Here is a 68,416-nt window from a genome sequence, read left to right on the forward strand (position 1 = left end):
AAGGAATTTGTAGGAATTAGAAATACGTAGCATGGCCGCAAACCAGTACAATGGAAGCAGCGAGAATGAGAGGGAGGCACACCGACCGACTGACGCCCGCAAACGGTAACGGCGTAAAGATGACGTCAAAGGAAGCCCAAAATGGACTTTTCAGCTAGAGCTCTCGTGCCTACAGCGAAACTCATACTGCCACATTATCCGATGCTGGACTCACTTCGGTCACGTGTTTCTTTCCTCCATCGACGTTTCACGCACCAGTAGTTTTGACCATTGCGGTTTTACAAATATGCCCTTTCACCTCTTCCCTTATTTCTTCGCAGGTTCGCATGTTCAGGTTTTCTTTTCATTCGGAACCATTTTTCTATTGTATGTGCTTCCGCTCATCCTTTAATTTCCCCCCTTCACCCAATTGTCTTTCAGGCGATTTCGTAAAAATAAAATGAGTATCAATCAACAAGCGCAGACCCACACTTGTACACGTTTTAATTATCTCTTATTGAGAATTTTTAATTTAGTATTATATTAATAATTATTCTAACAAATCTGGTGATAAATATTTTAAATTAAAATATACGCACGTATAGTATATCGCACTGCTAATTATATATGCATGTAAAAAGAGATTAAAAATATTATTGATGAAAAATATACTTATTTTATTATTAATTTTGATCCTATGACATATCAATCATGTGTTTGTTATTTTTAATATGATATCGTGCTGCTCCAACAGAGATTGTATAGATGGAAAAATGAAAGTAGGATGTACTTTCTGGAAATGAATAATAAATAATTCCGCCCAACTCCGAATGCGATATAAAAGGCCATATCAGCTCAACGTTTGCTTTCCTCCCCAGTTCTCTCACTTCGAGAAAGAATTTGTTTTTCCTTTTTGCTCCAAAGTTCTGTTGGATATGTGAAGGCTGATCTCCGGCATTGACTCAGAATCTACAGTAACTAACTCCCCCTTGAATTTCTCAGGTATTCTGTTTTATTGTGGTTTTGATTTAGCGCATGGAAGAAGCGTAGGTTTTGCAGAGAATCAGATTTTGTTTATGGTTTCATGCCCTTCCATACAAACTGCTTTCCAAATTAATTGATAATTTAATGACATAAATCCTTCCTCTTCAGTCTCCGCTTCTGTTTACTATCTGTGTCAGTCACCGGTTACTGTGGGAAGGTGAATCAGAAACCCACCCCTAGATGCTTTCACCCTCAGCGACATTTCCACTTCTCTTCTGTTCTGAATTTCCCATCTCATCAAACCACAATTTCTCACAGATTATTGACACGGGCTTCTCAGATTTCTCCTATTTTCCACTTGCAGGTTCATCCCTTAAAATGGACCTGACAATCGGCGTGTCTTTCACGGAAGAAAACATCAAGATTGGACCAAAGCAGTGAAATTTGGAGCTTCGCTGAGCATCTGGAGCAATCACACCCGGCAATTTTATTCCTGTCGACATTTTTTTTTACCTGGAGCAGTTAAGAGCCAAAGTGACGAGTTAATGGAGGTGGGAGAATCAAGCAGAAAAGAGGTTTCCTGGATCCCCACCACGCCTCTGAAGCCTAGTATTCCCAGAACAGAGCCGATCTGTGCTGATGGGGAGGGAAATCAGCTGAGCCAAACAAATTTCTTGAAGACCAGTTCATATGCTTCACCTCACGCAAATTATGCTGATAGTGTAGTTGCATGTGGTCAGTCATCGTCTGGTGCAGGATTAAACATGAAGATGCAGGACCGGGTAGAATCTACTTGTGCAGTAACGAGCATTGGGAATGACAGTGCTGGAACTTGGGCAAAGCCCGCCGCTGGAGCTGTTTCAAGCTTGGAAGGTGTGGGCTTTGTCGATCTCTTGGCTCTGGCAGATGCTGCATCTCTACACTTCAAAGTGATCCATCCCGGCGCTAACAATGAAGGGAAGAGCCCACTCTTCCCCGATTCCAACTCACAAAGCGACCCTCTGCCGAACCTCCCCAGTGTATCACCGACCCACCATAATGTCTCTCTTGAGCAAATCCCGGTCAATACCGTCAATTACATTCCCCAAGAACCCCAAGGTAAGTGAATATTTAGCAAAAGCTGGTTTTTCTCCTCTCCTTTATTCGAGTTTATTGGCATTCCAATTTGCAGTGAAGGGGGAAAAAAACTCTTATATTGGGATGTAACCATTGCGGATTCATGGAGCTGAAACTAAAGTTTTACCAAAAAAAAAAAAAAAAAAAACTACAGAAGTTCATTTTGAGAAGGAACAGAGCAGTGCGAAGCAGCTGCAGTACCTCAATGAGACATCCAATAGCACCGCCTGGCATTTTTCTACATACTTACAATTTTTATTTCGACTTCAGAACATCTCAACCGAAAAGCCAACCTTCGCGCAATAAGAAGTTTTTTATTCGAAGAAACAACTATTCTGCTATAATAACTTGCATATAGTAGACCCCTGTCAAAATATTTGATCAAACTGATAGCATGTACTAAGTGGCATCCCTCTTTTTTCTTAGTGAATTCTCTATGACATTCACATGAATTTTTTTTTTTTTTTTCCCTTTAGGCCATACAGGCACTCCACCGATTGCATCTCAGACAAGCACATACTTTGGTTGCTGTGGGAAAGCCATTTCACCCTTAGCACCTCCCACGCCAGACAAAGCAATTAGAGGAGAAAGCAGACAAGTTGTAGGAATGCAGATTAGTGTGGAATTGGAGAAAAATATCCCAACCACTAACGGTGAAACACCACACAACCGAGAACTCTCTGAAGCTGTCACGGAATCATCATTGGCTGCTGTTTCTACGCCATTGAAGGAGAATCACAACCCTGACAAGGGAGGCAGCCATGTTATTGATCTGAATCAAACTCCAACACCAAAACAAAGGAGGAAAAAACACCGTCCCAAGGTCATCAAGGAAGGCAAACCAAAGAGTGCCCGAAAGCCAGTTACCCCAAAGCCTGCTACGCCAAAAGAAAACCCACCTCCCAAGAGGAAGTACGTGAGAAAGAAAGGACTAAACAAGGCTTCTGCAACTCCACCAACAGAAGTAACGGGAGAATCAACTGAGGCTGTTATGTCAGGATCTACTAAAAAGTCTTGCAGAAGGTCCTTAAATTTTGAGTTAACTGAGCAACCAGGAGATGAAACCACCGTGCCCACAGAAAATGTGACCCTGCATATTGGCAAAGGGATAGGTGTATTGGAAGAAACAGATACAGTCCCAAGTACATCTCTCTCTAACATCAATACTCCTGGGGCTAGGCCAAATGCCCACTCTGCAAAGAACCGCAAAAGAAAAGGCGTGGTGATGACTGCTCAGAATGGACATGAAAAATCTGAAACACAATCAAGACAAAATAATTCTGACAGCAGTAGGACTGGAATTCTGACCGCTGGATTACATATGGGTGGTACCAATAGAAAACACCCCACTATCACTGACCACGCAGATATCAGCCACATGAATCTGATTGGGATGCATTATAATGAATTGCATGCATACCAGAGGAGCTGCATTCAATTTCCTGATGTTCAGAAGAGAAGGAGAAGTGAGAAGGTATCAACGTCTAATAATACATCAGGCACATCTTTGAGTCCCACAAAGGATCTATGGTTTGCGACATATCCTCATGATCTTTATGCATCAAGTTCCAAGTGCTTGTTTTCTTGCGAATATAATGCAGTTAAAAACCCAGTCACATTGGAAGCTACAGATAGAGCTACTCTTGACCGATCTCATGCATTTGAAAGCTTCATATCTTTCAGTCAGACACGGCCAACTAAGCGAAGATCCAAAACCCCAACTAGATTTCGTGATTATGCTATACCAACCACTACTGGAAACTGTAACATCCTGCCAAATCAATTCACAAGACAACTAAGCAATTCTGACATGCAAACACTTGCGGATGGAGAAAGACCAGTTACAAGTATTGATATTTTGGTTGCAGAGAAGATGCACGCATCTCTCAAGAAAAAACGAACAACGAGGGAAAACAGAAAAAAACTTGTCATTCCAACATTTGCTAGCACAAATCAAATGCATCATGACTTTCTGTTGAATGGTTATCAGCCACCACGGACCATGTCATTAGGTATTTCATCTAAATCTTATTTCTTTATTCAATTATATTATAGTTGTCAAAGGGGAAAAAAAAAAACAATTAACTCAAGTTTTCCTTATATCCATAAGCTGTTGGTGCAGATGCTGCTCATGAAAAGCCATGGAATAACAATCTGATAATGGATGCATTAACAGAGAAATTCAGACACCTAGATATAAATGCCAGAGAGACTTCATCTCATGAGCAAAAGGCCCTAGTCCCGTACAAACAGAAAAATCGAAGGGACAAGATCAACCAAGGAGATGGTGCCATGGTTCCCTACGAGGGGTCATTTGATCCCATCAGAAAACGATTACCACGACCTAAAGTTGATCTGGATGAGGAGACTGATAAAGTTTGGAAGCTTTTGATGTTAGATATAAATAGTCATGGGATTGATGGAACAGATGAAGAAAAGGCCAAATGGTGGGAAGAAGAACGTAGAGTATTCCGTGGACGAGCAGACTCGTTTATCGCCCGCATGCGTCTTGTACAAGGTATCATTGCAATGCTCACAAGAATATGAAATTATTCATCTTTGACATGCATATCTAACAACACATCACCTGCATCTCATGCTCAAGGCGAAGAAGTGAGAAAATCAACTAAATAAGAAAAACACTGGTTTAGGAAGATGACAACTGCATTTATGTTTTTTTCCTGCATAAGAATAAAAACACCAAAAAGCCCCTTAGAGGCAAGAATCCTACTCTTGTACAACTGAAAGAAAAAATAGGTGTCACCATGACGGTGAAATCATTTAAAATGCCTAGTCTTGTGTTAGGGGTAACACTCGGAAGAAAGTATTTGACCACAAATACGTTAAAGAAATGTAAGGACCTATACATGAACACCAAGACAAAGACACTCCTTTGCATATAGACTTCCAATAATGCTATAAGCAATATATCATATAAAATTTCTTGAACAGTTGATGTTATTGTCCTGACTGCAGGTTAATTTTGATAACCACATTCCAGGTACTGAAAAAATAAAATTTAATATATTGATATCCCTTTTGTAATTTCTGCTTACAAAGAAATAACAACATCTTCAAATTCATACTTTGAAGATCTGATTTCAAGACAAGCAAAAATGTTAAAACACCACCATGCCAGATTTGGAAGAATCATCTCCAAGCACCATTATTGCGGCCTTGAGAAAATTTAGTTATTAAAAAGCTCACTTCTCCTTGCACTTATTGGCTTTGGTCACATATCGCTTGTATTGATATAAAGCAAATTCAACAGGTGATAGGCGCTTTTCTCAATGGAAAGGATCAGTTGTGGATTCTGTCATTGGAGTTTTCCTAACTCAAAATGTTTCAGACCATCTTTCCAGGTATTACTTTAAGTTTAAGAAATGGGACATTTATAAACCAGAGAGATGTCATGGCAATGTAATTTGTTGAAATTTTCTTTGTTGACAGTTCTGCATTCATGTCACTTGCTGCTCGATTTCCTCTAAAAGCAAGCAATGAATGCAAAATACACCATGAGGAAGGCACAAGCTTGTTTAACAACAAACCACAAGCCCTCATCATTGAATCAGAGGACAATACAGAATGGGATGACAAGATCTTAAGTGAACCAGTTTGTTGCCAGAGTTCTATGACAAAAGACATCACTGAGCATTCTGAAGGAAAAATAGCACTCAACAGCAATGATTCCCCAGAAACTACCAGCTTAGCAGATGAATCAAACTGTATACTGTTGAAATCAAATGAAGGCAACACTGGGGAACACCTCAGTTCAATGAGCAAACCCATTGGTACCATCATCACCCAGGCAAGGCAGGAAAAACCACGTTATGGGGAGACTCAGAGAGAGTTAGCTGACGTAGTTTCTACGCAATGCTCTGCCATCTCATCTCAAATATCAGGAGGATTTTCAGTTGATCAAAATTCTGAGAAATTAGGGTCATGCTCAGATAGCAACTCAGAAGCAGAGGACCTATCAAGCATAGCCAAGCACAATATTATGGACACCAAGACTTGTTTCAGCAAGCTTTTAGAAATGGCAACTTCAACCAAGTTATATGAAGTTAACAGCCTGAGAACCAAGTCATCTGAGAACCTTAAGGTGGCATTTGACTTATCTAGTGGTATGGAGCATGACAAACAATCAGAAGACTTGGAAAAATCAGATGTTATTCAAGCCTCATTGGAGGAATCCATGACCCCTTTGACTGAGTATACTTTGAATCTCAACACCAACTCAGGAATACTTGAACGTCACAGCTTTGATTCTTTAAAAATGGAAGCACCATCACGTGGCTTCTCAAATGATAAATATGAGAAGAATACGAACAGATCAAGTTTACAAGCAAGAGAGTCCGAGAACCAAGCTGCAATTTCTCAATCTGAAAGCATGCCATCTCACCATCACCTTCCCAAACAAAGTAATGTAATGCAGCAAATCTTTTTGCACAATTTCGCAGAGACTCAGGATCTTGCGGAGAAAGCAGCAGAGTCAAATACTGGAGACCAAAACTGTGTTGTGATGAATGAAAACACAGAGATAAATGCTGCCCCAATAAAACCAAAGGGCAAGAAGCCTGGAAAGGATAAAAAGAAACAGGTGGACTGGGATAATTTACGGGTACAGGCACAACTCCAGGAAGGGAAAAGAGAAAAGACAGCAGATACCATGGATTCTTTAGACTGGGATGCTGTGAGATGTGCAAATGTGAATGAAATTGCTGATGCCATTAAAGAACGAGGAATGAACAATATGCTTGCTGGGCGTATAAAGGTACAACAGAACTTACATGGAATTTAGTTATCAATGCATTTCATGGAAATAAAAGCCCTGCAAAGCAAATTTTACATGATATACTATGCAGGATTTCCTAAATCGACTGGTTGAAGAACATGGAAGCATTGATCTTGAGTGGTTAAGGGATGTTCCGCCTGATAAAGCAAAGTAAGTTTAGGAGGTCAATTCAACTGTTTAAATGATATTCTAATTCCCATACAAATGTTGTTAGCACATACTGATACTTTAATGCTGAAAAAACCTCCAACTCTCAATTCACTAGCTATTTGCATTGGCATGCACACTCTACCCATGCCACCCAAGCACTAGTCAATTTGTGTCATATTTATTGAGGATCTAATTCATGCGTGCAGAGAATACTTGCTAAGCATAAGAGGGTTGGGGTTGAAAAGCGTAGAATGCGTACGACTCTTGACACTGCATCATCTTGCCTTCCCAGTAAGTTGGAAACCATTTATGCGAATACAGGATGGTATAAAATTGAACTCTCTGATAATTTATTAGTATATAATAGGTGGACACAAATGTTGGGCGTATAGCAGTAAGGCTGGGATGGGTACCCCTCCAGCCACTGCCAGAGTCATTGCAGTTGCATCTACTTGAATTGTGAGTATCATATACTGTTCTAAACCCATAAAATCAGATAAGATCTGCTAATATGTGTTCTGATACAGGTACCCAGTGTTGGAATCTATACAAAAATATCTCTGGCCCCGACTTTGCAAGCTAGATCAAAGAACATTGTAAAGAATTCTTTCCAATTTACATTTGTAAATGAATGGATACAAGTATTTTTATAAACTCTGTAAGTTGCATGCAAATGATCTATTGATCAGTTGTATTCTGCATTATATTACAGGTATGAGCTGCATTACCAGATGATTACGTTTGGGAAGGTAACGTACTTCTATTCTATATTTTTACATTAGAGACTAATCATACTCAGTTGTGGCTTATGATTGGGGTAAATACCAAAATCAATGCAGGTCTTTTGTACAAAAAGCAAACCGAATTGCAACGCATGTCCAATGAGAGGAGAATGTAGACACTTTGCGAGTGCATTTGCAAGGTATTTTGATATTATATGAATTTTTATATGATTTATGATTAATGAATGCATTACATTGCATGATTGCCATCCACTTTCCTTTCACATACTTCAAAAAGAACTGCAGATGCTATTCACGATACAGGGACCAGTAATGCATTGAAAATCACCCTGAAAGTATGATGTCTTGCATGTGTGTAGTCGTGATAAATCAATTTACAGATAAATATTGATGCAGTGCAAGGCTTGCCCTGCCAGGGCCAGGGCAGAAAAGTATAGTCAGCACATATGGAAACAATGGGTCTGATCAAAACCCATTGAGGTCTGATCAAAACCCATCTGTGATCGTTGGTCAGTCACCTTTGCCTCTCCCTGAAAGCACAATTCCAGCTGAAGAAAATGAACAAAAGCAACTGGAGCCAAAATCTGGAATAGTAACCTGTGAACCCATCATTGAAGAACCAGCGACACCGGAAACAGAATGCGCACCAACATTAGAAAATGATATAGAGGATGCATTCTATGAAGATACTTGTGAAATTCCTACAATCAAACTTAACATCGAAGAGTTCACTCTTAATCTGCAAAATTATATGCAAGAAAACAGGGAACTTCAAGAAGGAATGTCAAAGGCCTTGGTTGCTTTGACTCCAGAAGTTGCTTCTCTTCCTACACCCAAGCTAAAGAATGTGAGCCGACTGCGAACAGAGCACCATGTGTAAGTCCCCCTCCCTTCGTTTTAGTAAAAATGCAAGTGAAATAACTAAATTCAACTATGAACATGGGATGAAAGAAGTAATATTAGAACAATAAAACCAGGGAAATGTGGGGATAAGAAAGGAATTTCCGCTTCCAAACAAGAGCTTTTCAGTCATTGTAAGACTTGCGTTTATCCAGAACCACAGAGATGAGCTGAATTTCCCAGAAAAAATGATAATAGAAATCTGGCATCTATAGAAGTTTAAGTAGCTAATATAAATTTCAGCAGACATCAAATCCACCATTAGTTATTGTGAAAAGTTTTAGTAATATATGCCTGTTCCTTGTTCACCTTCTTGCAGTTATGAACTCCCAGATTCGCATCCTCTTTTGGATGGGGTTAGTTACTGTTCCCTCTGCTTATCAAATTCTGTATCTTATGATGTACATCTAATTTCTTTCCTCCTTTTATACAGTGGGACAAGCGAGAACCTGATGATCCATGCAAATACCTTCTTGCCATATGGACTCCAGGTAGACTAAATGGCAGTTCGATTGCCATGCCTTGTGTGTTTAATAGGTTTTAGGTCTGTGTCTTCAGCATGAAGCATTTACAAGTTGGGAAGGTTCACGGATATATAATTTATTTCAGTTTTCTGATGTTTTGTGATTTGCATTAATGCTTGCATCAGGTGAGACAGCGAATTCTATAGAGCCACCAGAAAGCAGATGCAGCTTCCTAGGAGATGGCCAACTGTGTAATGAGATGGAATGTTTCTCATGCAACAGTATTCGGGAAGCAAATTCACAGATAGTGCGAGGGACAATCCTGGTCCAGATCTTTATCAAATTTATGATGTCAACCATATATTATCTCTATGCACTTTGATTTGCTGACCTGAATTTATGATTAATTATTGACAGATACCATGTCGAACAGCCATGCGAGGAAGCTTTCCACTAAATGGCACCTATTTTCAAGTCAATGAGGTATAGTGGTGTGAGATCTCATACTTCAAATTTCTTCGGCTTTTTATATTTTTTATCTTCTAATATTAAGCAGAACTAAACATATCATTTAACGCAGGTATTTGCTGACCATGTCTCAAGTCTAGACCCAATTAATGTTCCCCGAAGTTTGATTTGGAATCTTAATAGGCGAACAGTTTATTTTGGAACATCCATTCCATCAATATTTAAAGGTAAAGGCTTCTCAATCATCATTTTCCAATAACTTGAGAATCACTATCTATTACATAATGGAATTGATCACGCGCTCTTTGTCAACCAGGTTTATCAACACAAGAAATTCAGCAATGCTTTTGGAGAGGTAAGAATTAGTCCTCAGATTTTATCCTGCTTTGGTATAAAAACTAAAAAAACGTAACTAGTTTGCAATTTTTTTTTTAATACAGTAAGGGGCCAATCACCGAAGGATAAAACACTAGGGCGACTTAGTCTCCTAGAATGTAGAGACATTGTAGATGCCACCATAATGTGATGTCTCTCATCTATGACTCTCGTGTTAGCATTTAGTGGACTGATAATTACACAAGTAGAAGAGAAGAAAACAAGTAAAAGAGGCTTTGACATGGTCATTGCCAAGTCAAACAACAAGAGCCCAACTGTTGGAGACAAGTTCTCCGCTGGACCTACCTGATCATTAGGTGATGTATTGGACGGAAAAAATTTGTGGCCTATTGCTAAACACTCAATTAATTGATATCTAGATGGCAAAAATAATAATAATAATAATTGATATCTAAATTTCTTCCATGGCAAGAGAAAAGTAACAGCTAAACAAACAAGATGAAAGGCATCACCCACGACCAGTAAGTATTTTCACAAGCAAGCCTAACTGAACTATTCAATCGTAAAAGGCCTCAACCCACTTCAGTAAGGTGCCAAAAAGCATAATAACTGGAGAACCACACGGACATATTATAGATATTCAGGTGGGAGCATGAAAACAGAAGGAAAAGAGAACCGTTCAGGAATCACAATGAAGCCGCACAATTGAAAAAAGGACTTACTGAAAAAAGGTAATGATTGAGCAAATTATCAAGGCAGAAAAATCGTATGCTTCTAATGATGGAGAAATAGTTCAGTGCAAGTTGATCTCAACTTTAATTGCTTTTGCCCCTGCATATGATTGAGAAACATACGAAATAAGAACTAACTAAAAACTTTGGTAGCGAGCATGAGGATTCTTTCATGTGCACTGTCTCTAGGGAGGTCCTGTGCATTGTGGGCAGGATCAATCCCCCCCCCCCCCCCAAAAAAAAACCCAAAACAAAAAAATGCACCTAAATCTGTAAGAATCGGATCTATAATGTCTTATATGCATTTTGCTTGGTTCGATAAGAAAAATGCACAAGTCACTGTAGTTTGTCATCAAAACTTTCATCTTGCGTCATTTTCTTTGCAGACCGGACGCATATGAAACATAGATCTTACTTGTGCATAGATGTTGATGCATTCGTAAACTAAGAAGACGGTCGGCACTAATAAATCCAAATCATTATATTAAATGTAGGAAGCAATTTTTTCCTTCTCTTAATGGGTTCCTCATATAAGAAAGAGAAGGAAAGCAACTAAAGAAGTGATAAAGAACCAGCTTTCCCTAGTAGAAAAAACAGATTACAAAGTGGTAACAGGTGAGTTGTCTGGATAAGCTTTATGTGGAAACCCAGCCTATCTAAACAGATGGTGTTATTGCTTTGCAGGATATGTCTGTGTGCGGGGATTTGAGCGGGAAACACGAGCACCACGTCCCCTGATGGCTAGACTACATTTTCCAGCTAGCAAGTTGGCCAGGAGCAAAGAAAAGTCCAGCGCTACGTAGAGGTTGACAAACTCACAAGGATTGAAACCAAAACCACAACTTCATTCTAACAGCCACAAGTAAAGAAGCTTCAGATGAAAGGGATGCAAAAGACCAAGGCAGATTTTGTCATCTCATACTACATGGCATAGACACGTGCATAGTAACCAAGTTATTGATAATTTATGTCATGCTTTTGTCTTCAAGCACAAAGATTGAGAAATTTTCCAGACTAGGACCGAGATTGTAATATGAACCATGATAATTATTAATATAGGATTCCAGCATCTTGCGCGGAAAATGGGTACATGAAATGGAATGGATATCTGGGGCAAGGGCTAAAGATTTAGGACTGCTTCCAGACACGGCAAAGCATATCCAGTCCACTAGCTACAGCTCATTGGAGAGAGACACCTTTCAACTAGTTTTCGTTGAATCCATATTCCTCCCAAATGAAATGCGATGATATTGCCCCGAACTGTGATATTATCGAGGAGATTGAGAGTCCCACGTCTCCCATACACCCCAGGAATCTTCAATCACGTACAGCAGGAGAGGACCAGGACTGAAGGGAAAATTTGAGAGGCGGCAGAAGCAATGAGCGAGGAAGTGGGAGACGAGGGGTGATTAACTTAATGCCATAACCATTATTATCATAATTATTAGTAATTCTTCGCAGTTATTATGGTAGTTTATGATTAGTTATTATCCTATAATCAACGTGCAGTTATTAGCAGCTACGTTGTATCTTTTGTAATTAGCAGCAGTAGGAAGCGTTAGGATTCAGACTTGCGGTAACTTTGTATTTGGAGATTCTCCTTGGTCTAGCGAAGTTGGCAGTGTTTCCAAATTTTGGCATTAGCATCTGGAGAATAATTTATTTTTTCTTCATTTTTTAAACCCAGACCCTATCATTTTAAGTACAGAGCCCACGCGATCTGCCATGGCCATGGGTTGCCCTTGCTGCAGTCACTTTTCCTCATAAATCTACGGCTTCACTTCCCATTCCATAGAGCCATTCGTCTATCCCTCTCCACTGATTACACTCTAGCCGCTATATCTTATGTCAACCCTTGCCTTGACAGCATCGTTGCAATGGTTGCTACACTGGGAAAAAAACCCAATTAATAATTCCCATCCTGAACAAATTCATCAAGAACATACCAGACCAAGGCAGAGGGAGCCAATTTGCCTTGGGATTTGGGAGTTCTATGAGATGAAAATGTAAAAACGCCTAAGCGCTTTCAAATTCAGTTACAGTAACTATAATAAGCACACCGCCATGAATCTGGCTTGACTATGAATACAAGGCAGGACCATTTAGAACCACCGAAGGACCCACTTTTGCGGCCCATAGTTGGCTCTACTACTAATTGGACGATGAGAGAAGCTCGATCTTCTCCATTGACCATTGGCACTTTGGCGTCACTGCGGCCCGTCGATATTACCCTCACTGCGTTGATGGACGACGAGAGACGGAAGCCGTGGAACCGAAGGCTGAGGCAACCGCAACATCTTGTGATTTTGCAGAGATCTGCCCTCACGCAATTTGGGAAGTCATCGGGCTCGACGATCAGTTCGACGATTAGATGCTTCGCATGAAGACGCGTACGTGACTTCTAGCTCCGTGCAACACCCAGCCCGACGTGATCCGGGTTTATGCTGTTCATGCGCTCTGATCGATTCACCTCCGGGATTTGCGACGAACAGCTACAACCCGCCTTTTTCGAAGTCACCGAGGAAGAGGATGATACCATGCGCGTGGAAAGCATGCACGGCAGAAAGGCGGCGAATTCTCCGTTGATGTGGCCGAAATTTGACGGAATCGAATGATGATAAGAGGTGGCGGAGGATTATATTAAGAAACAACCTCTTCATTAGAACCAGCTATTAGGATTCTTCCTTAGACTCTCTCCCCACTGGAGACTGGAGAGCTCCATTTTTATCAGCCAAACAAGAAACAGGGCCCTCTCCTTCCTCCCAGAATCCCAAAACCAAACACATCCCAAGGGTAATGGGCAGTTGTATTTCATCCGTCTGTGTCTGTGCAGATATTTTTTCCTTACTGGCAGTTTGGTTTCAGCGGCGAAATGCGGTTTTGATTCATGCTAGTTTTATGTTATGCCAAATACATTGTTAAGATTCAGAATTCTGTCCTGGTGTCTTTTCTGTCTAGTGTCACCAAAATTGAGCTGAATACTGAATTGGGCAAATCGTTAATTCATGATTCATGACAAAATTGATCGTATCAATATATTTTAAAATATTGTATAATGTATGAAGATAAATATTCAGAATTGTGAGGTTGGAATAAAATGAAACATAAATATAGGTGAAGCATGATGTTTCTATGTAATTTTGCTCCAAGAGTTTTATGTTCAGCGTTGCTCAGGTAATTTTGTTTTCAGTAAAAAATTTTGGGGCTTTAACCTGGACGGATCCATTTTTGGATCATCTTACCATCATTTTCTTATATCCAAAGGTTAAAAAAAAAAAAAAAATAAAGATGCACTTAGCATTAAAAACTATTTTTGAGGTGATCTAGCACCCTATACTATTTCTTGATGTAATTTTGTCTTTCGTTTAATAAAATTGGCATCTCCTCTCACAATGGCCATTTGCTTTTTCATTTTTCAAATGACATGTCATCTTTAGAAAGGCAGAGGAGGTGATTTTTGGTGAGAGCACTGTTCATCATCTTATTCAGGGGTGTTCAATGGGAGAAATTATTAGAGGACGAGGTCTTCACTTCATAAGCTTCCAGTCAACTAAGGTATTCTGACCAATTTGGTGCTTTTTTTTTTTAATGTATTTTACTTGAGAAAACAAATATGATATCACTTTAGTAGAAATCAAAAAAGCAAAAAACTTGAGAATAATTAAAACAGCTTTCACCTGGAACAAATTTTGAAGAGTTCAGAGGAAAATTATAAGGCCAACAAATTTTTTTGGCCGACCAAGTACACATTAAAAATAAAATATGGTCAGAGTTGACTTTGGTATGCAAGTCATTGTATTTTACTATATCTGGTTCTTAATATCTCGTTTAACTTTTATTTTGATTCTAAATATACAACTCCAATCCACTTTGTTTTTCATCTTTATACATTTTTTCTCAAAATAATCCTTCTAATAGTCATGGTTCTAGGCAATATACTTAATTAGTAAGGGTATTTTAAGAAAGATAATATATATTTATTACAAATAACTAACTTAACTTATTTTCTTAACTTTCTTAAATTAGTCAACTAGTTCTTATATTTAGAACCATAGGTAGTATTTTATTTTATTTATAAGATTTATTGCTTTGAAAAATCATGCTAAAACTATTCTCCAGAAGTGGGGACACTGATGGTGACACATAAATTTTGGAGGAATACTGCTCCCAATTCATGATACAAGATCCGTCCATGGGCTTATTGGTATCAATAGTATGGGTGTGACCGGGGTCACAGGCCCACCGTGCCCCTCCCCATTCAAAGCAAAATGGGCCGCATAATTGACAACTACGTTTTGTAACAGCTGGGCTCACCGTTTTCGCCTTTTCTTGGCTGTTCTGTCATATGGGACATTAAAATAATACTAATATATGAATTTAATAATGTAATTAATTATAGATTAATGAGGAAAAGAAAGACTCTGACATTGATGACGCACGGGGACAGCTTCAGATACATTGAACATCTCCGTGATCACCTGATTTTTTAATTCACCCAAATCTATCGCTTCGCACGAAACTGTTTGAAAATAAGTTTCCATAAATCCAAGTCCCCAATCCTGGATAAAGCTGTTCCCACTTGTCTCCATCGTGATTATTAAATCATCCACCAATTAACCTAATAGGAGTATTGTTTAGTAATTTATCTTGCCGCTGCCAGGGATGGCCCAGTGATTCCTTGGGTTGTTTTGTTTTATTATTTAAAGAGGGAGATATGTTTTATGATTTATGATTACGATTCCCGTCCCAGATTGACTTAGCTTGCATGATGTTGTGTATCGTTTTTGGGGCATTAGTTCAAAGGTGTGGAGTGGTTTGAAGTCTGCACAAGGTCCGAGCGCGCGTGGATTGAACGGACAGGATAGGCGGCCGGCTGAGGGGTGCGGGATCGGATGGTGACCCAGCCTGTGAACCAAAAATGGGTTTCCCACGGACCGGAAATTTACCGAACTGCTGGAAACAAACTACAAATACTGTAGTTAATACTTAATAAATTATTAATTTAAAAGGATTAATTACAAAAAGGAATATTACGATTGCGCCACCGAATTAAAAATCCTCGCCGCGTTCCCAAATTTTCTCCGACAAGAGAAAGGACGCAGTCACCTCACCTTGTGCTCGGGAGCAGCCCGCTCATTAGTAGGGTTTGGTGAACAACGGATGGTAACAAGCCCTATGGAAATGCCCGGTAGGAGATCCAACTATACACTGTTGAACCAAATTCCTGATGATCACTACGGTGGCGGAGCCGTGTCGTCTGGGACAGTTGCGACCTCTTCGTTGTTTGGTTCTTCATCTGGGGATGGGAAGAACATTAAAGGAAAGTTGGACAGAGGATTTGATTGGGACTTGAGCACTGATCATAGAGGGACGCAGCAGGGGAACCGGATCGGAAATTTGTTCCCATCGATCGCGTTGCAGAGGCAGTCTAGTGAGAGCAGTTTTGGCGAAAGCTCGCTATCAGGGGAGTATTATGCTCCGACTCCATCTACCGCAGCTGCGAATGAGATCGATGCCTTTGGGTATATGCATGATGACGGAGTGAGGATTAGTGCAGGGGCTGGTGTTGGGGCCGACTTAAGACCCAAGTTGACGGAAACTACGGTGCGGCCAGCAGGGTCGTCTTCAGGAAAAAGTTGGGCGCAGCAGACGGAGGAGAGTTATCAATTGCAGCTAGCTTTGGCGCTTCGGCTTTCATCTGATGCAACCTGCGCTGATGATCCCAATTTTCTGGATCCAGTCCCAGATGAATCTGCTTTAAGGTCGTCATCCTCAAGCTCTCCGGAGGCTGTGTCACATAGATTCTGGGTATGTTGATTACATTCTATTCTTTGGTCTAGATCGTGCTATTAGATTTTGGTTGCAAATCATGATAATAGCTGTGAACAAGGGATTGGGCATTTAGGGGTCTCATATGCGTTATTGTGTTGGTGCCCAAAAAAAAAAAAAAAAAAGCGGTATGCAGATGTTGAAGTCCTACTAAATTGAAATATGTGAATAGACATAATAGTGATCCTATGGCTATGGGTATCATGATTGGCGGTTGAGAGTTTTTATCTTTATGTTATTAGATTATTCGCCAGATTACATACAATGTGCTCTTATATGACGGTGCAGTGGTTCTGTGATTGATACGATTTCATAAATGACTAATTTGGATGAGTCCATACGGTCGTTCTCAACTGCATCAACGTGAAGATTAAATAACGTTGATCAGAACAAATTTGCTGGCAAACTTCTCTCAGACTCTTTAATCCTTCCCAATGCAATGAGTGATGGGATGAACTATATTGGAACTTGATCTTAAGGAGGTTGCGCGAGTGTAAAATCCTATTAAGTTTTTATGCTAAGTCTACTAGAAGAAGTTACTGGGACTCCAGATATAAAGTGTCTCTCCTTTATTTCCACTACCTGGCGAGTTGCCAGGCCTCTTGAGGAAACAGATCGACTAGTTGTTTCTTTTTGTCATTAGCTATGACAGGAGGTAAATTAGCTTCCTAGAATTTAGCTTTCAATTTTAGTTTGGAAAATTAAGTATGATGTGGTGAATTCTGCGCTATGGAGCATGGACAATTCAGAAGTAGAATTGTGTCTGTCCAACTAACGATAGACACTCACACAAAGGAACAGTCTATAGAATGTACGGAAAGTCAAGGTTTATCATGTCACAATGTCTATGTCAACGGACGTGCTTCTTAGATTTCTGGCAATGTCAGCAGTTTATGCTATTTTCTGATTGTTAAATCTAGCTCCTTATTTTGTCCATATCGATTGATCATTCTTCAGGCACTAGCTGACTTGCTTGGTCCTAAAGAATTTTTTTCTGCTTTTGAATTTTCTTGCCCCAGGCTTTAGCTTTTCGATGTTAGTTTGGAAAAATATGTATGATGTAGTGAATTCTGCAATATGAAGCATGGATAATTCTAAAATAGAGTTATTTCCATGTCCAACTAATGTTAGACATCTACACAAAGGAACACTTTATAATATGTACGGAAAACTCAAGATTTGTCATGTCAGTGTCCAGGTCTATGGACATGCTTCATAGATTCCTGGCAATGTCAGCAGCTTATGCCATTATCTGATTGTTAATCTAGCTTCTTATCTTGTCCATATTGATTGATTCATTCTCCTGGCAATAAGTGATTTGCTTGGTCCTGAAGAAACACTGTCCACTTTTTGGCTGCATAGAACTTCTATATTGTAAATAACCCTTGCTTGTTTTGTTATTATGTGGTTTAAGTTAAACAGTAAAAAAGTCCCTTCCCTTTCTTTTTTTACTTCACTTCTCTCATTTTCCTTTTCCTTCCCAGAAATTAATGGATTAATTTGGAGTAGTTTCACATTGATGGATTTACATCTCTTATTGGTGGACGTACAAGTTTATGATGTTCTCTTATTAATAATGGGCTCCAGGTTAATGGCTGCCTATCATACTCCGACAAAATTCCTGATGGCTTTTACTTAGTTCGTGGGATGGATCCCTATGTGTGGACTATGTGCACTGATCTGCAGGAGAATGGCCGAATTCCATCTGTTGAATCACTGAAGTCTGTGGATTCTTGTACTGCTTCTTCACTTGAAGTAGTTTTGGTTGATCAGCATAGTGATCCCGGCTTAAAGGAATTGCAAAATAGAGCGCATGGTATTTCTTGTAGCTGTATAACCTCTAAAGAGGTTGTAGACCAGCTTGCGAAGCTGGTTTGCAACCGAATGGGGTGAGTCTCCTTGGCATTCTCAGCATGAACTGTAAGCTTAGTTTTTTAGTTATTTTATTCTAACTATGTTTCATGGATATAACAAGGGGTTCAGCATTTGCTGGGGAGGATGAACTTCTTTCTGTTTGGAGGGAGTGCAGTAATGATCTTAAAGATTGCTTACGATCTGTTGTTGTTCCAATAGGCAGTCTTTCTGTTGGCCTCTGCAGACATCGTGCTACATTATTCAAAGTAAGTCTCTACTTCTCTGTGGTTGCTCACGGCTTTGGTTGTGCATCTATGCTGAATTGACATGAGTTCAGTGATTTTATACAAGTGACCATTTTATCAAGTTTATGAGATGACATGCTTGATCTACAATATCTACAGGTACTAGCTGACACCATTGATTTACCATGCCGGATTGCAAAGGGCTGTAAATATTGCTCTAGAGACGATGCTTCCTCTTGCCTTGTCCGTTTTGGACTTGATAGGTATATGATTCATTATTATAGCATATGCATAGTTGTATTGTAATTTCAAAATTGGTTCACTTTAGTTTTAACCGTGGGAATGCAGAATTTATGAAAGGGCAGTAGGTGTGTAGCTAGCATTCTGCGATCATTCATATATATACATTTGAAATCAACTTTATGCTAGGATGCTGATACATATGATCTGATTACATATAATTACAGGGAATATCTGGTTGATTTAATTAGGAAGCCAGGTTACTTGTGGGAGCCAGATTCCTTGCTCAATGGTCCATCTTCCATCTCATTTCCTTCACCCTTGTGCTTTCCAAGACTTAAACCAGCTGAACCTACAATTGATTTCAGGTCACTAGCCAAACAGTATTTCTCTGATTGTCAGTCCCTTGAGCTTGCTTTTGACAATAATTCTGCAGGTAGTAATCGTACTCCTAAGCTTGTTTGATACTCTAAATTTGCACTTGGTATGTATTGCTATCATGTACTTGGAGGATCTGCCTTATTTAATGAGATCCATTTCCAAGATTTTTTTTTCTTTTTAATTTTACTCTTGTCTAATCAATGATGGAATCATCTGCTTGAAACTAACTACCCATAAGGAAATAGTCTTCGATTCTAACTTATCCTGGATCCATTAAATAAGGTGGTAGTAATGTTACAGCCTGTACTGCGAATTTTCTATCTGCTACATTGTTTTTTGTCATTTTTATTTGTACAAGGCGTTACATGTCTCTTTATGCTACTTTAGTTTTAATCTTATATTTACTGTAATTGTTTTAAGTATTGTGTTCCTTTTTTGAGCTTTATATGTCATAAGAATTTTTATTACCAATAAAGGGACAGAAATGCAGAATCACCCACATTCTACTTTAGTCAGAAAAAGGAGCATGGGATTCCACTGTGGTATTAGGAGAACATGTCAGTCACTTGGGTTATAATAATATAAATATAAATATAAATACTGACAATCTGACGTACTAAAGTATCATCAGATGATTTTTTTTCTTCTGAATAAAAGTGGTACTTTCATTACTAAGGAAACATCAGCATTACAAACAAAAGAAAATCGACAAAACCTAAACACATTCATCAGATGAAATGTGATGTGGGACACCTTTTTTTGTTTTTTTCTCCCCTTTTTACCATAATTCTTCTCTGTTGAGTTCCATTATCAAATTCCCAATTCATGGATGAAAATAGGGGCAAAAACTCTCAGCTAGTTTCTTTAAAAGATGGAAATTGAGTGGGAATGCATTAGAACTTTTTGTTTGGTACTTATTACATAGGGAGTGGCTGGGTTGATTTTAGACAAATTTGTGAGCCACCATATGGAACTATGGCAGAAAAATGTGTCCATCAAATGGGTGTCCATGTGAGATGTTATTGATTATCATATGCATGACCATGCAAACTGATATGCCGTTATGTATGTGTGATTTTTATTGCTAGTTTAAACTTTGTTTTTGTAGTAAATTACTGTGTCATAAATATTGGAGTAGCTGTTGCTAATGGCAACTCTGGGTTCTATATTTCAGATCAGTTCGATGGGAAGTGCAGGGACAGAAATAACCCTAGGTCAACTTCAAAGGAAAGCAACAAAACAAATGGTCAAGGTTCTGAAGCATTTAACTCATGTAAACCTTCCCAGAACACTGCAGACTCTACGACTTTGGGCAAGGCTCCATTGCCTGTAAATCATAACCCACCTGTTGCCCAAAGAGATATTATGAAGCCTTTAGTACTTACAAACCCAAATGTGGAGGCTGTCGAGGGCAGGCGGTTTGTTGATGGAAGTCAACGTGTTCCTAGTAAAGCAAACATAGAATTAGGCCTTGATATGGAGGATTTGGACATACCATGGAGTGATCTTGTTCTAAAAGAGCGAATAGGATCAGGTATATCTTCTCCTTTACCAAATGAATTTTCTATTCTTGCATTAAGAATTTTATGTAAAGAATTTGGAACAGCAGATGCTCTTCCCTGTTACATATTTCTTGCTGTATCAGTATTGGTAGTCATTGATTGAGTTTGCTTTATTTTCAGGTTCTTTTGGAACTGTACATCGTGCTGAGTGGAATGGCTCCGTAAGCAACTCACTTTTTTTTTTAATTTACACTGACACTGTGAAATCCATTGACTTTTTATTTGTTTTACCTGACGCCTTATTCATTAAGTTTGCATCACCTCTATTTATGTGTCTTGTAAATGCCCGATTAGCTAAAGAAGTATGATTTCTGATCATTAAATATGATCGCATGGTTGCTTCAAATTTTGATACATTTATTTATCTAACTAGATATTTTACCCTGTGATGCATGGGGCAGATGGTAATTTAAGAGTTCTTGGATAAATTTTTGGATGATTGTACTTGTTTTTTTTTTAACGTATAAACTCCACTGAAGTGTAAAGCTGAAGGGATAGGAAAAAGTTTCATAGAGACCGATGAATGTGTGAAGAAAAATTGAAAGAATAAAAAATTGCATTTAGCCCGGAACTTTGTATGGATTATATTGTTTTCTACAGAAGGTCAAATTCTAGATTTTTGTTTTTCCTTTGTTTAAATGTATATGTTTCTTAATGCTTTAGTCAAGCAAGCGTAATTATCTGTGAGACCGAAACTAAATGGGGCTTGATTTCGTTTTTTCATAGGAAGATTTTCCTTCTTACTGCTATTAGCTGCTTCTGCCTAGATGCCGTTGACCATCTAACTACGATTGCTTATCATTTGTTGGTTTGTACCCATTAACAACAGAAACAGTTTGTAGCCTGGAGGTTGGCTGCAGTCCCGCTGGCTTCCCAGTATTACCTTGCCAATACCTTGCCAATCTTCTTTCTAGTGGCTTGACGATTGGAATTGAAGTCTAACCTTTTATTGCGAGATGTTTTAAAATTTTACTGTACATCAGAGGGATTGTTTGTGGGGGAACTATATTTCTCAATATTTTAATTTTAATTACTGGAGATAAGTGAGGATTTAATACTGCAGAAATCTTAATTTTACAATTATATGATTTATTTGATATGAGAGAAAGTCTAGATTCTATCTTCGAGCTTCTCCGTATCTCTGGTTTCATTTGTTTGAATGTTATTGCTGTTTCCTCATGCGCTCCACACTTGAAGTTGAAGAGGTCTTTTGTTTCATCCTTGTGGATTGTATGACTTTCTTAAGGATTTCAGCATTTAAATTTTAAGCCAAGTTATTGATCTTTATTTCATCCCTGGCAATAATCTTCATATCCATTCATTCTTGTTTATATTTTCCGCTTGATTTACTTACAACCTTAAAAACATTATGGCTTACAGGAGGTTGCTGTTAAAATTCTGATGGAACAAGATTTTCACGCTGAACGTTTCAAGGAATTTCTGAGGGAGGTAATCTAAAGTTCTTAATATGTTTTCTGCTGAAATAATGCCAGTTGCATTAGGTGTTGATGTGAGCTGTGTTTTCATTTCGTTAGGTTGCAATAATGAAGAGGTTGAGGCATCCAAACATTGTTTTATTTATGGGGGCAGTCACCCAGCCTCCAAACTTATCAATTGTCACGGAATACTTATCAAGGTTTTTCAACACCTCTACAAGTCACTTCCGACTAGATATGATGAATTTTTTTAATGGATATGATGTTTAACTGCTGCGAGCCTAAGAGATTGAACTAAATACAGGGGTAGCTTGTACAGACTGTTGCATAGACCTGGTGCCAAAGAGATGTTGGGTGAAAGGGTTAGACTCAGCATGGCGTATGATGTGGTATGCATGGAAGAAATAGACGTTATTTTATTTTTGGTTTTCTTTATTTTTGAGAGTAGCAATGTTGTTTTCATATTCCCTGGTTAAATTTCTTGTTTAATGTGCAGGCAAAAGGAATGAATTATCTTCATAAACGTAACCCACCCATTGTTCATAGAGATTTGAAGTCTCCAAATCTTCTTGTTGACAGGAAATATACTGTGAAGGTGAAAATGAAGATTTCTCGACACACTTAGTCTTGGGAGTTTCGTCCAGATTTTTTTGGCTGAATTTCGCTTTATTCTTCTCCCACCTTTTGATTGAACTACTTTGTTCTTCTTTTGCCATCTCTCTCAGATCCTCTCTCCTGGGATGTTTCTGATGCTAATCTATATGATCTCCCATTATCATTCTTTATCTCTAACCAAGCATGAAAGTTCTAGTACAATATGTGTTAAATGACTTTGTTTATTTGTTAATTGTTCCTAATAGATCATAAAATGACTATTGGTGCCTTTCGTGGAAAAATGAATCCAATTAAGCAAACAATTTGTTTGATTGATTAGTCTTTCAAGAGAAATAATACAGACCTCGTGATTTTTACTGAAGTTACACGGAACTGCTTCAAAAATATTACATATCTCATGTTTTCTTGCTCCTCTCCTTAAGGTCTGTGATTTTGGGCTTTCCCGTCTGAAGGCAAATACATTTCTCTCATCGAAGTCGGCTGCTGGGACTGTAAGCCCTCCTTGACTGCATATATTTCCATATATATTAAGTTCCTGATGTTCATTTTCAGTATGATGCATTCAATTTCTCTTCTTTGATCCCTTAGCCCGAGTGGATGGCTCCAGAAGTTCTACGGGATGAGCCATCAAATGAGAAGTCAGATGTTTATAGCTTTGGTGTAATTTTGTGGGAGCTTGCAACTTTGCAACAGCCCTGGAGTAATTTGAATCCAGCACAGGTAAGTTGTATCCCTACTTAATGCGTGAAATTACCTAAGATCTGATGGTTGTAAGAAAATAGGATTCCATGACCGATGGGGTGGTGTTGGTGATGGGAATTCCAAAATGGTTGCTAGAGTGCATTTTGGTTGAAGTGTGTATTAAGGCAACCAAGGACGGAAGATACACTGTTTAAGATGCCTTTGTGGTGCTCTTGATTATTGTTTTTAATCTGTTGTGTTGTATGATGCTTGATCATCTACATATATGGATGCTTTGACTTGACTTGCATATCTTCATTTTCAGGTCAAGTATTTTAATCTGTTAGATTCACAGGAATTTATAATGCTTAAATCTTCATTAGGACATATTGTCTTGTAGGTTGTGGCAGCTGTTGGTTTCAAGGGCAAGAGGCCTGAGATCCCACGAGATTTGAATCCTCAAATAGCTGTAATAATTGAGGCTTGCTGGGCCAAGTGAGTTCATATACACCTACTGATGTTCTGCTTTAATTTACCACTATGGATTTTATTGATACGCATGATTTACTGCAGTGAGCCATGGAAACGTCCTTCGTTTGAAGGTATCATGGATTCTTTGAGATCATTGATCAAACCCCCTGCACCTCAACCTGGTCGTCCACCATTGCTTTCCTGAATGGCTGGAATCTGGAGTTAATTTACTGCACATACCTCGGAACTTTATTAGATTTGATGTCTAACAGGACTATGCTGTTTTACTTTTTAGGAGTTCCAGGTGCGTACCAAAATCTGTATTGACCTTGTATGGCACTAGATCTGGCTTAGCCATTGTTCTTCGCCTCTTCTGGATAGTGTCTTGTTGGTATGGGGGAATATATGTCAAATTTTTTAACGGAGTCAAGCGAGTTTATGTTCAAATCTAGCTAGAGCTCAAATCCCCCCCATGGGTTTTCTGTCAGATTTCTTTATTCCTGATGGTATTGGCTTCAAATTTTTGGCGTGTCCTGATTCTTTTGACCAGACCATGATTTTTCTGTAAATAAAGAAGGCGGGAACAAAAGATAAACTAATGCTTGTTCTTGTTTACTTGGTTGCAGAGTCAATTGTATATTTGTGTCCTAATTGGAATTAAGAAATCTGATGTGCAACGGAAAGCGGTCGCCCGTCTTTATTCCAACAAAATATTGTTTGATCAGGTGATACTGTAATTTCATGAAGAAATGTTGTATAATTCTTTTATCCTCGATTTTGTATGTAAATTCTCCGTTGTAATTAGATTCAGTTAATGATAAGCAGCGTTGCTTGCATTTTTGCACATTTTGTTGGGCATTGGCTCTGGTCACGGTTGAAGGCGGTCAATGAAATGAGTACACGATGACTGTCATCCCCTTTGCCATGGGAACCGAACTAATTTCCAATGAAATAGTATTCTATTAGCAGCCAACTGTGACTGCAGGCTTTTGACCCTGAACGTGTTTATTTTTATTATTCGACATGTGCAATGTTATTTTATTTATGCATTTTTATTATATATTTTTCACCACATAAAATTTTACATTATTTATATATATTTTTCAACAAATCAAGTTTTACATGACAAAATTACATACCTTAAAATTCTTACATTTTTAAAGTGATTATACATTTTAATATATTTTTCGTTATACACCGTCCCAACAATTTTCTTTTTCTTTTTATAAAAATGTATTTAAATATGAATCTTATCTCACTGACTAATTCTTGCCAAACTTGAAGTTAGGTAAATAGACTTGGCGAATTTAAAAACCTAATCATGGTTGCAAGAAGTCGCTTGTAAAAATCATCTCATTATGCTTAATCTCAATGAGAGAGCAGTTAAACGTCGGATGGTTTCCATTCCGTCTGTATGCAGTCTTCGGTTTCATTTGAAATTACGTTTATGCACAATTATAAATGTTTTATATAAATTAAGATAAATTTTTTCTCAGGCTCATTTAATATTTACATGACAATTGAAAAGTTATTTATAAGTTATTCTAAACAGATTTTTAATTAATCAATCAATTTTCAAGGGTTATGTTGCTAGATAATTTACTTTATTAACAAATTTAGCTTTTTTCTTTCTTTTTTCTTTTCAAAAACTGAATGGACTTGAATGATTAAAGGGTTTAAATAAGTTGAGGAGAATTAATGGTAATTGGGTTGAGTAAAAGGGGAATTAAGACTTCTTGATCAATTGGGTTTGAGAAGGGAAATCATGTTAAGAGTTTTCTTTTAATTGAAGATTGAATAAAAAATTCAAGATTGAGTGAATTACCACGACATAATTTGTCGGGTGAAAGGAAAAATTGTGCGGATGGCAGATAAAAGGAAAAATATGGGAGCCTGGTCTTGCTTTTTTTAGTACCATGAGCTGCCCCCTAATTATTTTTTGAGAAACTATATCATTCTTTTCACTTGAATATATACTACCGCACATGATTAATGAGAATGTTTTAAGGAAAAAAATATATACTTCTCCGGTCATAAATATAAAACTCTTATACACACTGTATAAGAGTTTATATTTACGATCGGAAGAGTATTTACTATAAATAACTAACTTAGCTGACTTCATTCATATTTATGAATTAGTTATCTAACTTTTGTATTAAGAACAAAAAAAAAAGTAATACATATATAAGAAGAACTAGATGTTTGATTTGAAGAACAGGTTTGGAGCCCCGAAGACCTTTCTCAGAATGCAGTTTAATTCTAACTGGTGTTTGGTTTGGTTTTTGTTTAGGTTCAGCTTTCCATATAAATGCTGGAGACACATCCCTTTGGATGGATCGAAGGAAACGGGCCTCTGGAGACAGAAACTCAGGGGACGCAATTTGAATGGTCGCCACTTGCCAGTCCACATTGAGAAGGAATTGAGTTCGTTAAGTACAGTCCCTGGCATGGAGATCCTCTGCTGTGCTCTTTAATTCTAATTTTAAAATGATGCCAGAATAAGAGAATGACCTATTTTTACGTACGTGTGATACCATTTATAAATTCATTTTAAATCAAGCATGATCTCATAATATACTCCTTTGGTTCTAAATATAAAACCCTTATACACATTTGTACAAGGGTTTTATATTTAGGACAAGAGAAGTAATTATTATTGGAAGAGTTATAATAAAGCCCAAAAAAAATTACAAAATAAATTTTAAAAGTTGTCATTTCCTATTTTGAATTTATCATTACAGGTTACTTAAATTATTATTGAGACTTTTTAATGATTATTTTTGTTGAGACCTCATTGTAATTCTCTTATTATTATTCCTCCCCCCACCCCAAAATAAAATAACTTGTTAACAAATTTAAAAAGATTTAATTGAAACTAGTTAATTTTTAAAATTTTCATAATCACTTTTAATGAAGATTATTAAATACATGTGTTTAAATTATTTTAGCCGACAGAAATTTTAGGCACAACATTTTATTCTATCCTACTTTATAACCAGATAGATATACTTTAATTCACAGACATTTTATTCAGTTCTAGCCTATCTCTCTTTAATTTGAATATATTAAAAAAATTAGTTCAATTAATTATTTATAATAAATGTATATTGGTTTTCTTAGAATGTCTGTTCTAATCATATGCTATGTCTGGTTTTTAATATAAAGTTAGATAACTGATTTAGAAATATTAAAAAAAATAGTTAATTTAGTTATTTGTGATAAATGGATATTGTATTTTCTAAAATAATTTTATTAATTATATACTCCCTCCGTCTCTTATTATAAAATCTTTTTTTTGAATGGGTTTGTCTTTTTTATAAAATCCTCTTTGAATTTGTCTGAGCATTTAATACATTATTACTTATTTTACTCATAATTTAATTCATTAAATACATTCTTTTTGTTCATTTATTTTACTATTACTCTCTAATATTTATCCATTTATATATAGGAGTGTACTTGGGGAAATATTGCATTCGCTACATATTAATTATTTTTAACTAATTTTAACTTCTTAATGCGTGCAATTATTAGAGGAATGATTTTGAGGACATAATGAATAAACATAGAAGACAACATAAATTTGAGTCTTATATTTATAAATTGAATCTTTAACTTTTTTGGTGTGAAGGTTATATACTACTTTTGATTTTAATTATAAGATTTTATTTACAAACTTCAAATAAAATTTTATAATTGTGACGGAAGGTAATATTAAGATTGGAATGGATTGCATTGTAACTTAGGTTCCGTTTGGCAGGGCTTTTGAGAGGCTTAAAAGTAGCTTATTTGTAGTGTAAGCCCGATTGGAAAAATCATGCTGTTTGGTTGGGCTTAAAAAAAAAAAGGAGCTTATAAAATTTAAGCCAGCAAATGTACATTGTCTCTCAAGCTGAATTTTATAGCTTATTGAAGAGCTTCTTTTCTACCAGAGCTTCTTTTCTCTCACTTCTGCCATATTTTCTCATTTCAACTTTCTTCGTTTTTTTCACCTCAGCTCTCCCACAATTTCGTTGCTGTCAGAGGGTCCTTTTTTTTTTTTATTTCCTCCTTTGTTGTTCTCCCACTTCTATCATTATTCCCTATTTACTTCTTCTTCTTTTTTTTTATCAAGCTTTCATCACCCATGACCCCTCTCAGATTAACGTAAAGGCTCATTACTTTGCCGCCCAAGGAGCTTCATTTTTAAAATATTTTTTTTGATTTTAAAATTTTAAATTTTAAATCACCTGTTAAATTTCACTTCTTCATATTAAATTAATTTAAATTTATTATATTATACAAATTTTTTTATCATGTTTCGTTATTTATTAAAACTCATATTTATTTTGGTCATTTTACAACCAGACTTACTTTTACTCAACCATAATCCAAACAACTTTTTATCAATCTTACTTTTGCAAACTAGCTTTTTTAAACTCCAATCCAAACACAATTCAGCTTATTCAATTTAGCTTTTATCCAACTTCACTTATCCATAAACTACTTTTTTAATAAGCTACTTTTCTAATCGCTAATCCAAACGGGCACTTAGTTCTCATATGAAATCCCTTACGGACGGTCGGTCGGTCATGTTATTATTCTCATTTTCAATTTTCAATTTTTAATTGGCTGAGTTAGCCGGGATAGGAAATCCAGCCTTGAGATGTTGACGGTGGGCCAAAAGAAATCAGAGGTCCCAAAATTAAAATCCAAAACAAAGTTTTGGTGCTTTGTGATTGGCCAGGAGACTTAGCTTCGCCCCCAAGGAATGAATACCAACTCTCGTAAAATCTGACCAAGCCAGGACACGAGACAAAAATATCTACCACACATGTGGGCCCGGCTGTCTCGTTCCCAACAGCCACCAGCACTTCTGTTACTGTGACTGTCGAAACCTTCGTCAGTTCAACCTTAACCAGGAAAACCGAAAAAATTATCAGGAAAATCAAAGGGGGGAAAAAAAACACTAAGAAACCAAGAAAACGAACGTAACTGCCAGGAAACCACCTCTAAGGTCGGTGCTTTCTCAGTGTATCAGATGGAACCCAGGCCAACCCCACCCTCGAAACTAATCTCCAATGGACTCTACTCCTACTACAGCTACAAGAAGAAGAAGGGTCGACGAAGATCCTCCACCGCCTTTCTCCTATCCTTCAAAGATTTTTCTCGAACCCCTTGTCGGCAGCATACGCTATTACTACTGTGACCTTCCCAAACTTATAAAAACCTGGGCAAATCGGCTCCTGGCTGATCATTCTTTTATCTTTTTTGCGTCTTGTGAACTAGTACACTGTTTGGTCCCCGCGACCAACATGAACCCGAACGACGAAGGTCAACCAAATTCTCCAAAGAGGTCGAAGGGTAAAGCTCCGGCTGACATGTCTTCTTCGGGTCATTTGGAGCAGGAAACATATGGATTCTCTCTCATGGAATTAAGTTCTGGAGCATTCGGAGATGCCTCAGCTGGTCTCTCAATGGTGGACATTGGCCTTTCTGGCCATCCTCCTTCGTCTTTGTATGATTCTCCTTTCATGGAATTTAGAGCATTCTCAACCATGAGTCCGACATCTCTGGCTTCGCCTCCTCCTCCTCCTGCTTCTGTCAGTGATGAGAGAGCTCCTTCGGTACCAACAACTATTAAGGAGGAGACTGGATTAATAGAAACAAGCGGTGAGTTGGAGGACGTTGATGTGCCACAGCCGCTTGACTGTTTACAGGAGAATCCGATTCCGCCATTTCTATGGAAAACTTACGATCTGGTGGATGATCCATCTCTGGATCCAATCATATCATGGGGCTCGGCCGGTGCTAGTTTCGTGGTATGGGACCCTGTGGAATTTGCGAGGATCGTGTTGCCAAGAAATTTCAAGCATAACAATTTCTCCAGTTTTGTCCGCCAGCTTAATACTTATGTGGGTATTGCTTTAACACAGCCTGGAAAGGCTGCTGTGATCTGTATGTAAATATTGTGTGCCGTTTTTTTTCAATTAATTTGTGTTGTATTTTCCCCCTTTCCTTGTATTTGTTGTAATAGTTCTTCCCTGTGTTTGATGTTTTTCTTTGTAACTGGGTTTGGTAATTGAATCGACCATGTATACTTGTAGAGTATATTGTATCAACTGGAATGTAACGATTTCGGACATTTTGCTTGTGTATCGTTGTCCTCCTTATTTGCTTAGAATATTCTCTGAATGATCTTTCTGTGTCAATTTGGCCTTGGAATGGTTGGATTTGTTCTTGATATCTGTATTTTTGCAGCGAGAGGGAGACAAATTTTCCTCTCTCTCTCTCGGACTATTTTATGTGTCATTTGTTAAAAGCGGACTTGTAAATATTCGCCTTCTCTTCGTAGCAGCTATGAGGGTAAAATCTTTGTCACTGATGGTACTGAATAATTAAAGCTTGGTTCAGATGTTTTCTTAATTCCATTGTAGCTAGGATTGAGAGATTGGCGACTGAAGGAATATTTGGCCTCCTGAGTTTCTTCTGTTGTAAGGATGTTATCTTCAGCAATTTGTATCCCAGGTTTCGGTGGGGAATTTGCGATTCCGTTACAATTTGATTATTGCTGAATGTTATCATCTTGATAATTTCCCCCTGTCTGTGTAAGCTTGCCATTGCTCACAGATTGCATACTCAAATACAGCACCATCTCATCATGATGGCCTATAGTTTGGTGACCAAACAGTTTTCTATCTCATACTTTGCTTATGATTTGTTTCATTTTCCTCTCCCTACTTGCCTTGGGTCACTTCTGCTTCTACTCTATTCATTTTTCATGTCTCTTTCGCATTTTCATCCAGGGATTCCGCAAGATTGATCCTGATAAGTGGGAGTTTGCGAATGAAGGTTTCAAGCAAGGGAAGAGACATCTATTGAAGAACATACAAAGGCGTAGATCACTGCAATCCCAGCATGCTGTTAATGTTGGGCCATCCACTGAAGCAGGAAAGTCTGGGGTTGAGATCGAGATAGGAAGACTGAGAAAGGAGAGAAGTATGTTAGTCCAAGATTTGGTTGACTTGCAGCAACAACAGAGAAGGACTGTTCAGCAGGCGGGACAAGTGAGCCAGAGGCTGGAGTCTGCAGAGCAGAGACAGAAACAGATGGTTTCTTTCTTAGCGAAGCTATTTCAAAATCCAGCATTTTTAGCCCGCCTGAGGCAAAAGAAGGAACCGACAGGTATAGGTTCTCCCAGAGTGAGAAGGAAGTTTGTCAAGCAGCACCAGCACGAAACAGGAATATCAGGCTCTTTGAATGAAGGGCAGATTGTAAAATACCAACCTGATTGGAGAGACATTACCAACCCTTCGGAAACACCGGTACTAAATCCAATTTCTACCGAAGAGTCTCCTGAGTACCCTGCACAGAGTTGGGCAAGAGAACTTGCTTCAGTAGCAGAAAATCCGTATGTGCAACCTGATGTTGCTGTATCAGATGAATTGGCTGTACCTGGTGAAATAATGACAACTCCAGAGATCATAGGAGAAGGATCGTCAAGCTTACGGCTTGAAGATCCTCTTTGGAAAGGAAAAAACGTCATGAGACCAGATCAAGAAGTTATCCCAGAGGATCTGAGCAGGGAGAAAAGTTTTTCAATGTTTTACCCGCCTGAAGCTGAAAGCGTCATTAAACAAGATGTATGGAACCCGGGCTTTAACGTTAGCAGTGCTACTCCTAGCTCTGTGAATGAGCTGTGGGACAATCCAATTCCAATCAATTATGAAGTGCCGGAATTTGGAGTGACAGGCGGCATGTCAGACCTCTGGGATGTGAGCTATATGCAAGAAACAGGAAATTCAGGCTTCGATGTCGATAAGTGGCCAGCTGAAGAGTTCCCTCACAATGAAACAGAAGATGAGGCTGATCGCCCGAAAGATGATAGATCTAAGAATGTCGATCCATAGGGCTTTGCTTTTGCCTTTGCTTCCCTTGGATTTTTAATATGCCTTAGTTCATAGGTTTCTTATAATTGAACTATTTGCTTTTCAAATAGTGTTCGATTCACCCATTCTAATTCTTAATTTCCATATTTATTTATTCATTTATTTTTATTATCTGTATAAATTATTTTCTCCCTTGATGGATGATTTAAGCGAACAAGTGCAGGTATGTAACTTCAAGTATTGGAAAACCTCTTCTTCTTGAGTTTTGATTGACTTACCTTTTGCACTGCCTTTTTTGGTACCAAAAGAAAAGTGGGGAAATCCTGAAACGGTATGCCATTCAAATGAGACCTGCTTAATTCCTCATGTTATTATCTCCCTTGCTTGTTGCATGCCTGTTTATTGAATTTCTGAGATGAATGGCCTTTGTTTATTTCATTCTAATGATTTATTTTCGTTTATTCTCTTTATCCGACATATGGCATGACCTGATCAATGGAAAGCGTAGCCATCCTAAATATTAAGCATCTTTGGGCAATTCAATAACAGTATTCTATTCCTGCCCTAACAAGTGACTGCCATAATCAATGCTTAACGAAACCCCCAGTCGAATGAGTAGCGGCATATCCAGTGACGTTGTGAGGTATTGCGAAGACTGCAGCTCCCAAACTTCGGCGAGCCCTCATTGCTGTCTTGTGTTTAGAGAATTAACTATCATCTTCTGTTATGCAACATGATACGTAAGTGATGCTGCTGAAGCATGTCCCTTTCTCCGTGATCTCCATACCTCCACGTAGACCTTTGCGGTTTTGTCTATTGATGATAGTCACTTTTTTTACTTGGGGGAGTTTTCTTTACTCTTGAAATTTTCACTGATGACTTTTAGGAGTCAACCTTCATGATTGGGAAGTTTTTTCTCCCAAGGGTTCACCTTGTAAATGTGTCATAATTGTAATTCCATATTGTACTGCTGATATTATGGTTTTCACACCCCCCCCCCCCAAATCCAAAGGAGTTTTGGGTTTTCAAAGTTGGTGTTTAGAATTTTTTTAGCGGTGTTTGTAAATGGTATCTGTGTCGTGGAGATCTGCAATCGAGATAGTCTGCAGAGAAAGTATAATAGCATAAAATAGAATGTGAATCTCAAATTTATCTTTCATGTATGGATGCAGAACAGAGCATCCTAATCGATCTGTTATGCATGTGATTGGTTTTCAGAAGCGAGAATAGATTGACCACCCCCTCCCCCGGGACATAGACAAAATCCCTCGGGGCACCTTCGATTAATTTTATTTGAGTTTACGATGATTTATGGAGGAGAAAACTAAGTACTCAAAACAGAAACACAGATGTCATATCCAAGATGAGTTTGAGAAAGAACGCGGTACGAGAGAATTAGATCAAGCAACTTAAAAGTTGAAACATAGACGCCGTAAGCCAAGAAATATTCAGTAATGAGCTCATTCTCCTCTTCAAAGGTACAGAGGTATAAAACAAGTTTAATTGAAAGGGAAAGAAAGCTTGCAACTTTACGTGCCACTGGAGAATCTGCTCCACCAAGCGTCAGGAAAGGCGAAATTTTTGCCAGCCTCCAAAGATCTCTTGGGTGGACTCGCCAATAAAGTCTCCTTCTCCAATGACTCTGTTGCATGCTCAACAAATTCACGTTCCTTCCGTTTGCTTATATTGTTCAGAAACTGATTTTAAGTTAATCATTTGGTAGACTACAGCAAAACTGTTGGCAAAGTAAGGGATAACCCACAATGCCAGAAAAAAGAAAACACAACCAACAACTCCTCCATTAGAGTGAGTTATGATTTAAAGATCTTCCTTCTTCCTTTTCAATGCATGTTCATGTTCACCACTTGCATTTTTCAATTTGGCTTCTCTGCGTTCCCTCTTCACTCCTTTTGCTTTATTTGGTAAAGCCATTTCTCCAATCTACACAACAGTAAATTGTAAGAATGAATGATCCTTTTCTTCAAGGAATAAGCCAATAATATTATATACATATATATATATATAAATTCAGCCTAATGGTAGGAAAGAATGCAGTTCTAAGCCCCCACGAAGTACAAGAAGCCAAGGAGAAAAATAGAGCGGAAAAAACGGGATCCCACCCCCCCTCCAAAAAAAAAAAATCTGCAAAACACGTAGTTCTTATTTTTCTGGTAACATGCAAGACGTGTAGTTCAATAATAGGAGACATGGCGATAAGTCACAGTATGTAATGAACAAAACATGTGCCGATAATTATTCTTACCTTCTGATCAGGGATGTATATATTTCCAATCTTGCCCTCTATTGCATCCTTCTTAACGTTTTTCTCCTGTACGCAACAGAATATGCACAGAGAACTGTAAACAAAACTTCATATTAATCAATAAAAATCAGAGAAAATCAGGTTATCTAGCCCACCTTTTTCTTTGGTTTCTCCCTTGTAGTTTTCATGGCTTCCTTCCTTAAACTTTCATTTGGAGGACGATGCCGACGAACAACAAAATCCATGGAAGGGCCAACTTCTACTAATTCCATTCTTGGCACGATGGTGCCTGACTTTTTCAGCCTCAACGCACAGTGTGTAAGGTACACCCTATTTGAAGACAGGGCAGTAAATACATATGCACGGTCCAATCCAGCAAGATTTATATTCTCCACAACCTAGAAACGTCAGGATTATCATTTCTTCAATATCAATCCATACGAAAAAAAGTACAAGGTAAGTAAAGCAGGGACTAACCTCTCCCCGAAAAAGATCAAGTAAGACTTCCTTCAGATGTTTAAGCTCTTCCACATTCTCGAATCCTTCTCCAATGAAAGTAATGAAAGGCTTTGACCCTTCTCTGGGTGCTAGCTTCTTGTCATAAGAGAATGATTCCATGGATTTAAAATTTTCAACCCCAACTTCTACTAGATCATAGATATGGTGATCGTAAGTTCTCCCAATCACAAGGTTATTTGGTCGCTTCTTCGAGTGAGATCCATACTACAAAGTACAATCAACCATTAAGAAACTCCTTTGCTCTCCATTTAGCCAGCAAAGAAATCATGACCACGCCCATAGAAAGAAACTACTTGGAGAAGAAAAATAAGTTTGCAGAGTAACGTGGTAAAATCAAGCATCATGATGAAACTATTAAGGACTATAAAAAACATGACAGTTCAATGCCAGTTCTATTTTCTTTCCCTTGCCAAAAGTGACTCGATGGTTTCGTTTATAAGCTTTTTTGTTGTAATAGCGACAGAAAACCACAAGAAATGGAACCGTCAGTCAGAACTCAAACCGTGTTTCTACCCAGCTCAACAGTATTCCTTTATACACAAATAATAACATGATGAATGTACAACGGAAAAATAAATAACCGAACACAGCAACAAGCGGCGGGTTATATGCGCACCACGAAAATGCTACAATCCGTCTTAAGTGAAAAGAATTCCAAAGAAGTATCGCCACCGCTTTCGAATGGCTTGATGTTGTCGTTCTTGCGGCTATATTTTACAGCACTTTCCTTCTTAAGGTGATAGATTTCTGAAAGCACGGCATTTAATACGCTGCTTGTCTTCGTCCCGTGCAATATAAGTGTCTTCTTCCCCGATTCGACCTGCAAAGCACAGTAAGTAATAACACACGCTACTAAATTTCGTTATAATTGAAAGTATAAGTTGAGCAAAAGAGAACAGGTAAAATTTTCATGGCAAGAATCAAATTAGCCAGAAGAGAAAGAGGAAGTGCTGAAGCGCTCACGAGTTTGGGAGCACGCTTCTCAAGCTCCCGTTTACCCTTGCGAGTCTTGGCCGTTTTAATTTCCACCATGGTCACCTTCCGTCCAAGGAATGGACACAACGTTCGTATAAGTATCTGCTTCCAACAGCCGGGGGGCGCCAAGGGCCAAGGCTCAGTTAGGGTTTTCCCCTAAGCTTTAAATCGAAATATCCAATTTACTCAGTATACAATTATTTATAGTTATAAATATAATCTTCAGCAGTTCAGTTGTTTGGTACTATTGTTTTTAATTTTTTTTTAGTTTGCCCGCGTCAAGTTTATTCTGGTTTGTTTTCATATAGACTAAATTGTCCCCCAAAAAAAAAAAACATTGCTGTGATCATCATATACAAATAACTCGTTCATCTCGTTTGAGTTTGTCTAGATAACTAATCATCGTGAAGGTTGGAAAAAAAAAAAACTGTCATCAATTATTCAATTATTTTCAAAAGTATGATATGTTATTAATGAAATATCCTCTTAGACTCTTTATGCAAATAATTTTTCTAAGGCATTGGGTTGTATAAAACATAAAGTTCATTTATATAAAAAAAAATAACGTTCATAAACTTGTTATACTAAAAGGCAAAAAAAAAATTCTTACACAAAAAAATGCAATTTGATATTATTGTTCAAATCATATTTTTTTCATTTGGCATTTTAATCTTATTTATAGTACATTGAAAGATTTTTAAGCTGAAAAAAAATCTATAAGGACTAGGTCATTGTGCACATGAAGCTAGAGAGGTGGATTATTCTTTCAATGACAGTAATAAAAACTCTTAAAAGTTGGCAAAAAAAAAAGACTCTTAATAAGATATGCGCAGTTGTGCACAAGAAAATTAACGAATAAAAACAAAAACATGCCAAAAAAAATGAAATTTCGGTATATAGGAAAAATTAAAAAATTTTCTTACCCACCCCGCACACATAGGCCGCTGGCGGCTGGCAGACGCGGGAGTTTTTTTTTTTTTTTTTAAGGTTAATAAAATCATTTTTATCTAAAATATGAAATCTCATTAATATTTTTGCGATTTTGTGATTTTAGACAAATTTGAGAAATAAAAATTATATTAATCCTTTTATTACTATTCAGTTATTGTTTATATTAAATAATTTTAACAGTTAACAAAAAATAATCATTCACATTCCCAAGTCATGCCTCATAAGACAGGACGCTACATAAAGGCACGAGGGGGGGAGGGTTCAAATTCTTCTAAAAGCAATAGAAATAGCTAATCAACAATTCAGGGGTGTTTAGTAAAACTAAAACCAAGGTTTCAGAATCACTTTTCCGTAAAACGAGATAATCTCATCCATATATTTACTTCGTAATTCGTAAAAGCACTTCTGAAACCATGGTTTGGTTTCTATCCAAACACTCCAAGTTGATTGTTTTATTTTTATTATTTCCTGGGACTGGTTAATCTTTTTTACATTAATGGATTTTATGATTATGGACTGTAAATATTCACCTTTTAATTTTAAATTTTAATGAGAAATAAGAAAGTGCTTTTTCGTGAGAAAATGAACCAATGAGATTGGAGGATAAATTTCTTTCTCCGAAGCCGCACCGCTTCCCCTTACAGACTTCCAACTCAGTTGATATGGGACAGCCAAAAATGATGTTATATGTTATATATCCCTATCGAATGCTTGTTTTCTGAAGCGAGCGAGCTCCACTCCACTACAGCGTTTGTGCACTCAATCCCTAGGGAATCGTCCTCGCCTTTTATGTAACCCCAGGATCAGGATTCAAGGCTCTCTATTCAGTCTTCTTCTTCCTTATGTTTTCTGATGGTTCTTGTGTATCGGTATTAGGGTTTTGTCTCAATTCAATTCCTATTGTACAATTTGAAAACATAGTTTATTTAAATTGATTCCTTTATTGTTAGTCGATTCTATCAAAACGTGATTAGTGATGTTCTGGTACCATTTGTTTATTTGTATTGTCTAAATTCGCCATAGGAGCACTAGGGTTAATATTAGGGTTTAGATTTGTTATCCGGTGATGGAGATGGATAGCTCGCGTAGACCGTTTGATAGATCGAGAGAGCAAGGTATCAAGAAACCCCGACTGACCGACGAGCTCGAGCGTGGCTCTAATTCCAGTGTTCGATCGTTGCCTCAGCGACAAGTAGCTTCTGGAGTTAATTCATTGGCCCCAGCAAGGTTTAGAACAAATGACAGAGATTCCGAAAGCATCGACTCTGGTCGCGGTGGATACCAGCCCCAACCGCTCCACCACGAGCTTGTGAATCAGTACAAAACCGCACTTGCTGAGCTAACATTCAATTCTAAACCGATAATTACCAACTTGACTATAATTGCAGGCGAGAATCTTTATGCCGCGAAGGCAATTGCTGCCACTGTTTGTGCTAACATTCTAGAGGTGAACCCAGTTTACACTGTATAGCTGTTTATGTTCTCAATTGCTGATTACATTGAATTGTAAGACATTTGGAATAAAAATGGCGATTGTTTTGAGTTCTTGATCTTTTTGAAATCACTATAGTGGATGGTGTTATCATTTATTCTTCTTGTGCGTGTGCCAAAATTTTAGTGGAAGTAAAATAAGAAATCTTTGTGTACCACGAGCTTGAAATTAGTGGAATTTCATGTTTTTGAAGTACAAGTTTCCCTCAATTTAAGTATGCCTGCACGATAATGATGGTTGGTGGGAAAAATTGCAGTTACCAACTTAAATGATGATAATGTTTATTTTATCAGTTAGATAAAGTTACTATGCTTCATTTGGTTTCCCTTCCAGATTCTTGTTGAGTCTTTTAGCTATAGATCAGCTGTACCTGAGGTTCTCAAATATCAAGTTACACAATTTTCCACTTAAGAAAGATAATAACTGTACAGCACTCATGATAAATTAAAAAGATTGAAACTACCCTTCAGCCTGCTGATAGCAGGTCGGTCAACTTCATGAGAGCATAATATTGAAGTGATCGTAATTTCATCTGATAGACATCATTACTATTAGAGAGAAGTATTACATAATTCCCAGGCTCAAGTTTGTCTGCAGACAAGGGCAGCAATCTTTTAGCAAATTGAATGTTATGTATTTGTGGGGGAGGATATGTTCACCCCAATATGGCAATCCCAATTAGTTTTGCAGGCTTCTTTTTTATTTTATTTTGTTCAATTAGGTTATAGAATACCTACCACTTATTGTGAATGGTAGGACTGCCTTATTTTTCTGAAGCAAATGTGTGATTGTTTCTCTACCTCTCGAGTTCTTACCTTGTGTTTCTTTGGTTATTGGAGAACAAGAAAGCAGCTGAATTTCATGTTGAGAATCAATTTACTCCAGAGAAGAGACAATTTACATAGCCAAGTCGCATAGAGGCATTGAAGTTGTATAATTTCAATTCTATATTAGTGTCTTGAAGTGAATTAAAGCTGTTTCAAAATCATGTCAGATTTACATATTTATTTCTCTGGGCCAAAGAGCTGCTGGAGTGAATGAGCTATTTATCATAATAAGTAATATCATGCGAGATTTATTTTTGGTACCAAGATTGTGATTTGTGACTGTGATGCAGCACTTTTGGAGCACAAAACATAGTGCTTGTAGATGCTTGGTGCTTTCCCTCTTTGCAACCTTATTTATTTATGTGCAGCAGCTGTTTTCTTGTCTTCTAGAGATTTGTCTAAATGTTTGCGTGAGTGGAATGACCGAGGGGCACTCCTCTCTGTATTATAAGAAAACAAGGGATGTGTGGGTCATTTTTTCTCATAGATGTAATTCGTTGGAAAAGATGAGAAGGCAGATTAAACATGATGAATAAATAAATTGTTGGAAAGCTGTTGCATCTCTTTGCTAATGAGGAAAGAAGGGATGCCAAACGTCTACATTGTGCCCATAGAAGTTGAAAAGAAAGAACAGATTAACCACGATTCACTTTTTGAGCTTACCTGTAATAAGTGACTCTTGTTAATGGATAAGAAATCTGCAATTTAATTAGTCTTACCCGAGTATTTGAAGAGTCATAATAATCAACATATTTCCAGGAGTGAGTCGGACATCTCATCCTTATAATCAGTAATAGTGAATTGTTTTTATTTTGCTGTTTTGTATTGTGTCCTAAGTCTCCTTATTACATGACATAGGCTGGTGGAACTGGTTAAAAAATTATGAATGGAATAACATTTAACTTTGAATAGACAAGACTGATGGTTGTTATTTGTAATTTTGTGCTAGTTATTCTCAATCTCCATTAGTTCTATTTTTATAGAATTTGCTAACAACTTGCATGTGGCTTATGGTTGGCTGGTTTAAATATTTCCCTTGTTACATTTGTCCGAGCAGTAATTCTTTTACTTTGATTAAACTCTATATGTTATTCATAGAAACTCATGTTGCTTCCGCTTCTGTTAATGGATTTCCAGGTTCCCACTGAACAAAAGCTGCCATCTCTTTATCTTTTGGACAGTATTGTAAAGAATATTGGGCGGGACTATATAAAATACTTTGCTGCCAGGCTACCTGAGGTTAGATATCTATTGTTTTGCGTATCCTTATATTGACCTCGCCTTAAAGTGAAATGCATTCATTAATGTTTTCACATAATCTAAATGGAATCCTTCAGATTGTAAAGGCAATAAATTCATACTCTGAACTGTTTAAATTTGGATTATTTACAAGGTTAATGATTTTGTGAGAGCTTGTGTTTCCATTTACAATGAGCAATGATTATCTCAGTATACGAGTTGTTAATATTTGACTTCACATTTTCCCACTGATATCTTTCTGATTTTACACACCTACTTTTAACTAGGTACTTGCCAATTACTCCTTTACATTTTAGGTATTCTGCAAGGCATACAAACAGGTTGATTCCACAATCCATTCAAGTATGAGGCACCTTTTTGGAACTTGGAAAGGAGTCTTTCCTCCCCAGACCCTCCAGATTATTGAGAAGGAACTCGGCTTCACTCCTGCTGTCAATGGTTCATCTACTGCATCTACACTGAGGAGTGACTCACAGTCACAACGACCACAGCATAGCATCCATGTGAATCCTAAATATTTGGAGAGGCAGCGTCTTCAGCAGTCTGGCAGGGTAGGTGAAGTATTCCCAAACACAAAATTATCCTTTTAGTTCACGTTGATGGATATCTTTGGGATAGGTCAAGTTGAACATTCTTGATGCTGTGAGGGTTAGAAACTTCACTTAGGGTCATGCATTCTTTGCCTGGGAAAACTGAGTCTGAAATAGTTTTGAATCATGCTCTAATCTTGTCTGTTGCTTGATGGGACTGTACAATATTTGTGCAGCAGATGAGTTTTCCAAATTAGACCTTTTACAGTTTCTATTGTTTTATTTTGTGATTGAAATTTTAAGAATCCTTGAGACGCCAGGTTTTTCAAGGCTGTACTTTCTAGAAATTTAATTTGTTGAGCGACCTGAGTTTGTGAATATATACTTGAGATGGGATTGGAAACTTTTCTTTTCCTCTCCCCACTTGGGAACTTGGGGGCGAGATGTCAGGAAGTGAAACTCTTGTCCCTCTCATTGATCTAAGGATTTGATCTATAGCGTGCAGGCCCAAAAAGTATGATTAGCTATAGCAGTGTCGTTGCTGACATGTTACTTGTTTTTATTTGTTGACATTATGCCTGTTTTAACATCACATGTCTCATGATTGATTTCTTCGTTCTGTCTTTATTTGTGCTATGAAGATTAAAGGAACAGCTAATGATATTGCTGGGACTATTACAAGCTCTAGTGATGGTGCAGAAAGGCCAGATAGAGCATTAGGTGCAGCACGACCATGGGTGGATTCCAGTGCTGACATGCATGTATGTGAATTAGTGATTTTTATTTCCCTCCTTTTTGTTATGTTTTGTTTTTTTTTTTTTTTTGGAATATTTTCCTCCTTTTTGCTATATATATGTCCTAGTTCTTACCATGATGGTGTGAATTGCAGAACATTCAGGGCTCTAATAGAGATTCGTATAATGATTCTGTTCCTGAAAAGGGCATTGGTACATCCTATGGAGGCAATGAATATGGCTCTGATCTTTCAAGGAATTCAGGTTTGGGTATTGGAAGAGCTGGTGGCAGGACCTCTGAGTTAGCACGTGACAAAGCTTGGTACAAAGCAGGCAGCAATGCTGCAGACATGATGTCTGCCCAAAGGAATGGTTTCAGTCTCAAGCGTAGCTTATCAAATCATGAAGCACCAAAGTCCATCAACTTGGATGAACATAATCAACCAACACAAACCATGACTGGCATAAAGAGTAGTGTCTTGTCAAGTAGCTGGAAAAATTCTGAGGAAGAGGAGTACATGTGGGATGAGGTGAATGCTGGACTGAGTGAGCATGGTGCATCCAATGCCTCTAACAACTTGAGCAAAGAGTGTTGGACTGCTGATGAAGACAATTTGGTAAGCTTGCAAATGTTAAACATTAGAATCAAAGACTTCATTCACTGGCATTGATCATTTGTCTGGTCGTAGTCTTTATTCAGGATGTTGAATTCAAATGATATACTTGAGATTTTCTTGGTTGAATGCCTTTATTGGTTTATGCCTCAGAACGTAAGAGTTGGGTTTTAGTAAATTTCAGTTACTAATGTTTGATATCGCTGTTGGAGACAAGTGATCGGTTGCCTGGACCACTGGTGCCCCATCCCTGGTGAATTTTTGCAAAATCATTTGACATATCTTTTTAGGACCTGGAAAGGCCTTTCAAAAGTCAAAATAAGAGGACTTGTTTATATGTTTGGTAGAGTTGTACATTGAAGGTCAATATTCAAATAGCCACGAGTTTTTGTTGCAGGTGTTATTATAATATGGTCATTCATTATTATGTCTTGCTTGTAGATGGAAACGTTGTTTTGAGTTCTGTGAAGTATGCGGTGGATATAGCTTGGCCCAACATTTAGCTTAACTTACACCAGTCTTGCACTCTGTCTGTAGGCTACTCCACATGCGGGGAATATCTAAAAGTAACTTATAAGCCATTAAAAACCTTTGACTATATGAAAGATGTTTCAAGAGGTTGATTTTTCCCCCTTCATCGAATGATCATGTTATTGGTATAAATTAGCAGTTATTCATGCAATACCTAGGCAAAATAGGCTAGCCTATTACTAGTTCAGATGGCTTTGGTTGGTTGAAGAGTGATGACGTATCATTTGCTCATGTGTTAATAATGGGATTTAACCAGCATCATATTTTGATGAATGACATGGATCTAGGCTTTTGCGGTTGAATAATCTTTTTTCCTCTACTCGCAGGCAGTTGGAGGTCACCTTCAAAGGACGTTGCATGAAGATAGAGATGTGTCCACCGAAATGAAACGCACCTTTGGTCATCCTTGGAAATCACAGCAGCAGCAGTCATTTGATGAGCTGAATCGTAGGCCATGTCCTTCAGAAGGCATTGGATCTGCTCTTGGAAGGTTGCCAAACATTGTGAATTCTTCTAATGTCAAAATGGGAAATCGGCCTTTCTTGTCAAATGCCACATTAGGATCAGTAGGAACAGTGCGACAACAGCAGTCTCATTCTGTAGGAGCAGAGTCTCCTTGGGAGTCACCTTTGCGACAGCAGTCTCCATCACCATCAGTCAATGTGCCCCATCCTCATGAAATGCAGATCTTGGCAGAGCAAGACCATCCACAGACTCTTAAAACGTCTCAATTTTCAGGACGTTTACGGAGCCAAGATATTCGAGATTCATCATCTGTCCTTCCACGTAATGTTCAGGCTGGTAACTCTCAGAGATCACATCAAAAAGACTTGCAAGGTCCATTGTCTTCAGTGTCTACTTTTCAGCCACGACATCATAGTGCAGCTTCACAGCCACAGGATCTTGGTTCCAATAGTGAAGTGCCTGAGATGAAGGGAAAGATGACCCACTCTAAAGAAACTTCAGAGCAGTCAACTACAAGTTCTATGTTAGCTGCAGTTATGAAGAGTGGAATTTTTACAAGTGGTCAGCATGGCATAAGTTTCTTGGATAGGAGGAACCTTCCATCAAAGTCCGGGGTTCAGCCTGCCCGGCCAAGTGGATCATCTCCTACAACATCAGTTTCTTCAGGGCCTGGGGTTGCGTCTCCATCTCGATTAGGTCCTTCTAATGATGGCCTATCTACTCTGTCAAAAGAATCTCAAGGAAAGGTTGGAGCCCCATCAAGGCTGCCTGCGCTCCCACCAGCTTCCTCTACTGTGAGTAGTGCCTCAGCCAAGACATCAAGTGCCACTAATAATAAATCTGATCCAGTTTCAAACCTTTTAAACTCATTAGTTGCAAAGGGTTTGATTTCTGCAAAAACAGATTCATCTACTGAGGTGCCAGCTGAGGTGCTGATTCGATTGGAAGATCAGAGCCAAAGCATCACCACCAGTGGCACCTTGCCAGCTGTTTCAGTTACTGGTTCTGAAACTGTTCCTGTCATATCTACCGGAGATGATCAGCCTGCAAAAGGTTCCTCCAGCCAATCAACCCCTACAGAAATAAAAAATCTAATTGGCTTTGAGTTTAAGCCCAGTGTGATCCGGGAATTGCATTTACCTGTGATCAGAGAACTATTGGATGATTTCCCTCATCATTGCAGTATTTGTGGCCTTAGGCTTAAACATCAAGAACAATTTAATAGACACTTGGAGTGGCATGCTATGAGAGAGAGAGAACAAAATGATATATTGAAGGCCTCAAGGAGATGGTATTTGAGATCAAGTGACTGGGTTGATGGCAAGGATGAAGTTTCATCTGAGTATGAGGGTATTGATTCCATAGATTTACATGGCAATAAATCAAACAGAAGTGAAGAGGATGCTATGGCTCCATCTGATGAAGATCAGTGCTTATGTATGCTGTGTGGTGAGCTATTTGAAGATGTTTATTGTCAAGAAAGGGATGAGTGGATGTTCAAAGGGGCGGTTTACCTACCTGTCTCCAGTAGTGATAGTGAGACGGATACTAACGTCAGTAGTGAAAGGGGCCCCATTGTTCACACTTGGTGCTTATCAGAGAGCTCCATATCTAACGTTCTTGCAAAGGTAAGGCATATCATCTGATAGTGGTGAATAGAATGGTCATCTTTTAATTTTGATTTTGGTATGCTAAGCTCTTTATATTGGGTGGAGCAAGTCCGCCATGATTGATTGCCTCAAAAATACATTCTGGGTAGGAGCAAATATGTTTTGGTTGGAAGATGATATTGGAATTTAGAAATTAAGGTCCTATTCTCTGTTCGAACCTTGCAAATGGCTGGCCTGGTTTTGTTGTGTTATAGATTTCTTTCCTTTGCCTTTGTGGCCGCTACTTTGTTTTCTATTGCCAGCTCGCCCTCATTACATGCTTGATTTATAGAGCCTTGTATGTTCTGGCAGGAACAGGATTAGGGTTTTGTTTTAGATCATCTGAGCAATGTTGTCGTCGTCAGAAGCCTTCAAAGAGTACTCAGGTTTACCCTGCATTTACTTGATTTTCGTGGCTGTTCGGTGCTAAAATGGATTGATGATTGCCTCTAACTGGGCTTAGAGCCATCAAACAAATTTTGTGCTTTTTCTTGCTTGCTTTCTTCTCTCTCGCCCTTCTTCTTCTTCTTCTTCTTCTTTTTTTTTTTTGCTTTTTTTTTTTTTTGGTCTTGTAGCTCGGGGGAAAATTTCATGGTATTCAATATATAAATGGCAGAAAGTTTTTGCAGCTCAGCTTGCCCATTGACGTGGTTGTATTCCTTTATTTTACGATGGCTTAGTGGATTTGCACTTTAGCAGCATCTGGTGCTAATACAAGCCAGAGCATTTGCAGCCATACTCATCACAATTGCCAGATGGGCCTCCTCTGTATCTCCCAACAGCAACGACTGGGCTTCCTGCCTTCTCCTGTTACCCTTTTCTTATTCTGTGCGCGCTCATGCGTGTATCTCACTTCCAGTGAAAGGGGCGAGGGGGCATTGATTCTGTGCTGGGATAAAATAATAGCTGTGTTCTTATCACCTAGCCTCAACTAACTTGTGTTGATTGGATTGTGGTCCTTTATCTTACGCAGAAGAGAGATTGTCGGTTGTGAATTTGGCTGTTTGAAGTTAATTTACTTGTATATGTGTTTCGTTTTTCATTTTTTATTTTTATTCTCTTAAACAGCTATAGTGTGGGTAGAAAATTGAGCCTGCTCTCTAACGAGTGAGGGCATCCGTCTATGCCTTAATGTTGCTGCTTTTTATGAATCCTTTTACCCGTCGATTCCCTTAATCTAGTTAAGAAACCTGCATTTAGCTTAGTTTGAATCAATGTTAGAGAACCACGCAGTATAACGGTGAGAATTTAAATGCATCCGTTGGGGGAAAAAAAGGAAAAGAAACTGAGACCTCCAATTTATTATGCATTCCTATCGTTGTTACCAATTATCTTAGTCCTCGACTGTTCGAATTGGAGTTCTTTCGCATAATGGGGGAAAATGGGTAACTTGGTGAAACTGAATCATGTCTGCACTGTGCTAGCTCCTGAGAAAAAAAAATATCCGGTAATAGCACCAGGGTAGGGCTCCGCTTAACCGCTCTCATCAAGTTTTATCACAAATTTGAAGCTCGGAAACAGACAGATCATAAATACGGCTTGGACATTTCATCCTCATATGATACATGGGCCCAAAAAACAAATGTAAGATATTTCGTGGCCGTATTGGGACTCGTCTCAAGTTAACAGAACTGGGAATTTTAGAGCTAAGGTTTGTGCTTATAGGCAGGCTTGTGATGCTGGGTGTAAATGTAATCCAAGTGGGCCTCCGCAATCCTCCTCCTCTCACTGCATTCTTCATCCTCCTCATCACACTGATCTGATTCCGCTAGCTGCATGATGTTGCACCCAACGAGAATAAAACATGCTAAACCCAAATAAAACAATCCGAATATGATAGATAAAATTGTACATGTTGAAGATGGAGCATATCTTACTTCGATATCAAATTTGAGCTCGGTGGTTGAGCCGGCATTAGTGACATCGATGGCCTTCCCTTCCTTTTCATCTGTATCAAGTTCGATCTCAGAAACCAGCCGACAAAAAGAGGAAAAACAACAAACACCAAGAAATCAAATTTTGTTTCTCAGTTACCTCGACTGGGTCGAATAAGACGAGCAGATGCTGAGAAATGAAAGAGAAGCAGAAGAGAGAGAAGGAAGCAGAAGAACACACGAAGGCCTGTTTTCTTCATTATCGGCTCTTGCCAGGTTAGAGCGAGACAGAGCGGAAGTGATAGAAAGTAGCAAAGATATGAGTCTGAAAAGGAGGTGGAAGAAAGGGGTTAAATAAAGGAGCAGAGGAGACAGTCACGAGGAGGCTCTGATTGGGGGAAGGAAAAAAAAAAGAAAGGAAGTTACTAGTTCCATTGGGGCCTACTAATTTTAACGTATGCTTTGGTCAACTCAGATGAGAATACAAGCGTCCATGTGACGGGAGCAAGCACGGCATCGCTTCATGCAGAGGGAAGCGTTTCTCTGAGGAAGAAGACAGACAGAGAGAGGAGGGATTGTCACCATCATGGTGGTCCGTTAAGGTGCTACAAAACAAAGCCAATTAAAGTGGGCACTGTCGACTTAAAAAGAGTTTACACGTTTTTGCTCTCTTCCTTTTTCTTGGTACTAAAATGAAGATTCTTAAGTTTGGAAAGAAAGGAGCTCATAAATACGCACTCTATTATGCGTCTAGTGGATGTCCAGTCATCATCAAACCTTGCATCTGTGGACTGCCCACTGATGCTTCCAATTTGATGAATAGTGCTTGTTATTTTAATAATAACGTGCAATAATTAATAGGCAATGATAAAAAGATGGGAAATTTTTTCCATTGTTAAAAGGTGAAGAAAGCCAGAACAATACAAGACGTGAGAAACCGAAATTCCTAAATGTACTCGAATCACAGAAACCTGCACCTAAACAACGAGGAAGAGAGCTGGCAAATATATGCCCGCCGTCCACACTTCATGTCTTATAAATACTCACCGTCATTTGATTATTTTAAGTTGTTATTTTTCTTGCATCAGGATGAGAGCTGCACAATCATTTTCGAGAAATTTATCAGCACATAAACTATAATTATTTCGCACAAGAGACATTTGTATGCGTTGAATACATAACTCATTAGTCAGTAACTAATATTTTCCACATATGACGTTTGGTGCACAATTAATTTACTGACCCTTAGTAAAATAATGCATGCAGTGTTATGATTTGGTGAGCGATTCGATGCTGAGCAAACAGAACAAATTAGTAAAAGACAAAAACAAGTTAGGGATGATGAACTGGGAATGCACATTTAGCTGTTCACATCGTAATGAAACAGTGTATTCTGATCCCAGAACCAGAAAAGAAGCGTTTCACTTCACTTCAAGTAATGTGGAAGACAGTGAAATGCATGTGGCCTGCCAATAATCCCATCGACAGGTCATGATATAGAATTCGAACCCTTTTTTCTTTGGTTGTTTGAAGTACGAGGTTTAGTTAAATGTACGAACAAAATTATAAGATTATTTTATGGAAACTACATTTCAAAATATCAAGATTATGCACCTGATGGAACCATGTGTGTGGATTCGAAGCATGTTAGGTTAATGCTAACTAATTGATGTTTTGCACAGCTAATGTATGGCATGCATTCGAGTGTTTTTTTTTTTTTTTGAACCAGCCGTTTGAATGTTGATTGAAATGCCCTAACGACACATTTGTGGGATTTGATGAATCCCTCAATCAACTTGACCCAATTCAGGAACATCAATTATTGGACTATGATTTAACGGTGTTTAAGTATCTTTCTTTTTCTCCAAAAAAAAAAGTTTTTTTTCATCTTTTGAGTATAGTATCAAACAATAATTAAGAGCTTGTAATTCGAAGGACGTCCTCAGGTTGCAATCCATGTAATGTAAAGGGGTGAGAGAGCATGTGTCGCTTCCCAGAAAACGAAAAGTTCCAAAACGACCCATTGGGTGTAATTTGGACATTGGATGCTGTGGGCCAGAAACCCAAACATGATAAATAAGAATCCCAACTTGGCACCAAAAGGGGAGGATTTCAACACCAACAAGAGGTGATCTAGTTGGTAAGGAGTCAGATCATAACCCACAAGATCACAAGTTTGAATCATACTGCCGATATGAGGATTTTGTTAGTAGATGATCTATAAGTGCCTCTGTAAGCACTCTTTGAACCTAGAGGTATGCCCTAGTCTTTGTAAACTCCCGAAACCCAACTCACCTAAACTTTTGTATACCAAAAAATAATAAAGTGTATTTGAAAATATTATTAATTTGATTTTTAAACATATCAATATTTGTTTATTTCAAATAGCACTCTATTTAGAATTAGATTATAAATATTCTATAATTTATAGTTCAAGAGGAAAAATTTTATCAGTAAATATTGACATGAAAATATTGTAGTAATGTATTATGTGTTTATGAAAACATGACAAGTTTTATTTTAGAAGAGAAAAACATAACATGGGAAAAATTATATTCCTCCGGTTCTAAATATAAGATCCTTTTTGTAATGTAAATTACACTAAAAAAAATCTTATATTCAATACGGGAGCAGTATGATTTAAATAGGGGTGTGAAAAGAGCAACGCGCGCAGCTGTTAGATACGGATGTAGGGATACAGAACCAGAAGGGCGAAGGAAAATGACAACAGTTGAGGCCAACAAAGAAGCAGCAATGGGCAGGATTCCGTGGTCGTGACTTTTGTCTTTAACCCATCCCTCACAAAATTCGGATCTATCTAAAATCCCAACTTTAATTTCTCCATCATATCATCCCCACCCCTTTTCTCGTGATTTAGTGATGTCGCCTCTCATGATGCCGGTAATAATAGTAATACCCAGCTATTTTGTTGCTTGGGTCTCTGTTTAGGATTTATCTTTTTCGAAGGGGCATTCATGTTCAGGCTCTTCGGTTCCTGAAATCAGTCATTCTGGGGAGTGGGGCAGGCACGTGACCTAACCGCGGCATGCGCATGCACTCTTTCAGCTCCCCGCGCGCCTCCTCAAAGTAAAGTCAGCGATTCAAAAAGACATGCCCGCATGTGCACATACATGGGGCGTTGGACTTTTTGAGTTTGACATCGACGGAGTTAATTAGTGATACACACACAGCCCCTTCATTATATAATAATGCTGCGCTGCCTTTTCACACTAACCTTTGGATTCACTCACTTGATGGCCAGGCTCCGATTTGAATCCGTAAAACCCGTCACCTGTGTCTCACAATTCATTTGTCCCGGATCTCTTCAATACTAGCACCCCCCCCCCCTTTCTTATTATACTGCTTAGCTTCCAATTATGGCTGGTCAATCGTCAAACTTTTCGTCCTATAACGGCAAGTTGGAACGGGTGACATCCATTCTGTTAGTGAAGAAAGGCGCAAAGTTCCTCCTCCCATCAAAGGTTTTCAACTCTTTGTAATATAATAAAAATTTTAGCTTAGTCCTGAACATAGTAAGAAAATTAACTAGGGACGCTAAGGCTAGTGGCTGGTAATCACTGACTAGTAGGAATATTTTGTTAAAAATGTCACGAGTTCTCTCCATACAGACTACAAATGATTGTTTTAAATATTTTTCTATGTTACGAGTTCATTTAAATCACCTTATATTAGAAATGGGAATGAGTATTCTGGAGCATGTTATCAGTACGTAGCCTTGAGATTATAAATTCAAGATATCAGCACGTCCCAAAATCTTGACTTTTTGTCGGGGTGTTGTCTGGCTCCATTCTCCGTGAATTTAAAGACAGCAAGTCTGTAGGTATCTACTGAACCAAACCCCAACAGCACCGATGCCCCAAAAGGAGGGGAGGGAGGCGACATGAGATCTGCAAGTAGTTCCCTCCCTGTCCTGTTGCCCGAGTTAGTTCATCTATATGATACATACACGGTCAACCTCCCAGCACCCACTGATCCATTCATTTCCCGCCTAATTTTTTTAACTACCCACTAGTGAAATTCATTCACCTCCACTATAAACAATTGATATACCATGTGAACACATCTTGAAAGCCACCCGGTCGATGTGATATATACACTCCCACATTTTAATATTATATGCTCCCACCTAGTTGATTTGTACAAGATCTTATTTTTATTGTTTTCAAATCCTAGTCACACCTAAGATCATTCAATCTATAAATCACAATTAAGTGGACATCATCGGGGATACTTCTATTTATTTTTTCTTTCCATCTACTTAATTGAATTTGACTAGCTTAATTAGATTTTAGAAAATAATAACAGCTCACAGTCGACCTTAAAACCAAAAAGGATGGCCCGTGATCCCCATGCTTCTCCTTTCAATTATATTGATCAAACCAATTCTCGAAGATCTTTAATTGAGATTATGGGCATTCCCGCTTATAATTTGGCCACAGACTAACAACTGAGTGGAGGAATGATTATGATATTCTGTACCTGTCTCTTGCCAACCACTGGCTTTGCGTTATAAATCTCCCTAACACCACTCTCAACTTGCTTCACATCTATCTTGTCCACCAGCATGGTTCCGATTCGGCTCCCGTTCGCACCGATTATTTTGCTTCTTGTTATCTTGTCGGACACAGCGTGCCCGTGTCTTGCTGTCGCTTCCGACCAAGAGCTTCTGAAAGGCTTCTCTGCAACTCCACTCTCTTCAGTGACTTCCTTTCAACCTATTCTCAGCGATCAGTTCGGCAACTTCTCCCTGGGTTTCCTCCGTCTGAACCGTACCCAGCTTGCCCTCGCCGTCCTTCACATCGCTTCCTCCGAGCCTCTCTGGTTCGCCAACCCCACCCACCTGGCTTCGTGGTCCCAATCCACTCGGCTCTTCTTCAATGGTAGCCTGGTCATTTCGGATCCCGTAACAGACTTTTTGTGGTCAACTGCCACAAACGGTGACCGCGTGGTGCTTCTCAACACTTCCAACCTGCAAGTACAGAAGAACGGGGAGCCCGGCTCTGTTATCTGGCAGAGTTTTGACTTTCCCACTAATACCATCGTTCAGGATCAAAATTTCACGGCTCGCATGGCTTTGGTGTCGTCGAACGGGCTATATTCGCTGCGGATGGGAGACGACTTCATGGGTCTATATGCCAGGCACAGAGAAGGATCTGACGAGTTATATTGGAAGCACAATCCTTTGGAAGCTAAGGCCGAAATAGTGGAAGGCAAGGGACCCATTTACGCCCGAATCAGCTCCGACGGCTATCTGGGCATGTACCAAACAGGCACCAAACCGGTGGACGTGCAGAAGTTCAACAACTTTCAACGCCCGAACCCTCTGTTTCTGATGCTGCGCATAGAACCGGACGGGAATTTGAAGGGTTATTGCTGGGACGGATCAACATGGGTATTAAACTACCAGGCCATAGACGAGATATGCGAACTGCCGAATCCCTGCGGTCCCTACGGTCTGTGCACACCGGGCGCGTCGGGATGCTCCTGTCTGGATAACCGGACGAGCTATTCACCGGGCGGGTGCATGAAGGAAGGGTATGGAGACTTATGCGGGGCAGGGATAGGAGAAGATAAGTACTGGGTTCTGAGGAGGAAAGGGGTGGAGCCGGCCCACAAAGAGCTAATGAGGTACGAGAGGGCGACGTCGGAAGAGGAGTGCGAGGACATGTGCAAGAAGGATTGCAGGTGCTGGGGAGCTCTGTACTACAACGTAACCGGGTACTGCTATGTGTCGGAGCATCCGATTCAGACAATGGTGGGCACAGGGGCGGAGTCCAAAGTGGGTTATTTTAAGGTCAGGAAAGATGCGGGGGATCAAAGGAAGCGAGTAGGGACGGTAGTGGGAATAGTGGCCGGGGTAGTGGTTGTGGCGGGGGTGATCGGGGCGGTCAGCTGTGTGATGAGGAGGAAGAGGAGAAGGGGAGGAAAAGGGATGGCGGAGGAGGAGGATCGGGTAATATCCGGCCCGTATAAGAATCTGGAATCCGCAAGTTTTAGGTCGATCGAGATGAGCACCAGCCATTGACCTTTGACCCCGAGAAAAGGGAGAGAAAAAGAAAGATTAAAAAAATATAAATAGAGACAGAGGAGCAGGAGGAGCAGGCAATAATGGGAGTTAAGATGACGGAAGGGGTGACGCAAGCGGAGGGAGGAATTTTAATTTGAGGGAGCTGAATTATTAATATATGCATGTTGTGTTTGTGGGGCTGGGTGGGACGTGCGCGACTGAATTCAACGGAGCAGTGGGGGATTGGTGACAGAGAGAAGCCAGAAGAAGGAGGCCTGCTCACGGTCACTGGGAATTCGTCAGATCCGAGTGGCTTCAGCTCCCATGGTGTTTTCGCCACTTCTCCATCCTTGCCTCAACCTTCCACCACACAACTTTGACTTGTTATGAGCTCTCCTCACTCAGTCACATGCATCCCCTTATTCCACTAACTACCCTCCCATAATTTTGTTCACCTCCACATCCTGACTGCATTTGTTCCCTTTTTTTCTATGTTTGTTATGATATTTGCCCGGCTTCAAAACAACCCAATCCTATATCGAGTGGCATTCAGTTTCGATCAATATATTACCATAATGTGTGTACGTCACCATTACAACTGATAACCTGTTTTAAAGCTAATAGAGCAACGTTCGTTGCTGTTCCATTAGCGCACACATATATTCAGCCTATATTCACAAGTCACGGCTTGGTTATCTGTTCAGAGTCACCTCATCAATGTCGGGTCATATAATTAGACCATGGACATACCTATATGATTCATAACTCTCTTCTTCATATATCACGTATATTATACATGTATATGTATATATTGTTTTGCAACGCTTGTATCAATTTTTTTTTTTTATGGTCACATGTATCTTTTTAATGAAAACAATCATATTTAAGATTCTATCGGATATTAAATGTAAAATTTGATATAAATAATTTTTTTGTTTAGCCATCAACAATTTGTTTATGGTCAACTCTTTCGGCCCAAATTCCTTTGGTCAATTTTAAAATTCAATAAACAATGAGAATCGGGCTATTTAAAGTTGGGCCCTTCCTATTTATCTCGTAATGGGTTAACGTGGCCTGGTCAGGGGACCCAAGGGCCCTGGTTTTGTCTAATCCTATCGAGAGCACCAAAAGTGAAAACGTAAAAGGTCATGAACAACCAACAAGAGTCAGTCTAGTGGATAAAGAGTCGGCTCATAACCTATATTTAAACTTTTTTGTATTAAAAAAAAAAAGGTCATGAACAGTGGGAAACACGGTAGCACCCGCATAGACACCCATATAAATTACATTCTTTCATATTGATGATCAAAATGGTGCTTATTTTAACAAAGTAATGATCTTCGGCCAAAAAAAAAGGTAATGATCGAAATTTGAATAACGGATAAATTAACGTGGTTATTTGTATAATTTTTTTTTTTAAAAAAGGAAGGCTTTATTCCGTTCTAAATAACGAAAAATAATTTATAATTGAAATTTTATTGTTGTTTTTATCAAACATTAATATATTAGTAACTTTAAACAAAGAAGCATTAAAAAATAAATTTGAATCATCTAACTCAAATTCAAATTGATTTTGTTAAAAAAAAAAAAAAAGGACAGCATATGGATATGGAGTTGTTTTAAGATGTGCACCAAGTTTTTAATAATACGACCCGAATACTATAATACACATGAAGTTTAAGGGCGGGTTGAAGACCATATTTGAGGCGGTTCTGAGCGTGGTTTGCCCAGTTTATCACGTCAAAATTGTGCTGGAATGAATTGTGGTTCAGGTATTCCATCATTTGAAGCAACATAAAAACCCACACCTCCTGTAACGAATAAATGCCGCGTCCGCTGCTTCCTCTGTAACTGCTGCAAGCTACCGTTATCATAAGAAACGAATATTCCTTTTCATTTCCCTCTTTTGCCGCCCCATAGTCTATAAAGTACTCTATTTTCATCTGCTGGTGATTAATTAGCCTGTTGAATCGTGGCATATAAGTTGAAAAAGACGCCTAACAAGGATCAGAAAGAAAGCCTTTGGTTCTTTTATTAAACTAACTAGAAATTTCTTCCCAATACACAAGTAACGCGTAACTATATATGATTAGATTTGAAATAAGTAAAATATCTTTATAAGATATATTACATATTTAATTTAATTAGGATATGTTATTCTGTGTGTATTTTTCGTCACTTCTTATTGAAACAATTAAGATATGTTTTTCTTACAAATTCATTTTTTTTTGTGTATTTTTAAAAATATAATCTTTCTTTTATAAAATAAAATAATAGAAAAGTAAGGCATATATATATGGATTGTATTCATGACCCCTCTTATTCAAGAAATTCTCATTTCTCTCCACCCCAAAATATCCTTCTTTTGCTGTGTATAAAATAAAATAATAAAAATAAGGCACATATATGTGGAGAGAGAGCATATAGGCATACAAATTTAGGTTATTCAGCCATAAAAATATTAGATCTATATAAAGTTGAATTGATTGAATTATTATTAATAACCCACTATAATTACATGAGAAACTGATGCAGGAAACAAAAGAACCCATGAAGCTGAAATAAATTTAGATAAGAAACAAAATATGAATCTATAACTCGACCCATTTTAAACATTAGCGGGTATTACAAGATTTCATAAGTACTACTTCCGGTTCTTAATATAATATCTTGTTTAGCTTTTATTTTGGTCTTAAATATAAGATGTCAATCCACTTTGTCTCTCATATTTACGCATTTTTTTTCAAGATAGTCCTTGTAATAATGATAGTTCTAACCAACACACTTGATTAGTAAGAATATTTTAGGAAAGATAATATATATTTATTACAAATAACTAACTTAACTTATTTTTTTAATCTCCTCAAATTAATTAACTAATTCTTATATTTAGGAGCGGAGATAGTATATTAGATAGATTAGATAGATAGATAATCAATTTCTATGAGTTCAACGGATGCCTTTGCCTTGGTTACATGACATTGGCTCTTTTATTACTTTTTCTGATGCATCGCCATATTCATCCATCAAAGCCATAAATTCTGAAACATCGGCCTCCGCTTGTACTGTTCTTTTTCTTCTGTGCGGTGCTGGGTATCATGTGCATGTACAGTGGTGCGATAAGGGTTATGAATAAATGCAGATAGGAGGAATTGGGTAAGGATCAGTAATTTAGAACGTGGCAAGTGGTTTTTTGAATCATTTGTTGCTGCTTCTTGGTTACCTCAGCAGACATTTATGATCGCATTTGCGTTTTGATGAATTGCATGTGTGAACGATTCGTTTTGACCCAGCGAAAGTGATCACACGATGGCCACAAAGCTCGGTGTCCTCCTATCATACCGATCAACCACCTTCCGTGTGTGGAAGCCCCCATTAAATGCTCATAAAGTTAACGAGCATCATGCTTCCACTTGTAATGATAATTGTGAGGAACAGGGGGGAGTGAAGCCGAAAAGGCAGAGAGCACAAATTAGAAATCAAGATTAGAAGAGTTTACAAGTCATTCAATCTCAAAACATTATTTATCACTCAGACATTCATGTTTATAACCATGAGTATTTCGCTGTTAATCATCACTAGGAATTAAAAATTTGTGAATTTAGTTTTTAGTCATATTTCTCACGCAGTAATTTTTATATTACACTGCTTCTTGTGCGGCTGGTGTGAGTCAACTTACAAGAAGTGGTCGACTGCTCTTTGTTAAACACCCCTATTATCCACACAACTTGAGGGGGAAAAATACCCCGTATATCAAGGGGACAACTCAATTTAATTCATATGAAAACAAAATCAATTTTCAATTGCATCTCCGTGCACGCTGACGGAGAATTTTGAAGCTTTTTAAAAGCATGGTAATGTCGGATAAGATCAGAAGATCAGCTGATGAATGTTAATAAATGCGTTCATTCTCTAATTTAGTTTCTTGCCGCTCATCAGCTTCAAACCTTCTATCATCGAAATCTATAAATAAATGCTATTGCACAATAACGCTTTTTTTTTTTTGTGAGAATAAATAAAGTCGTTCATTAGCCTCTCTCAATAGAGTCCGACCTTTGAACTCCCACTCCCTATTTAGGAAGTAGGATTTGTGCTTCCTACGTAATTCAGTTCCATAATATCACTTTTAAAAGCCTTGTGAATCGCAGGATACGAAAGGTGGGGATGGCTATTCCTGTTTCATTTCTGTCTATTGTACCCGAGGGAAAGGATCTGCTTTTGTCCCTTCATACCTTTGCAATGACTCGTGGATGAACAAAAAGGATGGGGACCGAGCTAACTTGAATGGAATAATATTTGGATATAAAAGGTTTGTTACTGTCAAAGAAACAATAATAAGACAAGGATTAATATTGGCAAGTGAAACCTCAATCACAGTCGTCTTTGGTCGAACGAGGTAAATTTGAAGGATGACATTACATGGCGGGACCAACAACATCACTCTCATCTTTTCACCATGGCCAATTCACCATCACCATCGTTATCCTGATCAAATGTCTGTCCCTGTCATCCCAATTCACATGTCACCCGGGTATCTATCAGGTTTAACCCTCCCTCCCCAATCTTCACGGTTCACACTAGTATACCAGAGCTTGCTGGTTACACGAACCCATTAATTAACATGATCAGTTTCCATAAAATATTCATTCGCTGTTATTAGTATTTTGAAAACTATAGTTAATGGTTAATCCAGACAAGTAACTGACAATTTTTATTTTTTAAAATAACACGACTTACTTAGATGATGAGATGGATGGATGGTGACCTAATTAGATTTGTGTGGGTGCGTGAACTGGCGAGGAAGGTCGGGGAGTTTCGGTTTCGTCAAGTATTTGAATTATCATAAATGGATGGTTAAATTGTATTTTATTGGAGCGACACGGATTTTCGGTTTCTTCCTTTTTATTTTTTTGTCTCTGGCTTCTGTTTCTCTTAAGCGGTACGCTGCAGAACAGAAAGGACATTCCCACATGGAAAATCTCCGAAGGAAGAAGGGCCCTGCTCTTTTTGTCATCTTCCATTAGTCCCTTCTCTCTCCCTCCTCCTCAAGAGTAACCCATTCTCCTACCTTTTTCCTCTGCTTTCAACTTCGATCCTGGGAAAGGAGATCGTATTTTACAATGAGAAGCATAACATCTTGTTACAACGAACACGCCGTTCGAATATCGGACTCATACTGTTCGGGGCCTTCAAACCAGGCCTACCTCTGTCCAAAACAGAGTCCTTCTGTTCGAGACTCAATCACCTGCACATACAGAGTCGACCTCTCCCAGCAAAAACAGCTTCTGATCACGCTTAATTGGACCAAGAAACTCATGGGGCAAGGCTTTTGCATAGCCATCAGCAACACCAACCCCACCTCGAGCGCCAATTCTCGGCAGCTGGTAAATAGCAAAGGCAACGAAACGTTCCAAATCCACGACTTCAAAATCCAGGTCCTGTGGGATCTCTCGGATGCTAAGTACGACTCAGGGCCAGAGCCAGCGAGTGGGTTCTACGTCATCGTTCTGGTGGACTCGGATCTGGGCCTGCGTCTCGGAGACAAGGAAGAGGAATCGTCGGGAGAAGTGGAAGCCAAGACGGGGGGGTCGAACAGTTCAATGGTTTATCGGAGAGAGCGTTTTTCTGGGAGTCACATTTATTCGACAAAAGCACAGTTCTGCGAAACAGGGGACGTCCACGAGATATTAATAAAGTGGGTGGTGGAGGAAGAAGGGTCCAAGACGAAGGGTCATGTACTGTGTGTGAGTATAGACAAGAAGACAATATTGGAAGTGAAGAGGTTGAGGTGGAATTTCAGAGGGAACCAGGTGATGTTCTTGGACGGGGTGCTGGTGGACATGATGTGGGACGTTCATGATTGGCTGTTCAAACCCAGCAAGAGGAGTGCTGTGTTTATGTTCAGGACAAGAAGTGGCATGGATAGCAGGCTATGGTTGGAGGAGAAGACTCTGGGGGCACACAAGGATGCACACAGAATTGGCTTCTCTCTGCTCTTATGTGCCTGTAACAATCCTGACTGAACAATCATCACACCACCCCTTCAATCCTCTTGTTCTTTTTTTTATAGTTCTTGTCCTTTTGGCTCTTCTTTTATTTACTTGGCTGGCTTTGAAGAAGTGAAAATTACCTCCTCCTCCTTCTTGGCGTTCTCTTTTTTGTTTTAATACGTATTTTTTAAATATATTGTTGATGATATAGCTTTTGTGGTTGTCCTATGCTGTTCAGTTCAAATTTAAAGAATCGATAGGTTAGTTGAGGATCATGGGATTCATGGCCCTGCGCACTTGCTACATTAGGCTGCAAGACTTCTCGCTTTTACATTGCTTATGTGATATAGGTTCAAACCACACACCTTACGCCAATACACTCTCTCTCTCCATACTATACCACTCTGTTTCATTTTAACTTCTGGGCCTTCTCTCGTAATGTACTCTCTCTCTCCGCGCGCGCGCGCGCCCACACAAACACATGATACCTTTCTGGTTTGACTCCTGGGCCTTTTCTTGTGCTGTTGTGAAATCCACGAACTTCATTTACAATTGCTGCAATGTTCTCTGCTCGGCAGCTCTGTTAATTCATTCAGTTTCGGAACATATATGTCGCTGTAGCTGCGTTACTTTAGAAGTTTGTCCTCTCAGTTTAATCTGCCCACTTCTTTCCCAAAATCAAATCGTCTGAACTTAAAAGTCATATGGAACTCCAACCAGTATAGTCGAGCCAACTAAAGTCACCAAAACCCCGAAATTTTTTAGCCCAACCACCTATTTATGATTCCGACTCAAAACTACAAGTTAAATAATTACAGCTCTCTTTTATCCCTTTTTTTTTTTTTTTTACACCATGCACAGCTCTCTTTTATCCGAGCTAAGCTCAGATGATCTTTTTCTTTTTACTTCCGGTGGTTAGATTTCGCAAAGTTTTGCTCTTAACTTGAAGTCAATTTTACAAAAATTCGAACCCACCAAAATGTCCATGTTCCTGCCGACTCGTAAAAGGATGTCTTTTGATGTTGGCCATTGGCCACCCTTCTGGTCTCCCCACCCCACAAACAAATTTTTGGCTTAGTAATCTAGGGAGTCAATGCAACATTACTTAATCAAAGTAATGTTTTTTTCTTTTTTTCACGCATAAGTATTTCCCTGCTAAGCAGTCCTTTTTCGTCAAACTCAATCCTAATTGGTTTGTTGCTTATTAATTAGTCATTAGAGTAATTTCTTACAATTGGACCTCTTCCTGGGCTTTTAAGTGGAGCCCAATCCTACATCAGCAAGGGGTGACCCAGTTGACTTTGCCCTTTTTCTAAATGGCTGTACCCAAAACTAAAAGTCCATTAAAAACTAATAAGATCCTTTCCCATTTAATTCTTTATAAAAAATTTCTCACTTTTTATCAGGCATATAATTTTCCCTTTCATTGGGCTGGCTCATCATCCCTGCCAAAACAAAATTCACGAACAATATATTATTTTTAAAATATTGTTCGTAATTGGAAAAAACACAATAACTCTACAATATCGTTTACTTTAAATTAACCATTAATATAAAGTATAAAAGTTGGAAAAAAATATTAAAAATATTAAAAAAAACCAACTCAAAATTCTGGCAAAAACCAAAAAAAAAAAAGGAAGAAGAAGAAGAAGAAGAAGGAACCAACTCAAAATAGCGTTGAGGTTGAATGACAAGGGTAATCCTGCTAGGTTCTTCTAAAGAATTATATGATAGGCGCAATTTGAAAAATAATTTTACTAAACTATTGTAAGAATATAAAAACTAAAAACAATCAGTTTTCACCCAGCTCATCGTTCGGTTGGGAGACATAAAAGGAGTGGGCTCAACCAAGACAGGGGATTAGATTCGGGCATGTTCTGGGCTCTACCAGGAGGATGGAAGTTTTTTTCTTTTTGCCAGAAGAAGAATTCTTTCATTCAAAGTAAACAAGATTACAATCACCAATCAAAAAGAAACCAGCCAACAAGGACACCAAACTTCAATCCCAAAACTGCAAATAAAATCACTAAAATACTAGAAGACGAGAAAACACACCAAAATAAATTCACACATCTCCTTAAGAATAAGACTGTATGGTTCTGCCCTGTAATCCATGATAAAGGGGCAAATGGGTGGTTGTCCTGTGACTTGTTCAAAATTGAGCCCAACCTTCTATGAACCAATGCTGCATATTCATTAGCAGCTTTAAGAGTCCCTCTCAAATGGAGAGGGAAAGAAGAACATTGAAAGTTATAGACAACCTTCAGGTTAACATGGACTTTACTAGGGCTATAACAACACATTCTTATCCATAAGGAGAGGTTTATTACAAAAGCCAAAACATAAATCCTGTTGATTAGCAATTGTTGCAAAAGTATCAAGATAGCAGAGGAATCCTCTCCTCCTGATAGAACTAGGGGTGTTCATCAAGCCCGCTAGCCCGGTATGCCCGTCCGAGCCCGCAAGAAAATGGCCTGCCCAGCCCGGAAAAAAAATAACCCAAAGAAAAATGGGCATTTTTGGGCTGGGCATATTATGGGCAGGGCAGGGCTGCGGGCATGGTATGCTGCCCTGCCCATTTGGCCCTGCCCGTGATATATATTTATAATTCTTTTTTTTGCCAAAAATACTTATAATAATATATACTCCTCCGGTCCTAAATGTAAGACCCTTATACACTCTTGTATAAGGGTCTTACATTTAGGACCGGAGGAGTAATATATAATAATATATATTATTCTCCCCTCTTTTATTTGCCATAAATACATTTAGTGGTATGCGTAATTCTTCCTTCTTAGTATCTTTTTAATTTGGTTTAGTATCTTTTAGTTTGTTTTTATTGTTGGTTGTCTTACAAAGATGCAAAAGCAAGCTCACTTTAGTGTTATATTAAAAGATATATCAATTTAAGACAAAGCAAAGTTATTGATTTGTTGAATTTATTGTTTATTCAAGTATTTATTTCTTTATAATTGTTATAAGATACCTTTACTTTAACTAAAAAAATTTTCACCAAGGTATCACTATTTGGGCTTGGAAGCCCGCCCTGCCCAGCCCGTTATTACCCAGCCCGAAAATGGTTAGGGCTTCTATGGGCAGGGCAGGGCAGCGGGCCGCAAAATACAGCCTGCTCATTTTTCGGGCTGGGCATCGGGTAGGGGGCATGCCCTGCCCAGCCCTGCCCATGAACACCCCTAGATAGAACCCATCTTAAATCCTCTTTCATCCTCTGGACAGTCATTGTGTAGGTTTCAAACAGCCTTCCATCCCAAATAAAGCAAGCCAATATTAAAATTGCAGCAAGTTCAAGCTCAAGAAATCCACCATCAAAGTCAAAACCAGAGACTCTATTATACCACCTATAATCCGCCACTTCAATGCAATAAAACCAGCACAAATATTCGATCAATCTCGCAAAAATAATCTCCAAGAAATCATACCATGTTGACTCTAAGGATTGGTTAAACATAGCATAACTCCGTATCTGATTGCTCATATCCTCCTCCAAAGTCCACTGCCCTTGGTGACTGGCATTTGTGAAATCCAAAAATTGAAAATCGAACATAGGACCAAGGTTCAGCAACCATACGGTCAGGGAGTTTTCCTTTAGGATCCATTCTGATTGCTCATCTACTACAGGACCAAGAGGATGGAGGTTGGTTTCAAGAAAAAATTATGAAATTACCTTGCATTTAGTTGAAAATAATACTAGTATAATTTTTCATATAATTCACACTCAATTTATTTTAATATAATTTTCGTTTTACGTGGTTTTTCAGGAAGATTAAAATAATTATTAAATAATTTTTATTATAATAAACTAAAAAATCCGATGATATTTCACTAAAAATACTCCTGTCTTGAACACAATCTTTGAGATTGATAAACGGTAAAGTAGTAAAGCGAAAATAATTAATGCTTTCACGAAATTATAAAAGCCACAGATACTTTCAAAATTCGCAGAAATTTCAAAGTGAGATATTTTAAACGGATGAAGGATGACGCGTCTATGGATACTCCATGGGAGAAGCATAATACCATCAAACAAATAGAAATATAAAAGTTTTATTTTTGAGGTTAATTATGAACATCCACGTGACATTCCTCCCGTTTAATTTAACAGCAAAAAGAGGATTTGACTTGGAACTGAGTTCACAGTTTAACGTAAAATGGAACGAAAAACCCAAACCTGGAAACCTAACCCACCGGAATAGCTATCCACGTTCCTCTCATCTCCCGTTTTATTTTACCACGTCCATCCACACCTTCCTCTCTCTTTTTGCATCTCTTTTCCTGAAATTAGAATCCCTCTTCCTAATTATGACGTCTACTTCCCTTTTTTTTCCTTAATATATCATATTTTGCTCTTTGACCCTTTCCAACGGCGTGCATCTGCGCCCCATGTTTTCATCATCCACCGTCATTCCTTATTTTTATTCATGCATTTTAAATTAATGACATCATCAATCGTTAAATTTTATATCCATAATCAATACGCCGTTAAGCTTTTTTTTTTTTTGCTTGATGCAACCGTTAAACTTATATTACTAGTCTATTTCTAATCGACATGGATTTTAATTTAATTGTTTTTTGAATAATGAAGCCCAATGCGGCAAAACAAGAGGTGTAAAAAAGGACTAAAATACATGAGGAATTGACATCGAACGTAACCACTCGCTTTCCCCGCGCGCCCCTTGCCTCGCCAACATAAATTAAATCCCTCTGCCTGCTGCTGCACGTCATTCCAACCGCTTCTCCCTCAAATTTCTCCCCTCTTACAGAACAAGTCGTTTTCTCCACTCCGTGATCTCTCTTCACAATCCGCCATGTCTTGCTTCAAGAGCAAATACCAGGGTATGAGATTAATACGATTCCTTCATTTCATGTCTTCCTTTCATTGTTATAGGATCGATGCCTTTGTCATGTTGTTTACATCTTTCTGTACCTGTCCTGCATCGCGTTCTAATCTGCAGACTGCTTGTGCAAATTGCAGATGAGCTCATCGCAAATGCGGCTTACATTGGCACCCCAGGAAAGGGGATTCTGGCTGCCGATGAGTCCACCGGCACAATTGGGAAGCGTTTGGCCAGCATCAATGTTGAGAATGTCGAATCCAACAGGCGCGCTCTTCGTGAACTCCTCTTCACCGCCCCTGGTGTACTCGAGTGCCTCAGCGGTGTCATCTTGTTCGAGGAAACCCTCTACCAAAAGACAGCCTCAGGTATGTGCTTGCCGTATCTTTATATATGTTATTGGGGGTTTGGGAGATCCTCTTGGTAAACATTCTTAATTGATTCGTGCAGGAAAACCTTTCGTCGATGTGCTGAAGGAAGGAGGCGTCCTTCCTGGCATCAAGGTGGACAAAGGCACTGTTGAACTTGCAGGTACTAATGGTGAAACAACCACTCAGGGTCTGGATGACATGGGTCAGCGCTGCAAAAAGTACTACGAAGCCGGTGCTCGCTTTGCCAAATGGCGCGCCGTCCTCAAAATTGGCCCCAACGAGCCCTCTCCGCTGGCCATCCATGAAAATGCCTATGGCTTGGCACGCTATGCGGTCATATGCCAGGAGAACGGTCTGGTCCCCATTGTAGAGCCCGAGATCCTTGTGGATGGACCCCATGACATCCACAAGTGTGCTGATGTCACCGAGCGCGTCCTCGCTGCTTGCTACAAGGCCTTGAATGATCATCATGTGCTGCTCGAAGGCACCCTGTTGAAGCCAAACATGGTGACCCCCGGATCGGATTCCCCAAGGGTTGCCCCTGAGGTGATTGCTGAGCACACTGTTAGAGCTTTGCTGCGAACTGTTCCTGCTGCCGTCCCCGCCGTGGTTTTCTTGTCCGGCGGGCAGAGTGAGGAGGAGGCCACCGTCAACCTCAATGCCATGAACAAGCTCAAGGGGAAGAAGCCGTGGTCTCTGTCGTTCTCTTACGGAAGGGCGCTTCAGCAGAGCACTATCAAGGCATGGGCTGGCAAAGAGGAGAACGTTTCCAAGGCCCAGGCTGCTTTGTTGGTGAGGTGTAAGGCTAACTCAGAAGCAACTCTGGGAACTTACAAAGGTGATGCCACACTCGGTGAGGGTGCCTCAGAGTCGCTCCATGTCAAGGATTACAAATATTAAGCGGTGTGAGGTTATGATTTGCACTTGTTTTTGGAGTAATTATTTCTTTCGGCATCAGGGCTTCGATGTCGTGTAGGATGATTTAAAACAAAATGATAATAATCTGAGAATAATAGCTTCAGCTGTATCGACTTCGATATCTTACCCTTTTTCAGTTTCCTTTTGGATCTCCCTTTGATTAGAGAGTGATGCTGCTATATTTTGTACAACTGAAATCTGAATCAGATGGACTCATGTCGTTGAATGCAGATTATTGAACTTAATTGGCTCTTTTAGCTTACGCCCTCAATACCATCATATTCCATTTCCATAAATTTTTGAGCAGGGCAAAGAGGCCCATGATCAAATTTCTCAGAAATCATAAGGAAAATTTAGTAGAAGATCATTTTTGGGAGGAAAAAAAAAAAAAGGCACCGATGTTTTAACTCGAGCAGAACTTGTACAATTATGATTATCTGCTTTTTATTTGTTCTCTGTCAGGCTTCACTGGGCAAAATACTACTCTTAATTCTATCGACGTGACCTCGTGGGGGATTGAACTGTCTAACTAAATCCGAGCCGTGTCATATGCTACTCAATCTCCCAGGTCTTTCGCGTATTATATGTCATGATTTCCATCATTTTGTAATTAGAAATTACATTCCAACTCTATTTCTCTATTTAAATTAAATTATACTGTTGTACAAAGGCTAGTAAGTAAGTCAGTTTAAGCCATACTAATTCTAGCATAGATTGCGTAGTGTCCAGATAAAAAACTAACAAGCTTTTACAACTTCGACCGGTGATTTGAAAAGTTTTGACACAAACCTCAAATCCTGTTGTAGGAAAGTTCTTTTAGCCCCCTGCGGTCAGGGCCCCTTGACTATCCTAAAAACTTGATCCACAACAGTTTTTGGGCCGAATTTACTGTTTTCTCCACTTGCGTCAATTTTAATCATATACCCAAGGGGGCCCCATTATTTTCATAAGAGGGCGGAATGAGAAATAAATCAAAATGTGACACCAACCCAATGGAGGTTATGTGCTCATCCTTTTCATTCAATACTCATGATATCTTTTATTATTATCTATCTTCAGAATATTTCCAGAAGGCTAAGAGATACTGCCCCGATGGGAGATGGGTATTAATGGGCCACATTTTGGGCAGCCAATGGCAAAATCTCATCCCATGTACCATTTGATGTGAGCGGCTCTGCTTCACTGACCGGCAGAATCCAGAAAATTTGAACCTGATTGGTGAATGCGATAAGAACTGACGATTACCTTTTTACGACCAACATATATATAATATAGAGAGGGTTGGAAGAGAGTGAATTCCTCCATCTGGCATCAGGGTAAGTGAGAAATTATTGGTATTATGGTACAGTTTCTTTTATATTTAAGGGTAGAAAGTGGTTCAGTAAGAAGTCACGTCAGCAAGATCGGGGGGGAAAGCGCGTTCTCCTCTAGAATTTCACTTTTATCTATTCCTGTCATGAGGCCCTTCCATTATAGTAGTAAAAGTAATTTGGTATGGTTTGACCGCTAATTTTACTTAACTCCCCTGTCGGCGTCGGGACAAGCAAGCTGGGCGAAGAAGAAGAACAAAAAAGCTGAATCCACACAAACAAAGCTGTGCTGATATTGACTGCCATGTCTCCCCAAACACACTGTGATGGACACTTTTTGCAGGAAACTTCTTTACTCTTTCCTAAGTACGGACACTGCTCGTCCACCGCCCTCTATCACTTACTTGTGTAAGCAGAACAGTACGTTACTTGAGGTACCACCACCAGCCTTATTACGCAACGCAACCCCAAGATGAGACTTCACACGAACCCCCTCTGATCTCCATCCTCTTATTACGCTTCATCACTCTCTCTCTCTCAATCATTCATTCCTCATTACTCTCTCATGCCCACCAAGTGGACTACTTTCGACATTCATTAATACTCTCGTTTGCGGGCATCGCCTTTTCATTTGAGGCCTATACGGATAGGGTTTCGACTTTGAGAGATGTTTTCCTTTTAGAAGAAAAATCACCTTCTTTCATTACTTGGTTAGAGAAATTAAACTCTGATCTCTCCCAAGACTAATGTAGAACCGTAAGAGTTAAAAGAGTTTGAGACATCTTTCTGTAATGAGCTGCCTCATGGGATCGTGATTAATGTTGTTCGTGTGTCCTTTTTTTTTTTTCCCTTTACATCAAAATTAAATAAACGTAGTCGTTTGTCAAACTACTTATGTTTCATATATACACATGCGCGCGCATATATGTACGATATAGCCAGAAGCTAAGCAATCCTCAACAAAAGTCCGCGAAAGACGTGAGGCAGGAATGCGGCATGGACCAAAATTTTTGGTGGGGTGATGTAGGTCAATGGTCAGCAAGAGGACCACAATAAGTTAATGACTCATCAGTATACTGCATCACCGAAGAATTCTCCTTCTGCAAAGTTACCGTACGCTGAATGATATTAAATGATCCTGATTACTGTCAGTTTTTACACACACAAAAATGTACTTCGCTTGATCGATGTTGCTGTTCTGCGCTTAAAATCAATTAATGCACCTATACTACTCCTACTTACTATATCTGTATGTCTTAGAATTTACAAATTAACTTTCTGCTCATCGCAATGGCCAGGGCATTCGCAACATAACTCATCGGGTTCGACTCAATTTGTAATGAAGGGCATTATGAAATGAAATGATTAGGTTTCACGCCTTAGGTTCCGAACGTTCCTGGTTAGACTAAGCACAATTTGAGTGAGAGAGGGAGGGAGGGAGGGAGGCATCCATCTACAGATACATTATGTATGTGCATTTATAAACACTACGTTGCTGCTTACTTGCAAGAAATTATTTGGTAGAATCGTGCTAAAAAAGTCGAGTGCTAAGCTCACATATCCCATGCGGAAACCCTTTTGCAGAAGTATTAACTTCTCCCGTCCCGTACTTTGTTCTTCGAGACGGATTTTTTTTGAAATATAATTTTTTATGGCAGCTGTTCAATTGCACTCGATCATCAACTTTGTACACGATGTACCTGAGTTAAACACAAGCTCAACCCAGGAAAGCAAGGAATCGATACATAAAAACCTCAACTTAGAAAGTCTTATATTTCAGACTCTCTGATATTAAGCTAATATTTTTCCCCTTTTCTTTCCCCCAAAAAAAAAAACTTCTTGATATTTGTTTTATTGGACAAACTATCAAGAATAACAGCCGAAGAAAAGTCTATACTTCATTAATCAGAAATAGGAAGAACTCCATATATATGTGGCACACAATGTATTTTCATAAGAAAAATATCACTTTAGATAATTTGGTTCTTGAATTACAGTCTTCCTATTACCGAGTTAATATATATACAAGGCATAGAAGTGATGCAGAATTACACAGTTCATTTTCATTCAGTACACAGGCACAGGCTGCCGACACGCACAGTTCACTTATCTCAACTTTACACGGAAGGAAGAAAATAGCCTAACTAATATAGACATTATTGATGGTGCAAGTAACACGAAATTAATGCGACTCCATTCGCAAGCCTAAAACAAAACGGTAAATACGGGTTGAAAGAAACTCACCTGAACTGGGGTCACATTTGAACATATTCAAGTGAACTGTGCCACTTCGTCTCCCTCATAAAAACGTACAACGGCTGAACAGCTGAACTCGTTATTTTGTCCTAAATGCCCACAAATATAATGAGCTGGATGGACCGCCTACTCGGCTATTTTTAATCAATCTATAT

The 68,416-nt window shown here is 38.7% G+C and overlaps 10 protein-coding genes across 16 annotated transcripts in view; 7 read left to right on the forward strand and 3 right to left on the reverse strand.

The window, feature by feature from the left end:
- The first annotated feature begins 843 nt into the window (after nucleotides 1-843).
- LOC114733861 (protein ROS1A) lies at nucleotides 844-12,298 on the forward strand. Of its 4 annotated transcripts, none has more exons than XM_028921357.1 (20): nucleotides 844-981; nucleotides 1,328-2,061; nucleotides 2,556-4,091; nucleotides 4,190-4,597; nucleotides 5,351-5,441; nucleotides 5,530-6,853; nucleotides 6,945-7,024; nucleotides 7,231-7,315; nucleotides 7,392-7,483; nucleotides 7,552-7,620; nucleotides 7,737-7,773; nucleotides 7,864-7,946; nucleotides 8,164-8,643; nucleotides 8,987-9,023; nucleotides 9,101-9,158; nucleotides 9,317-9,456; nucleotides 9,549-9,614; nucleotides 9,712-9,826; nucleotides 9,916-9,954; nucleotides 11,351-12,298. In XM_028921357.1, exons 2-20 carry the CDS (start codon nucleotides 1,509-1,511, stop codon nucleotides 11,467-11,469), a joined length of 5,412 nt encoding a protein of 1,803 aa, XP_028777190.1. In that variant the 5' UTR covers nucleotides 844-981; nucleotides 1,328-1,508; the 3' UTR covers nucleotides 11,470-12,298. The 4 variants fall into 4 exon arrangements, 3 of the variants coding, with proteins under 3 accessions (XP_028777190.1, XP_028777192.1, XP_028777191.1); XM_028921359.1 differs by having other exon boundaries at nucleotides 4,202-4,597; XM_028921358.1 differs by having other exon boundaries at nucleotides 858-981; nucleotides 1,304-2,061.
- A 3,454-nt stretch (nucleotides 12,299-15,752) lies between these two features.
- On the forward strand, nucleotides 15,753-24,953 carry LOC114733862 (serine/threonine-protein kinase CTR1). The gene is made up of 16 exons (XM_028921360.1): nucleotides 15,753-16,474; nucleotides 18,083-18,384; nucleotides 18,471-18,615; nucleotides 18,754-18,857; nucleotides 19,062-19,270; nucleotides 20,390-20,749; nucleotides 20,898-20,938; nucleotides 22,158-22,226; nucleotides 22,313-22,413; nucleotides 22,518-22,602; nucleotides 22,710-22,808; nucleotides 23,251-23,319; nucleotides 23,417-23,548; nucleotides 23,910-24,004; nucleotides 24,083-24,284; nucleotides 24,607-24,953. Exons 1-15 carry the CDS (start codon nucleotides 15,827-15,829, stop codon nucleotides 24,183-24,185), a joined length of 2,562 nt encoding a protein of 853 aa, XP_028777193.1. The 5' UTR covers nucleotides 15,753-15,826; the 3' UTR covers nucleotides 24,186-24,284; nucleotides 24,607-24,953.
- Nucleotides 24,954-28,978: 4,025 nt separating this feature from the next.
- Nucleotides 28,979-32,017, forward strand: LOC114733852 (heat stress transcription factor A-3). The gene is made up of 2 exons (XM_028921352.1): nucleotides 28,979-29,877; nucleotides 30,769-32,017. The coding sequence occupies exons 1-2, from the start codon at nucleotides 29,044-29,046 to the stop codon at nucleotides 31,870-31,872; spliced, it is 1,938 nt and encodes a 645-aa protein (XP_028777185.1). The 5' UTR covers nucleotides 28,979-29,043; the 3' UTR covers nucleotides 31,873-32,017.
- A 1,202-nt stretch (nucleotides 32,018-33,219) lies between these two features.
- Nucleotides 33,220-35,757, reverse strand: LOC114733848 (ribosome production factor 2 homolog). Its single transcript, XM_028921348.1, has 6 exons — nucleotides 35,597-35,757; nucleotides 35,250-35,453; nucleotides 34,592-34,837; nucleotides 34,270-34,512; nucleotides 34,115-34,180; nucleotides 33,220-33,792 (listed from the first exon to the last, which is right to left on the reverse strand). Exons 1-6 carry the CDS (start codon nucleotides 35,663-35,665, stop codon nucleotides 33,670-33,672), a joined length of 951 nt encoding a protein of 316 aa, XP_028777181.1. The 5' UTR covers nucleotides 35,666-35,757; the 3' UTR covers nucleotides 33,220-33,669.
- Nucleotides 35,758-37,248: 1,491 nt separating this feature from the next.
- Nucleotides 37,249-45,710, forward strand: LOC114733845 (polyadenylation and cleavage factor homolog 4). 3 transcript variants are annotated; one of them, XM_028921344.1, is made up of 7 exons: nucleotides 37,249-38,006; nucleotides 40,016-40,117; nucleotides 40,435-40,689; nucleotides 41,310-41,429; nucleotides 41,558-42,019; nucleotides 42,874-44,640; nucleotides 44,974-45,710. In XM_028921344.1, the coding sequence occupies exons 1-7, from the start codon at nucleotides 37,626-37,628 to the stop codon at nucleotides 44,983-44,985; spliced, it is 3,099 nt and encodes a 1,032-aa protein (XP_028777177.1). In that variant the 5' UTR covers nucleotides 37,249-37,625; the 3' UTR covers nucleotides 44,986-45,710. The 3 variants fall into 3 exon arrangements, with proteins under 3 accessions (XP_028777177.1, XP_028777178.1, XP_028777179.1); XM_028921345.1 differs by having other exon boundaries at nucleotides 41,609-42,019; XM_028921346.1 differs by lacking the exon at nucleotides 37,249-38,006 and having other exon boundaries at nucleotides 40,032-40,117; nucleotides 40,405-40,689.
- A 323-nt stretch (nucleotides 45,711-46,033) lies between these two features.
- LOC114733849 (putative phytosulfokines 6) lies at nucleotides 46,034-47,293 on the reverse strand. The gene is made up of 3 exons (XM_028921349.1): nucleotides 46,696-47,293; nucleotides 46,539-46,609; nucleotides 46,034-46,433 (listed from the first exon to the last, which is right to left on the reverse strand). The coding sequence occupies exons 1-3, from the start codon at nucleotides 46,793-46,795 to the stop codon at nucleotides 46,308-46,310; spliced, it is 297 nt and encodes a 98-aa protein (XP_028777182.1). The 5' UTR covers nucleotides 46,796-47,293; the 3' UTR covers nucleotides 46,034-46,307.
- Nucleotides 47,294-50,834: 3,541 nt separating this feature from the next.
- LOC114733847 (PAN domain-containing protein At5g03700-like) lies at nucleotides 50,835-52,590 on the forward strand. The gene has a single exon (XM_028921347.1). The coding sequence runs from the start codon at nucleotides 51,121-51,123 to the stop codon at nucleotides 52,579-52,581; it is 1,461 nt and encodes a 486-aa protein (XP_028777180.1). The 5' UTR covers nucleotides 50,835-51,120; the 3' UTR covers nucleotides 52,582-52,590.
- Nucleotides 52,591-57,516: 4,926 nt separating this feature from the next.
- On the forward strand, nucleotides 57,517-58,783 carry LOC114733868 (uncharacterized). The gene has a single exon (XM_028921366.1). The coding sequence runs from the start codon at nucleotides 57,684-57,686 to the stop codon at nucleotides 58,584-58,586; it is 903 nt and encodes a 300-aa protein (XP_028777199.1). The 5' UTR covers nucleotides 57,517-57,683; the 3' UTR covers nucleotides 58,587-58,783.
- A 4,526-nt stretch (nucleotides 58,784-63,309) lies between these two features.
- On the forward strand, nucleotides 63,310-64,939 carry LOC114733867 (fructose-bisphosphate aldolase 6, cytosolic-like). 2 transcript variants are annotated; one of them, XM_028921364.1, is made up of 3 exons: nucleotides 63,310-63,407; nucleotides 63,547-63,774; nucleotides 63,857-64,939. In XM_028921364.1, the coding sequence occupies exons 1-3, from the start codon at nucleotides 63,380-63,382 to the stop codon at nucleotides 64,675-64,677; spliced, it is 1,077 nt and encodes a 358-aa protein (XP_028777197.1). In that variant the 5' UTR covers nucleotides 63,310-63,379; the 3' UTR covers nucleotides 64,678-64,939. The 2 variants fall into 2 exon arrangements, with proteins under 2 accessions (XP_028777197.1, XP_028777196.1); XM_028921363.1 differs by lacking the exon at nucleotides 63,310-63,407 and having other exon boundaries at nucleotides 63,418-63,774.
- A 3,015-nt stretch (nucleotides 64,940-67,954) lies between these two features.
- LOC114733844 (trihelix transcription factor PTL-like) overlaps nucleotides 67,955-68,416 on the reverse strand; it is a 3,395-nt gene continuing 2,933 nt past the window's right edge. Inside the window, exon 2 of the mRNA XM_028921343.1 lies at nucleotides 67,955-68,416. This exon is cut by the window's right edge and continues 1,351 nt beyond it. The gene's annotated coding sequence lies outside the window, so the exon portion shown is untranslated.

This window comes from Neltuma alba, unplaced genomic scaffold, assembly GCF_004799145.2.
Source record: "Neltuma alba isolate B1F8T4 unplaced genomic scaffold, ASM479914v2 tig00013034_pilon, whole genome shotgun sequence".
NCBI lineage: Eukaryota > Viridiplantae > Streptophyta > Magnoliopsida > Fabales > Fabaceae > Neltuma > Neltuma alba.

Excerpts from the sequence above, each read along its gene's own strand:
- LOC114733845 (XM_028921344.1), top strand. The coding sequence starts at position 37,626 with ATGGAGATGGATAGCTCGCGTAGACCGTTTGATAGATCGAGAGAGCAA. Across the intron at positions 38,007-40,015 it reads TTTGTGCTAACATTCTAGAG|GTTCCCACTGAACAAAAGCT; the intron begins GTGAACCCAGTT and ends ATGGATTTCCAG. Across the intron at positions 41,430-41,557 it reads ATTCCAGTGCTGACATGCAT|AACATTCAGGGCTCTAATAG; the intron begins GTATGTGAATTA and ends TGTGAATTGCAG.
- LOC114733847 (XM_028921347.1), top strand. The coding sequence starts at position 51,121 with ATGGTTCCGATTCGGCTCCCGTTCGCACCGATTATTTTGCTTCTTGTT.
- LOC114733868 (XM_028921366.1), top strand. The coding sequence starts at position 57,684 with ATGAGAAGCATAACATCTTGTTACAACGAACACGCCGTTCGAATATCG.
- LOC114733849 (XM_028921349.1), bottom strand. The coding sequence starts at position 46,795 with ATGAAGAAAACAGGCCTTCGTGTGTTCTTCTGCTTCCTTCTCTCTCTT. Across the intron at positions 46,610-46,695 it reads TCTTATTCGACCCAGTCGAG|ATGAAAAGGAAGGGAAGGCC; the intron begins GTAACTGAGAAA and ends AACTTGATACAG. Across the intron at positions 46,434-46,538 it reads AGCTCAAATTTGATATCGAA|CTAGCGGAATCAGATCAGTG; the intron begins GTAAGATATGCT and ends AACATCATGCAG.
- LOC114733852 (XM_028921352.1), top strand. The coding sequence starts at position 29,044 with ATGGACTCTACTCCTACTACAGCTACAAGAAGAAGAAGGGTCGACGAA. Across the intron at positions 29,878-30,768 it reads TCCGCCAGCTTAATACTTAT|GGATTCCGCAAGATTGATCC; the intron begins GTGGGTATTGCT and ends ATTTTCATCCAG.
- LOC114733861 (XM_028921357.1), top strand. The coding sequence starts at position 1,509 with ATGGAGGTGGGAGAATCAAGCAGAAAAGAGGTTTCCTGGATCCCCACC. Across the intron at positions 4,092-4,189 it reads ACCACGGACCATGTCATTAG|CTGTTGGTGCAGATGCTGCT; the intron begins GTATTTCATCTA and ends TATATCCATAAG. Across the intron at positions 9,024-9,100 it reads CGCATCCTCTTTTGGATGGG|TGGGACAAGCGAGAACCTGA; the intron begins GTTAGTTACTGT and ends CCTTTTATACAG.
- LOC114733867 (XM_028921363.1), top strand. The coding sequence starts at position 63,465 with ATGCCTTTGTCATGTTGTTTACATCTTTCTGTACCTGTCCTGCATCGC. Across the intron at positions 63,775-63,856 it reads CTACCAAAAGACAGCCTCAG|GAAAACCTTTCGTCGATGTG; the intron begins GTATGTGCTTGC and ends TGATTCGTGCAG.
- LOC114733848 (XM_028921348.1), bottom strand. The coding sequence starts at position 35,665 with ATGGTGGAAATTAAAACGGCCAAGACTCGCAAGGGTAAACGGGAGCTT. Across the intron at positions 35,454-35,596 it reads AGAAGCGTGCTCCCAAACTC|GTCGAATCGGGGAAGAAGAC; the intron begins GTGAGCGCTTCA and ends TGTGCTTTGCAG. Across the intron at positions 34,838-35,249 it reads CGGATTGTAGCATTTTCGTG|TATGGATCTCACTCGAAGAA; the intron begins GTGCGCATATAA and ends TGTACTTTGTAG.
- LOC114733862 (XM_028921360.1), top strand. The coding sequence starts at position 15,827 with ATGGTAACAAGCCCTATGGAAATGCCCGGTAGGAGATCCAACTATACA. Across the intron at positions 22,227-22,312 it reads TCAAGGAATTTCTGAGGGAG|GTTGCAATAATGAAGAGGTT; the intron begins GTAATCTAAAGT and ends TCATTTCGTTAG. Across the intron at positions 24,005-24,082 it reads ATTGAGGCTTGCTGGGCCAA|TGAGCCATGGAAACGTCCTT; the intron begins GTGAGTTCATAT and ends GATTTACTGCAG.